The sequence below is a fragment of the Labrus bergylta genome, chromosome 23, assembly GCF_963930695.1.
Source record: "Labrus bergylta chromosome 23, fLabBer1.1, whole genome shotgun sequence".
NCBI classification, from domain to species: Eukaryota; Metazoa; Chordata; class Actinopteri; order Labriformes; family Labridae; genus Labrus; species Labrus bergylta.
In genome coordinates this window covers 9,976,404-10,047,317 of record NC_089217.1, presented here as the reverse complement: position 1 = coordinate 10,047,317, position 70,914 = coordinate 9,976,404, and the positions used below count along the sequence as shown (strand labels likewise).

At 40.8% G+C, this 70,914-nt stretch overlaps 4 protein-coding genes across 7 annotated transcripts; 2 read left to right on the top strand and 2 right to left on the bottom strand.

Annotated features, from left to right (window-relative positions):
- Positions 1–233: 233 nt before the first annotated feature.
- Positions 234–4,081, bottom strand: sapcd1 (suppressor APC domain containing 1). Its single transcript, XM_020639481.3, has 4 exons — positions 3,871–4,081; positions 1,453–1,623; positions 1,210–1,368; positions 234–420 (listed from the first exon to the last, which is right to left on the bottom strand). The coding sequence occupies exons 1-4, from the start codon at positions 3,961–3,963 to the stop codon at positions 331–333; spliced, it is 513 nt and encodes a 170-aa protein (XP_020495137.1). The 5' UTR covers positions 3,964–4,081; the 3' UTR covers positions 234–330.
- A 9,816-nt stretch (positions 4,082–13,897) lies between these two features.
- cdkn1d (cyclin-dependent kinase inhibitor 1D) lies at positions 13,898–20,179 on the top strand. 2 transcript variants are annotated; one of them, XM_020639494.3, is made up of 3 exons: positions 13,898–14,055; positions 16,421–16,902; positions 17,307–20,179. In XM_020639494.3, exons 1-3 carry the CDS (start codon positions 14,045–14,047, stop codon positions 17,363–17,365), a joined length of 552 nt encoding a protein of 183 aa, XP_020495150.1. In that variant the 5' UTR covers positions 13,898–14,044; the 3' UTR covers positions 17,366–20,179. The 2 variants fall into 2 exon arrangements, with proteins under 2 accessions (XP_020495150.1, XP_020495151.1); XM_020639495.3 differs by lacking the exon at positions 13,898–14,055 and adding an exon at positions 14,354–14,529.
- Positions 20,180–20,824: 645 nt separating this feature from the next.
- Positions 20,825–32,495, bottom strand: slc37a3 (solute carrier family 37 member 3). Its single transcript, XM_020639516.3, has 14 exons — positions 32,370–32,495; positions 28,092–28,318; positions 26,949–27,063; positions 26,538–26,630; positions 26,203–26,286; positions 25,971–26,116; positions 25,512–25,608; positions 25,350–25,434; positions 24,292–24,500; positions 24,046–24,187; positions 23,578–23,679; positions 23,101–23,300; positions 22,720–22,785; positions 20,825–22,445 (listed from the first exon to the last, which is right to left on the bottom strand). Exons 2-14 carry the CDS (start codon positions 28,166–28,168, stop codon positions 22,353–22,355), a joined length of 1,509 nt encoding a protein of 502 aa, XP_020495172.1. The 5' UTR covers positions 28,169–28,318; positions 32,370–32,495; the 3' UTR covers positions 20,825–22,352.
- Positions 32,496–32,560: 65 nt separating this feature from the next.
- LOC109988128 (DENN domain-containing protein 2A-like) lies at positions 32,561–44,636 on the top strand. Of its 3 annotated transcripts, none has more exons than XM_020639513.3 (20): positions 32,561–32,769; positions 34,887–34,958; positions 36,055–37,188; positions 37,806–37,897; positions 38,588–38,682; positions 38,772–38,981; positions 39,075–39,168; positions 39,268–39,318; positions 39,424–39,632; positions 40,284–40,393; positions 40,501–40,570; positions 40,983–41,060; positions 41,150–41,290; positions 41,676–41,824; positions 42,513–42,690; positions 42,829–42,870; positions 42,989–43,097; positions 43,215–43,484; positions 43,564–43,650; positions 43,748–44,636. In XM_020639513.3, exons 2-20 carry the CDS (start codon positions 34,897–34,899, stop codon positions 43,777–43,779), a joined length of 3,213 nt encoding a protein of 1,070 aa, XP_020495169.2. In that variant the 5' UTR covers positions 32,561–32,769; positions 34,887–34,896; the 3' UTR covers positions 43,780–44,636. The 3 variants fall into 3 exon arrangements, with proteins under 3 accessions (XP_020495169.2, XP_065807224.1, XP_020495170.2); XM_065951152.1 differs by lacking the exon at positions 32,561–32,769 and adding an exon at positions 33,680–33,928 and having other exon boundaries at positions 39,274–39,318; XM_020639514.3 differs by lacking the exon at positions 32,561–32,769 and adding an exon at positions 33,680–33,928.
- The last annotated feature ends 26,278 nt before the right edge of the window (positions 44,637–70,914 follow it).

Below are 70,914 nucleotides of genomic sequence, written 5' to 3'. Positions count from 1 at the left end.
GTGCGACCTAACCACTAGGCCGTCTGAGCTCCAATACCTTCTTTTATTATTTGCCAAAAACTTTCTTTGAATTTTTACATGAAAATGAATCCACATGATATTTAAAGGAATATACACAATGGAGAGTTAGTGCATGTTAGATTTTTTGGTGATTAGTTACTGGTTCATTATAAACATGTCAGTCTTCAATCCAAACTTGTTTGTAGTATTAAAAAGAATGCAAGCACATGATGCATGTTTCACAGTAATTTATTTATCTAAACACATATTTACAAATTGGATAACATTAGCAACATGTCCATGTGTCCATCTGTACCTGAATACATGCAATCAATTTGCCCGTAATTCATCAAGCTGTTCAAGGAGAGCATCTTTTTCCTGCTCCAACAAGGCGATCCGACGGTTCTTGTCGCTCACTTCCTGTCAAAGAAAAAAAAAGAGGCATAAAATGATCATTGCCTTATCGTAGACACAGAAGATGACAAAACAAATGTGTGTTGAAGAGTTGTAAACTCAATTAGAAGAGGCAAGCAGCCATGAATGTATTCTTTGTTGTTACTATTAGATTTACTGCTGCTTCGTTTTGTTTTTTTCTTATTTGGATGTATCAGCAAGGGTTTACGAGGCCAAGTACAGGACTGTGGTGGGCAACTTTATCAGATGGTGTGAGAAGAACCATGTCCAGCCCAATGTGACAAACACAGAGGAACTGATTGTGGATCTGAGGAGGGCAAAGGCACCAGAGACCCCTTTCCATTCAGGGGGTCTGTACAGGGGGGTCCTGTACTTGGACAATAAACTGGACTGGGCCAAGACCACGAGAAGGGCCTGAGCTGCCTCTACTTCCTGAGGAGGCTGAGGTCGTCTCGACCTGGACTCTCTGAGATTGGGATGTTGTACAAGCTACATGTCATCTTGGACATGTAGCCAACCCATTCCACGACATGCTTGTAAAGCACAGGAGCACATTCAGTGTAAGCTTCATTCCACCACAATAGGGGTGTGTCAAGACTTTTTTTTGACTAGCCCAACAGGGGCACTGACTTGTGCAGGGGTGGCATGAAGCTTGTGTGGACACACAATGAACAAATGTAATTGATACACCCTTTCTATCGCCACTAATAACTTAAGAAAATGGCAACAAAGATCGTCATAATTGAATATTGATGAAGTATTTCTGATTCTGATAACATTTTGTGTTGCGCTTGCCTGAGTCAGTACTGAGTTGTGCCAGCGGAGGTCGCTGTCTGCCACTACTTCAGGCAGAGAGAGGCTGCTGCTGCTGCTGGTCACATTAGGTTCACTCATCACAGTTCCAAGAGAGCCATTCACCCGCTGAATACAAGACCTGAGGAAGCATGACCGAGCCTGTAGAGAGAGACAGAGAGGAGGCTTTTTAGAGACACATTTAGGGACCAATGTAGTCCCCATACTCCTGCCAGGTCCAAGTACCTCTGCTTCACCCTCCTGATGGGTCCCGGCCCCACTCTCGGTCTCGATGTCATCCTGCCTGGCTCTGTTCTCGTCCAGGCGCTGCAGATACCAGGCATGAGCCTTCTCCAGGATCTCCAGCCCAGAGCACAGAGCGTCCTTCTCCCTCTCCAGATCCTTCAGGCGCTTAATCTGCGATGGGATGAACACAGCAGGGTCAGGCATACAAAAAGGGCTAAAACATTTAAGTCAGGGAGCTTTCCTGCATGCTATCATCTCTCTCCCACTCCCTGTATTTACAGTCACTTTTCCAATACTTTCCATCTAATCAACAAGTGTCAATAAAGAGCCTTTAGGTTTTCTTCCAGGTGGAGAAAATTTGATGAAGGTATTGTCCTTTTTGGTGTCCCATGCTTGTGGAGAAAATGTGATAAAGTGTTCTTTAAGTTTCTCTGCAAGAAGTCAGAACTTGATAAACTACCCTCGTGGGTGTTCTTCTAGCTGAGTAAACCCGATAGAGGAGGGTTAAGAAACACAATGTATCCTTAAGGTGCCCTCCCAGCACTTTCGCCTGTCCTTTCAGTGCAGTGAATAGGATCAAGTGCCTTGAAGGATGCTCTACCAGTGGAGACAACTTGCTGTACTGTCCTCATGGGAGAGCAGAGAAAATGACCTTCAGTGTTGACCTGTTTAAGCAGGTTAATCTGGTCTCTACTGACTTATTAATGAGTCAATTTAAATCTTAAAAAGTGTTTCGACGTGTTTCACTTCAAACTTACATCACCACTTTCTGCCTAAAGGTGTCCAACTGCGTGTAACTTTAAGCCTTTGTATTTATTCAACCACTGAGTTTGATGCTTTAGCCAGTTTTTGGGGTGAGTACGTGAGCTTGCGTGTAGATTTGGATGTCATTAGGTGGCTGACTAAAACTGTCCTGCAGCCTGACGTAAAGCAGCGTGATGGTTGCAGCGCTGCCTGTTGTCTTCCAGAGGCCCCAAGGCTTTGTTTACATCAGCAGAGCCAATCTACGGAGCAGCAGGAGGCCTTTGGTCCTATTGTCTACTACCAGCTGGACTACATGCACATATAATGGGCTCACACAGAGCTAACAGTGCTGCATGACCAGGGACTCATAATACATGGTGGTGATGATCGACCTCTGGTATCATGAGGTCACTTTGTAACTTCAACCCACGACCATCACATGAAGGGTTACAATGACATCGTTGTAACACCAGTGAATGATTCTCTAAGCTACAATAGTTAATCAAATGTTCAAATATGAACCTGTGCCTTATTAAATATCACACCTGTGTGTCTGCTGAACGATTCTGAAATCCAATACTGTAGCTGTTTCACTCCTGTACAGTAATAGATTTTCTGTGAGTGGAGTTTTTTTTTCTATATTAATCATTTAACAGGAAGCTGTGAGGAGCAGACTTGACATGTGGGAATGTGTCACCGGGATGTCTGTAGCTGTGTCAAGACAGAACTTTGGGTAAATGTCGACCATGGCAACCTCTGTTGACGAAGCCGTACCTCTAAATTGTCATCCTTTTTTTTTTGACGTACTTTTGATGTCTCACTTGTGGAGAAGCTTTTCCATGGAAAATTTTTAAAAAAGTGTCTGACACCTATCACCTAAAACTCCTCACAGGAGCTTTGAGGTAAATGTCCTGTTTAAAGACCAAATAAGCCAGCAAACAGAATTTACATTTTCAAATGGTAAATTAAATTTGTGGGGGAAAAAAATACAATTTGAAATAAGCCTGGACCAGTAAAGTTCTAATAATTTACTAAATGTAATGGTGAAATGTTGGCTGTGAATTGAAGGGACAGCACTGATGGCAACAACACCTTTGACACAGTCTCTATGTAGCATAAGTTATCGTAATACAATTCATATAGGGAGCATGTTTAGAATTATGAAAGCTGCTTCTCCTTGTGTGTTTGTAGCTATACATGTGTTAACATTGATAAGACTCCTGTCATTTAGCACAACTCTGTATGTTAATGGAGCCTTAGACCAAATTGATATTTAAAAACCTCTGTATATATTTAAACAGGGCAGATAAGGTCATCTAAATGTACTAAAAAAACTGGAGACTTTGTAATAGACTGGAGAGACAGTGAAGGCATACATGTATGTTATCATTTACATTACTGAGGTGCTGCCTCTTTATTTTTTTATCTTAACATGTACAGCTCTGCACAGCTTTGAAACCTACACGATAACAACATGTACAGTATAGGTCATAAATCCTCTTGTGCTGAAAACATGTGACTATGCATGATAGCTGATAAGAACCACTACTTTATGAGAAACTTACTCCCAGGTAACTGATTAGGATCACCCCCCCCCACACACACACACACACACACACACACACACACACACACACACACACACACACACACACACACCAGCTCTCTCCTCACCCATAGGTAGAAGCGCAGTGCGTCCAGGCTGTACAGGCTGGTCCTGAGGGGGATGATAACCACAGTGTAGGAGCCAGAGGGACGACCGGCCATGGAGAGGAAAATCAATCTATGACAGCTACCACTGCCCCATACAGCTGCCGGACAACAAACAACACACCACAGCTCCACACGCCCGGTCTGACTCACAATAATACCAGAGAGAGAGAGAGAGAGAGAGAGAGAGAGAGAAAGAGAAAGAGAGAGAATGGGAGTGTAAAGGCAGGGGTGGAAAAAAAATAACAGCACGATACACAGGCACAGACAGCATGGTGCCCCCAGGGCGAGGTAATGAAAAATTCCACATGTCACTGCCATGACTGGTTAATCGACATCCAGTGACAAAGAGAAAAAAAGAGGCGAGAGAGAGAGAGAGAGGCTGAAACTGGCAATGCAGGATTGAAAACAAGTAAAATAGGAAAACTCAACTCTTGATGCAAAAGGCAACTGGACTTCATTGAAGTTAGAGTGTAAGTTTATAGAGCGCCAAATTGCAACAAGAACTTATCACAAGAAACTTTAAAAAGGTCTAGACCGTACTGGTTGGAGTATGAATGAAAAGAGACCCAACATTAATCCACAAGAGCAAACCCCAACTACTTCTTTTTAAACATTAGACTTATATAGGCAACCATCTATCTGCTCAACTGGAAATGCAGCACATGTCTAGAATGTTCTTTTTTGTAATATGTTATACAGAGACCCGACATCCAGCATGGGTAATCAACAAGGAGAAACTTTCTCTTAACTCGTCATGGACAGCTAGTCTTTATATTTTACATATGGAAGGAAATATGAAAGCTGAACCGTAGGTCTAAAATATTCTCTTTGTAATGGTATTTACAGAAGCACAACTTCAATCCACCAATGAGCAAATAAAATGGCAAAGTTAAACTTTCTTCTAACAGGCAGAGACCTCCAGTATAGAACCGGACTCAGAGTCAGACGGCCTACACTTCATCTGGATATAGGCAACAAACAAATCAAGAAATATGAAAAGAAGCGCTGCAAGTCTACATCGTTCTCTTTGTGACATTTTATACAGAGACTCATCTTTGATCCACCAATGATCAACATCTGTCAGCAATGGCCTTTTAAAAGGCTCAATTAGAACCAGAGCGATTGGTGGACAGTGATCTGCACTGAGTGGATATGCCACCACACATATGGCAGGAAATCTGAAAATGGAGCTGTGGTTGGGAGAAATGAAAAGAGGATACAGGTGGGAACATATTTTCAGCTCCTGTGTTTGCATCATATTTGTTCAGCTTGAATATTAGCTTTACAAGATCGGTTAGGAGTTAAGAAAATCTTGCTTTCACAAGCTCCGACAGAGTTTTTTCTGCTCAAAGGATTGCCAGACGTTTCTGAGAATCATGTCATCCTGTACTTGAAGTGGAAACATGACATTCCTCTCTTTGGCTCTGCAGATAGAAAGCAGAACGCTTCCCTTTGGTTTCAGGCGAACACCCTGTCCCGACATGTTCCCAGGAATGTGACAGAACCTGGGGACGAGCTGTGCCAGCGCAGAGGTGTGGAAGTGCGTTCCAAAAGTTATTACAGCAACAGAGTGAAGCAGTGAAGACAGAGGGTGGAGCTGTATAGATTTCTTTATTGACATGATCGTCATGACGATCAGCTGTTCTGAGGGTCAATGTCACTGCAGCACAGTTTTTTATATTACCGCCTAAGGAGAAACAGGCAGTAAGAGCAAATGGTTGGATTGAAGGTAAAATATTAAGCTCCAAAAAGTAGATCATACATTTTTTAAATTGGAAGCACATGAACTACTCATACATAAAGTCACTGGACAACAAAACTAGTGGCTGAAAACACCCAAAGCAGAATTGAAACCAAGAACAAATCAATTTGTTGATTATGAAAAACATCGTAAAGAGAAGGACAAATTGTAAGTTCACAAAGTAGTCATACAAACACACCCATAGGTGTCCTCTGGACTGGTGTCAGAGTGGGGCTGCTACACAGAGAGAGTACTAGAGCTGTTGGAGGTTCAGTGCCTTGCTCAAGGAGACCTCGGCAGTATATACTCAGGAAGTGACCCGGAACCTCATTCCCAACCCGAGTCCCTTCAGACTGAGCTGCTGCCACATCAGTATATTTGGGTGACTTGTGACACTTTTTGATGGACCTTTACACTAAAAATGATTTTGCGAACCTTGTTGAAACATTGTTGAAACAAAAAGAAATTTCCAAGCTGAAACAAATGAAACAAAGATGAAAAGAAGAAAGGGATAACAAACATGATTAACAATTAAAAATACAAGAATCATACAATCATAATAAAATGTGAGTGTGACGTTTAAAAACATTGTGAGCACTGTGGTGCCATACTGCATATGGTAAATGTAGGATAAAGTATTTTTGTGTGAAAATGATCAATAATAGGGGACTGAAATAAGAAAACAAGACACTTTTTCTATTTTTTATTAGGTCCTTGTTTAAACAGCCCCTGAGAGAGGTCTTATCAGAATCAGAATCGGGGTTTATTGCCAAGTATATTTACACATACAAGGAATTTGACTTGGTGTATTGGTGCTAAACAATTAACAGGGAAATAAATGAAGTGTAAATAGAGTGTTAAAATAGAGTGTTAGATAAATTAAGTAAAATACAGTGTTTATTGTGTTTTGATGATTCAGCAGGCGTGGCTGAGTCTGTTTCACATGACGACAAACATTTGAACTGATCCATGAGGTCATCTTATAGATCCCACTGACTCAATCATCACACTTTTTTTTTTAAACCCAAGAACCACTTATCCATTGAAGGGATTTAGTTTTTATTTATTTAGTTACTTTTTTGACACATTTGTACATTTCTATCTCTAAAACCCTTTAAAAACATTTCGAATAAGCACTCACTGTCATCATTTTTCCTACTTTCTGTGAAGCACTTTAAAGCTGCAGCCAGACAAAATCACCAGCAGAGGGAGCCGTGAGCACACATTATCTTCAGGAACCGAGACTTATAAAACAGAGCTGACATTTTGTGAGCCTTTATAACTTTAATATCCAAAAGTTGTAGCTTCTTTAAAACACCAGATGGCGCAGTGCGATGAAGTTGCAGGGCACTTGGGCTTTCCCTACAAAAGTGGGTCAACTATTTTTAACTTGTCTGCACTCTGTGCTGCCATGTGCTTTTTTTTTTTTACTGTTTTCCCGCGCATTTTTTTTGGATAAAGTTTTGGATACTTAAAAAAAAAAAAATTCAGATCGGATATTCTTAAAGGTGTATTCGACCATAAGCATACAATGAAAAAACAATACAACTATATTAAGAAGTCTCAGAAGTCTCTTTTAAATCACACATCTAATCGTTCCATAGGTATTTGTGAAAACGAGGGCCGTCCCCGCAGCATTTCAAGTCACAAGTTGTTGGATCAAAACAGGGGATTAAGTTGAGGTATCTCACTGTGCCCCAGGTCGGCCTGCAGCAGAGTCACGACCTTTTGTTACATCATTGTACACATGATTGTCACCAGCACGAGGCCTTAAGCACAGCATGACATCATGACCACGGACATATATGATGTTTTTTCATGCTGTGATTCTTTTTCTATTGTGGCTTCTCCAGCTCAGCCACAAGCTACTCGTCTCTTTTCAGGAAATATTACAGAAGTAGTGATAAAAAATAAAGGCAAATAAATAAACTCATGCCCTGTGTAAGCATGCGTTCATCTCCCTTTGTTCACTCTCAAGAAAAAATGTAGCAGTTTTTCAGTTGTTATCACAGAGATGCAACATGCAAGATCATGATGAGTTTTCACTGTGGGCTCCCTGAGGAGGAAGTTTACAACATCACACATAAAGTGTAAATATATCAGTTATATATGAGCTGTATGTCACACATTTTTTTTTCCACATTGGCGGGCTATTGGCGGGCTGTTGGGTGTTTTAGCTACACACGACTTTATACACAAACACATACAAACATTGAAGTAATCCACTTTCCCCCCGTGACTCCTTTCAGTTCACTACTCTACTACTTTGTGGCTGAGAGTGGGCCCCTAGCTGCTTCCTGTCTTACTCCCTAACACTTTTACACACACACACATACTTTCCCGCTTGCTTTCACTACAACGTTCATACGTAGTTTTAGTGAAACGAAGAAAGAAAATGACACTTGGAGGTAAATACACAACACTAGAGTCATAGAAATACAAATGTTCACGTATGTCCCTTTCAAATTCAAAATAGTTTATGAATTAGAGAGTCAGCAAGGCAGATTTGAGACTCTTTTTCCCGGGTCAAAGAGGCGGGGCGCTCCCTTCACCTCTCCAGCCCACGCCAGCACCGTCCACTCCAGGCTCACTGTTCCAGATCATAGCTCCGAGGAATCTAACCCACATATATAAAATCCCCATATGCACCATCAGAAACAAAAGAACTGCGTCTTTTTTTTTCTGCCAGGATACAGACATCAGGGTTATTTCACTGAAAGTTTTCCTCTAAAGCAACAGAAAAGGCTAGACAACAGTCGACCACTAACACTACGTAGCTCATGTAAGTGACCTGGATTTTTTTAAGCTATGTAAAGAGTAAAAAAAAAGAAAAAAAGAAAAGAAGACTGACAACTTCATTTAAACAAGGATGACCTCATCAGTGCTCAACATGGACACTCCCTGTGGTTTCCTTCACCTCACACACTGGCACAGATGCAAGTGCTGGTTGCAGCTTAATGGTGTCACATGACTCCTGGAAACAGTGATAATAATTTCCAGTGAACTGCTTAGTTGGAGCCACCAGTATGCCATGTCCAGATGAATGTTAAAAAATGAAAATGTTGAAATCATAATGACCTAGATCTTAAAAAGTCCTTCATTTTCTTGCCGCACACTTTTCTCTTTTCCCTTGACTGGGCAGTCGGAATCAGAGCAGACTGCTGCATATTGGATAGGGGATCCTAAGCCCTGCAGATGGCCTAGTTACCCTTAGTACCCCAGGCCCCCAGCACAGAAACTCCAAATATCCTCTTGAAATCGAGGAAACCTGCCCTATCCTTCCATCGTTCTTTAGCTACTACAGATAAGACAGACTGTTTAGTCATGCATGCAAGTCTCCTATCTGATAGCCGCAGGTGCTGCACAGATTGCACAAAGTATCAGATTTTAATAATACAAGCTATCATTTCTGCTCAACATCCCCACGAGTTATAACAGCACCCTGTAACTGGTTGCAGGCCATGTAACACAATCACACACATGCACACACGTCTCTCTTTTCAGCGCACTCACTTCTTCCTTCCTTCATTTATCCGCTCATCCCGACAGTCACGCACATACATCCAAACTGACAAATCACACTCCCTGCCCTCTCCCTCCGTTTCTCTTGAAAACACGAACACATACATATTTGTCACACTCATCACGCACAAAACCAAACACTACGAGGCCAGGTCCAGATGCAAACCAGATGTTCACCCAGATGCAGATAAGGGCAGAATCACATCAGCTGAAGCAAAAACACCTTTTCACCAGGGGCTGAAACTGATGCAGGACTTCCTTTGGCTTTGACGTTGAACTAGCCTCAAGGTCACCTCAGCGGGGTAAAAAACAAGTCCCTCCAAGACCCTTTCGCAGGGACAAAAACAAAGGATCAATTTACACCCGCCCAGTCCGACCCTCCCACCCATCGCCCTCCAACTTCTTCCCACGCCCACAAACACTCCCCACAGTAACAGGGCATCTCGCTTTCCCCTTAAAATACTGTGCTGCTAAAATGAACAAGAAGCTCTTCACATTTACAGATAAATGCACAAAGACAACATACACACACGCAGGCTGCACAGCTCAAAGAAAAATAAAATCTGAGACCCCAATCTGGCACACCCTCGCCCCCCCAATCTCTGCCCCCTGAGGACCCCCCCCCAAAAAAAAAAAAAAACACACCGAGTCAGGGTCTCCTTAGGCACACTTCAGTGTAAACCCGCTCACCCTGACATGCTAGCTCCCCCGGTGAACCCCTGACAAAATCCAGCTGCCAGCGCATGGCCTCGCTTTTCCTGCACACCCAATTTTTCCCGCTTTTTCCAAAGAGGTGCACACACACACACACACACACACACACATAAACCCACAAACACACGCATATAATATCGAGTACGTCTCACTCCTCCCACCCCACAACAACCCCACCTGTGGGCTCCACAACCGGGGCGATTACTCCCATGGAAACTCCTCCCACTTACGTATGGAATGCTTGCACTGAACTGTGTGTTTGTGGGACTCCTTTTTTGGGACTCCCCCCCCCCCAGAGGGTACAAAGTTCCAAATTTAGATAAGAAGTCAAAGAAAAAGTTGCATTGTGGGACCTGGCCTAGATATAAAGTCACTCCACATTTCTCATTAGTATCACAGAAAATATGGATAAGGATTAGACACCCATCGTTTAAAATACATTACAATGTCTATAATTCATTCTGCAGCACACTTCTGTTACATAAAGTCCTAGAAATTCTGTGAAGCCTGACTTCAGGCTAAATACTAACTTCCCCATACTAACTTGCTTGAAGCGACAGTGCTCACATGGTGTCTTTTCCTGTCATTTGTTGTGGTTCGTCAGTACATCGTGAGTGACGTCGGCTGTCTGTGGTGAGTGTCTTCTTACTTCTTACTATCTAAAGGCCTAAAGGAAGTGGAAACCCCGACATTGCACCTGTGAACCAACAACTTCCTCTCCTCTGGTTATCGTCCTATAGTGTCTGTATCACTGCTTCCCCTCACCACTGACTTCCTGCTGAAGCAAAACTGTCACACAGTACGTGCTGTTCCTCGTCTCTGTGTTCTTTTTGGTATTTGAGATGCGGTTACATAAACCTACTCCAGACACCTTGCTTCATATTTAGTGCACAAACTTGACAAATGAATCAATCAGCTTGAGAAAGTAGAAATTCTAAATTCAAACTACTTTCGCAAGATAATTAGCTGAATATGTTTAAATAATGGCATCAGTTTAGAAATGACATATTAAATTCAGAACATTAATAGAAGTGAATTACACCAACGTCTATAGGTCTAGGTCTACCTTCAATTTTGAATCGGTTGGTTTGCTATCTCACATTTTCCTACAGAAACACATGAAAGAAATCAATCACTTAAGCCTTTTTCACACATGCACTCCTGAAAGTTTCCAGAATATTTTAGGATAGGCTTCCCCAGAAATGTTCCAGACTAGCCTCTTCACAAATGCACCATACATCATAACATCTGCCGCTATGATGACAGTATCAATAAGTGATGGTAAAGAACATACTTGCAAGCGGAAACAAATATGAAGCAGCTTCACTACATGCACAACAATTTCACCGGTCACATGATTTCTTTGAAGTGCCCCCCGGGGACAAATAAGAGTTTTTTTAATTGAATTTAATTTAAACGTCAGCAGCCCTGCTCGCTTGCGGAAAGTTCTCCCGTATATTACCAGCTTCGGCTAACCCCACTTCACATAGAAACTTTACCAGGGGGCTCCCATGAAAACCCTCAGGTTAGGTTGGCCTGAAAAAATCAGCTGTGTGTGTGTCACCTGGAAAATTTCAGGAATTTTTCAGGAGTTTCGTTCAAGCCACATTGTTGGTTTTCTCTCTCTTAATAATAATGTTAAAGTTCTTAAAGCCGTGGGCTCATTTAGCTCATTTAGTGCTGATTGCCTTCAAACTATCGACAGTACATTTTTCAAAACACCCCCTTCAGTTTGAGGATACAGGAATAGATAGCTTCCCCCATAGTGTTGGTTTTACACCCCAGTGAATCAGTAACATCACAATGAATAGAAGTGAATTGATTTTCTGAACACAAGACCCACTGTGATAGTACCCCATCTCGTCTTCTGACCCAGGCTACATTGTGAAATGTGACTGTTGTTTTAGGTAGACTCTAATATATTCAAAAGGCACTGACCGGGGAGGGTGGGGGGAAGACAATGGGTTTACAGTAATGACTGGATAGACAACTCAACATACAACACAGGATTAAGGTTGGGAAAGAAGGAGTGGGGGAGGGGGGGGAGGGGGGATGATCACACCAAAACACACAGAGCACTCTATACACAACAAGAAGAGGATTAGGAGTTTAATGTTGAACAATAAACTGACAATAAATACAGGTCAGAGAGCTGACAACACACAGAGGGATCATGCTGCTGAGACCTCATTGTCTGCTGCTGAACCCTCAGATATGACTGAGCCCAGTTTACACACAGATTAGAAAGGCATTAGGGAACTGGGACAGAGCCCTAATTGACTATTATTTATCATGATGGGAAGGGACTAGGGAGCCACAATACCTACAATAAGAACTTGTTCTGCAAAAGGATGTCAGTGGGGCATCAGAAAACCAGCGAGTACTTTAACATCCTCACTTTCTGTTAAGGGACCGTATACAAGGTATGAGGGATCACAAAAAGAAATCATGCATTTTTTCAAGTTGTTAAAAAAACAAAACTAAAAACGTTGCAGTCAAAAAGGTGCATTTTATGAATGAATAGCTGTTAATTAATAACCGTGGTCGGGGTCTTGCTTCATAAATAGTTACAAATATTAAGTGAGAAACTTGGTAATTTAAGTCCAACATGAAGAGTTAGGGATTTTTTTCAAACTCATAAACACACATGGATACCCTCAGAGAAAATGTTCTGCTTTCTATGAGCTTTGTGTTGCACTGTATTGAACTTGAGTTAAGCTCCCCCATGAGAAAATAGCTGTTTTCGACTCAAGGAAACATTCCTTAGCGGTGACGTAAGTACTTCTAGGAAAGGGACTGTCACACACAGTGCACACAAACAATGACCGCTCCACAACTGCTGCTACCTGCGATGCCAATACTGAATTCCCGCTCAGTTTAGAAGGCGATGCATCTCAAAGCCATCAGCATTGCCTTCAAGTCTGAGCGGGAAACAAAACGTTACTTGTGTGAGTCTGTCCAGGCACTGACTAATGTGTAAAAATAGTGAGTGCCAATCCTGGAATAACCTCTGTGAGTGAGGGGCGTTGGTCAGCCAGCAGCACCCTCTCAAATGACTTCAACAATGTGTCACTGAAAAAATATTCAGGAAATAGGTCGAAGCTCATAATACTTCCTTGTAACAGATAGAGTGCATGTGATCATAAGAAAGAGGAGAAACTATGGCTTAATTACAGGAAGAGGAAAGAAGAACCGATGTGTTTCATAATAGTCACAGAAGAAGAAAAAAACAAAAAATAATTGGTGTAGGAAGTGTTACTTCATGATGCAACAAGGAGGAAGCTCATTCAGGAGTTGGAAATAAAACCCAGTAGCCTACCAATAAGTTTCATGCCCCAAAGAAGAAAGCAACATTTAGGCCATATGGTGATATAAAGCAGATCATTTAATGGGCCTGCAACATGTGGAAAACTTGGCCCACCCCCTTTCTAACCATATAGCCCTACTTTGTTTTAATTGATAAAGTATTGATGAAAGTGTAGGTGGAGAGAGAAAAAACAAGAAAATGTTTGAATTTGAGAAAGTAGACCTGGGGATTTTTTTTTTTTTTTTTACTGATAAATTACTAAAGTAAGTGCATCATAATTGTAGCTCTATTCAATATTGTCTAACATCAGATTAGTGGTTTTATCAGCCAAAATAGCATTCATTGTGATTTATGACTAAGAGTCTTTATTTATGAAAAGGTGAAGAAGTCAAACAGCAGTGTTTCCTCTTAACTTGTTCTTACTGAATACATGTAATGATCACTGCACTGAGGTGCGTTTCGGCGCCTTTTTTTTTTTTCCACCTCACAGAACGAAATGTTATGCAAACCTATCCATAGGAGGAATGTGGTAAATGTGAACTTGTGAAGGACGTAAAGTCAAAAAGGGGCTGTTTGACCTACTGTAGTGAAGTCACGTTGCAGTTCAACGTGACTGGAGGGTGTGGGCTGGGGGCCAGAACTGAACGCAATGCAAGCATAACACGAGAATGTGTGTCACATTTTGCGGGAGAATGGAAATGGCCGCCACTGCCAAGTTATTTGACCTACTTCTCGACTCTCTGGCGGAGGAGTGAAGTACAGGGGCAGCACCACAGACTGTACAGAGTGCAGAAGCAACAGGTTTGGAGCTGGAGCGCAGGAACTGAGACGCAGACATTTCTTTCAGCATCATGATATCGTGGTAAGAAACATTTACCAGTATACACTTTAATATACACAATGCAAAAGCATGCATTGCATTATTTTGACTATTCTTTTCTTTTCATTGCATTTTTTTTTTTTTAAATATATTTCTGCACACTTCTGCAGCAATGCATTTGCACCTTGTGTTGCGTTTATTTGTCGTCAGAAATGATGGTATGGTTGTTTACCCTCTGGCTAGAAGCTCCAACAATGACTTGTTGTGATGGGAACCCATGTGACTGACTCCTATAGTAGGACGTCCCCACAGTCTTCTAGTTAAGTCCTTAAACAAACAAGTCGCAGATAAGAGGAACACGGACAACCCTCCAGTGGGTAGTGTCGGCTGGAGCTTTGTCGACGTGATTCTGTTTCCACGGGGCTTTTCAAGGAGCAACTTCCCACTCTGACTGGATAAACTTTGCGCAGTGTGTGGACGTGTTTTTTTTAAACTTTAGAGAAATTGACGCTGATGGTAAGAGGCAATAATGACTTGACCTTTCATGGCGTTAAATTATAGACAAAGTATTTGTTTTATTCAATCGCGTTGTGAGGTTTATTTGAGGATTTGGAGACAATTTTGTTGAAAATGTCACCTCTGTGTGTGTAAACTTAAACACAAGTTTGTTCTTCTTAAAAGTCAAAACTGCTATGTGGTGTGTCTAGTGTAACCTGTGTGTATTTTTGAGTGTGTTGTTATTTGACAAGATGCGGGCTGCTCAGTGTGTCGCATCTCATTGACCCACATCCACAGTGGAGTATAGCTGAGTCTGACCGCGTCACACAGCTTTTTCTGACACACTGTAGCCATTATGACTTTGTCTAAAAGTGAACTTTCTGCGTGTTGTCTTACTCGTCAATGCACAGAAATGTGTCTGGGTTGCAGACATTGTCGTTTTTTTTTGTTTTAGAAGTATTGGGGTTAGGATGTGAAGAGGGGGATTAGCGGAGCAGAGTGGAAACCTGATCTGCATTTACCGCGCCCACTTCATTTCCCACGCAAACAACTTTCACCGCTGGTGTAAGAAGAACAATTATGGTTTTGACTTGTTTTTTAATCGAGTCTTTTAGATATTTATCCAGCTGTTAAGGAGGAACGTAACGTAGTGAGGGTTTAATCTGTTGTTAGAAGTTATCAGAGCACTTCAGAAAACTTAAAAGATCGTCTGCAGCGGTTTCACACGTTTTATTCTTTAAACAATTTCAACACAATACATACAGACAAAGTAAAATTACAGACTATTTGACTAGTAGTGATCTTCCTTGCTCTTTATTCTGTGGATTTCAAATAATTGCGTAACCCCCCCCCCCCCCCTCTCTCTCTCTGGCCCCTCTTGGGTGTTTCTTTCCCCTAACATCCTACTTCTGTCTTAAGGCTTGTTTTTAAAGTCTTTATTAGCACACTGAACTCTTGTTTTTCTTCATTCTTATAATTACCCTTTTAAGATTATTCACTTGAATTGTGGTGGTTGTTTTTCGAAGCACTCATAAAAATGAACCTGCAGCTTAAGAACAATCTTTTAAGGTGTAGGTTTTGGACAGGGTTGGGTTAACCCACTACCCACTTTTCAGCCACCACCGCCCTCGTCCCAAACTTTGTTTTTTTTGTGGTATTTGTTCTCAAATCTCCCTTAACATTTCCGTGTTTGAGATCAGTAAAGTACAACATTTTGACCTTGTACAGTATCGTATTAGTATCAGTAGTGAAATCATTTATCTCTCAGCTGTAGGTCTTGCCCATCCCAACACATATCATGGTCGTTTACAGCCTCCGTCCAGCTGACAAAGCACTAAGCAGTACGAGTCAAACAGAGGCCCAAGAAAAGGTTGTGGTTGCAATCCACCTACATGCTGAACTTAACCTAGAGACGGTGCAGTTTGTGAATAGATGAAGCTGGAAACACAGGGTAGGATATTACACCCAGAATTCAACAGTTCTCCTCTAATTAAAGTTGTCACATGTCAGCTGGGGAAAGGTGGTAAACATTGATTTTCTCTAAGTGACCTTCTGACCTTAACTTGTGACCTTTCACTGTCAGACACCAGAGCAGGTGGAGAGTCACGTTTTCTCCGGGTGTGTGTGAATTTTGTTGGAGATTTATTTGGTGCTGGTTCAGATACCTGTTGCTGCAGTAATTACTCAGCGGCTTAGGCCACACATGTGTTCAATCACATAAAGCAAAGAGGTGCACAGGAGAGCAGGTACTGCTGGTACATGTAAGGAGGTTTGAGCACTTAATAGCTTGTATGTTTGTCTGTGATCTATGCCCGTAAAATTCCGATCACACCTCATTGAAAGTCTGCAGTCCCAGCAGAGCCAACTCAACCTCTGCCCTTCTTCTAACACTGAGTTTTTTCTCCAACAGGGACATAGAGATGGCTTCTCCATCAACATCAACAGCGGGACAAGCAACAGAATCGAGAGCAGAGGGCTCACGTCTGGGGGGCATCGAGGCCTTGAAGTTGAAGGTGGGGCCTGTGCGGAGGAACCTCTTCGGGCCTGTGGACCACCAGCAGCTGCAGATGGACTTCGAGAGGCTACTTTGCATGAGTGCTGAGATGGCCAACAAGCGCTGGAACTTTGACTTCCAGAGGGAAATGCCAGGAGAGGGCTCCAACGTTGAGTGGGAGGAGCTAGGGTGCCAGGATGTGCCGTCGTTTTACCGCAGCTGCACGGTTAAACCAGTGAGGAATCCATTTAGCACAAGGCGGACGGCATCTTCATCACGTGAGGGATCCTCAGGGTCCAGCAGCTCGTCAGGGTCTGGAGACGAGTACCTGGAAGTGACCACCAGGGGGTGCTATCGGATCAAAGTGCAAGGCAAACGCAAACAGTCCTCTATCACAGGTCAGTCCACCAAATATATGAAGTTGTATCAATATTTCGGAAATGTGCTTATTCATGTCTTGCAAAGAATTAGAAAAAAGGGGATGACATCTGTATATGAATATTATGCTAATTAGCCTTTAGCTTAGCATTACACAGATAAAAGTGTAATAACGCACCAATTTAATTTTTTTGCACATCTTTAACAAACAAGATAAAAAGTGTTAAAAAGTGAGTTTGCTGGTACTGGACTGGAGGCAAAGCCAGCTGTGAGCCCGTGTTTCCAGTCTTTGTGCTAAGCTAACTTGCTGGTTTTAGCTTCACATTTATTATTTCAGTTAGACAGAGATTGCTATCAAGTAAGACAGATTTGTATTTATGTCTGGAGTTAATTTTCTTGATTTTGTCTTTTTCCCCCCCTGTAGATTTCTTCAAGATCAAGAAGAGGAAGCTCATGCGTCACAAACAACCTACTCGGCAGTAGAGAAGTACAACCAACAGAAGATCAGCACGTCTACATGTCACCTCACATCGATATGTGTCATATTGAATGTACATATGTAGCATTTTGTAAAAGACTGTCCAAAAGCTCGTGCAGCACGGGCTTAAAAACTCTTCTGACATCACATACCTTTGTATTCAGCACAAGGAAGCTAACATAGTCTTAGCGAATCATGCTCAAACAGTTTTTTTATATACATTCTTTAAATACTGTATTCTTTTTTTTTTTTTCATCTTTGTACTGTGAAATAATTTTGAATGCACTCTTAATAACAGAAACGGGCTCTAGTTTTAAGAGGTTAATTTTCTTCTGAACGGGCCTCGGATAGTATTTGACCTCAGGCCTTTTTTTTTCTCCTTCTCGCTAAAAGTCATGAGAAGATTTTGATTAGCCGAGTTACTATTCTTGACCTCACAAAACACTTAACCTTTGGTCTCACACATCGGCGATGAAAGCACGATTCTATTCAGGGGTCAAAAGCTCACCCAGGGCTCAACATTTGGCAGCGTGACTGTGATTAGCTCGAGGTTAGAGGTCAACGGTGGAGGTTAAACGATGAGGTAATGCGGTCGTGCCTATTTGATAGTGACTAAAATTCTTGGCTTATAATAACAGTGTTTCTTATTTTACTATTTATTTAATAATCATGATGTTAAATCATCATCCAAAAAAGACAAGCAATGCTGAAAACGAGGTTAGATAAGGTGTTTGTGGAAATCTGTGCCTTTGCCCCTAAACAATGCGTTAGACTTTAAGTCTTTATGGCTCATATAAACTCCACCGTTGCTGCTTAAATAATAATGACCATAAATATTTACACCATCGGAAAATAGAAAACTACACACAGACTTTATTCCTTTTTTTGCTTTGTATTATTTGCATAATGGGGTTTTGAAAATCTTTTTTTTTTTTTTTTTTTTTTTGGGCCATAGACCAGAACATACCTTATTTAGCTGTATGTTTTTGTCAGCTTCATGCTTGTAACAATGTGGCATTTTCATTTCATTTTCATTACTTTTTTTTATTTTTATATCCACATTATGTTCTCTTATCCTCAATGAAGGGAATCTAGTGTTTTATCACTCTGCTGCAGCTCAGAGAAATCCAGACTGTTGGTTCCACTTTCTTTGACACGTTTTTGTTTATCTGAAGAGTGGAGCTGCTGCACACTTTCCTGTCGCTGCGCAGTCCTCGACACGTTCTCATTATGTACATACGTTTGGAAGAGTTTTAAGTATGAATGTGTTGGTTTTGTTTATCTCGAGGTTTATCGCCTGTTGTGAGAGTTGTGGCAGTTGAACCAAAGAGTAACTGCTTTGCTATTCAACTAGAAACACATTATTAATACAAGTTGCTCATTGTATGAGTGGAAAAGATCTGAAGCATGTTCAGATTTTCAAAACATAACTGCTAAATCATTCTTCTTTTTATATGGATTAAAGCCATAGTCTTAATTAATCCATTCTTACTACCTCATCATGTACAACAACTGAAATACAGGGAAACAACGCAGATACGACTGCTTGTGTCTACAGGCGAAAAGAGAGACTGAAACAAAGGAGGGACTTGTGATTATGTTGTGGTAAAAGCTACACCATGCGTCAAATTTCACATCAGGTAAAATATGGGCTGTGAGGGGGCTTTTTGTTGTTTGTCCCGCACTCTTCCTTCTCCGCCTCACTTTGCTTTCCCAGAAAAAGGGCAGAGCAGAGGTATTAAGTCGGGAGGGGGAGGATGAGGAAAAGGGACAAACTTTTATTAGCCAACATTGAAGAGAAAATGTCTCTGACCCCTTCTGGATCAAAAGGATTTCTCCGGACAGACAAGTGGCCTGCATCTCAGACTGGCTTTTGTCTGCCCCCTTTAAAAGTCTCCCAGCCTCTCCTTGGGGAACAAAACCTCCTCAGTCTGAGCGAAAAATCTGCATGAAAGCTGTTGCTCATAATCACTCAATGTGTGTTTCACAGCTCTAAAAATAGCTCACGTGCTTAAAATTGTCTAAATGTTTGTCACCTTATATATGTTTGTGTGTCTATCTTTTCATCCTGTTCAGAGGAAACTTTCAAAGTCTTTATTAACTTATTGAGTTTATATCATTCATTTGTTCTGTAGGAAAATAATTTGAAATTCCCCCGTTTGTTCTGCAATAACTAACGAATTGTGTTATTCCCAAAACTATGTCTTTACACTTCTTTAAACAAAGTGGACAAGAGATCTATTTTTGGATGGTAATAAAAAAACACAAATTTCAACAAAAAGCTGAGACACACGTTGAATTTCTTGACTTTTAGATTTGAGCCCCTTTTTTTTTCTCCTCCATTCAGACTCATCAAACTGTGAGACAGTTTCTAAATCCTCTTTATTTCGTCCTTTGATTTTTTTTTTTTTTTTAAGTCTTCCATGAAGAGGAAATAAAACCAAACTAAAGGAAAAGGAATACATGTCAAGATGATCTCGTTTGTGTCTCGCTGTGCCCAAGCAAACTCGGCTCCCTAATCCAGCAGTCGCAGCTTTATCAAAGTGTAGCGATTGTTTATTTTTTATTTGACCTGGTATTTGCAAGGGGGAATGGTGATCTCTGTTATAATTTTGTTTTAATTTAAAGCTGGTTTGTGTATCCTGGCTACATGTAAGAAGTGTATTTCTTATTGGATCAGAATCATACACTATTCTTTTTGATATTTGTACGACAAATGTTATACTGCTGGGTTGTTGGTGCACTGTTACCTTTCATGTTGTTGATTTCATAGTGTGCTCAGAATAAAACAATGTTCGTAAGACTGATATAAACCACAACATACTGGTCTGTTGTTTCTTTTCACTAATGAACATGGATTTATAAAGAGACTGTTCAAACTCTGGGTTTCTTCTCAAGGAAGGAGCTCCCCCTGGTGGTTATTATAAAGCTATTCACAGTCAACTACTGGGGTTTCGACTCAAGCTAGTAGCTCCCCCTGGTGTTTGTCAAGGAGCATTTCACAGTCAACTCACAAAGGAGACTTTTGTATTCTACATTTGGCTTATGAAATGTTGATATTAAGTTAAGAGCAGAGGTGTAGTGCAGGGTAAACACAGGTATACCTTCTTCAGTCTCCGTAATGTATACACTCACTTCTAAATCTACTCTGATTCACACAATGAATGATTGACAATATTCAGTATTATGTACATGTAAATAATTGTTTTCTTTCTTTGATGGTGAAGGGATAACTCTCCCTACTCTGTCTCTGATTGGTTAGTACAGACTGACTAAATATGAGTAGTCATACATGTCACTGAGGCCGTTTATCCTCTGCTGGGCGGACCACTTCAAAAACATTTAGGGTAAAAAGTAGAGTATACATGCTTCTATAGGCTCCACTACACCACTGGTTAAGAGGATATTTAGAGAAAAGATTGACATAACACAATGATGTGTAACAACAGACCAAAGTTTCAAAGTTTGCAAATTGAACTTTCATTCATTTAAAATCAAATTCACACTTAAAAAGGACACAAATAAAAAATAAAAAATAAAACAAAAACATCACTACAGATAGTGTTCTACATTCCACAGAGATTTCAATGTACATCAGCAAGTTTAAAGACAACAGAAGTTGAAGCTTCACTGTTCGCATAAAGTGTTCAGAATTACTTCACATGGGGGGGTTTATGTATCTACATGTAACATTTGCTTTTTGCAATTGACCACAGTAGCTGGAAATGTCAGAAATTCTTTCCTTTTAGTGACTTATAGCCAAATGATCTTCCTTTGACTCGTGGTTACTGACACAAGAGTCTAGTGGAGAAGGAAACAAATCTTACTTAATCTATGGTTTCTCTGCTAATGAGCATCCAACGCTGATCATGAGTATTAACAATGTAAATGGAAGTGTTGTTGGCTTTTTAAAAAAAAAAATCACACAATGTTGAGACACTTATTCATAGTCAAGATGTCCAGACAAAAAAAAAAGTGCAAATCTGCAACAAACAGGCAAGACGTTTCTTGTCTTCTGCAAATGTCAGTCTACAGTTTACATTTCAATGTGTGAGACGTGTGACAATGTCAAATAAGAAGACAATTGGAGGTTGTCTTTTTGTCAGTGTGTGTGTGTGTGTGTGTGTTTTCAAAGAGAACACTTGTAAATTAAGACAATGACAACTCAAGGTGTAAACATTCCCGTAAACAGAAATTGAAAAACAAAAAAGGAATGATGGGCATGCTTCACATCCGTGAAACACCCGTGTTTAGTACCCATAATGCTTTACAGTATAGTTCATAAACCTGATTACACGAAGCTGTACACGAGAGAAATCAAGTGGTTATTCCATGAAAGTTTCCTAAACCTCGGCTAAAATCTAAGTGGTTCATTAAAATCCTCAAACTGTTTCTTGAAAGCTTAAAAATATACTACAGTGCAATATTACATCAAGGAAAATATCATACATATCTACAATGGCTTAAAAAGGCTGATGATGGTGACGATGAATTTCTACTTTACAATAATTTATTCACAATCTTTCGGCAATCTCAGCGTCTCAATAGTCTCAGAGAGCTTTAAGCTAAGAACTCTTGATTTGAGAGGCGGAAATCTGATGACCTCAATTCAAAGCGTCAACACTTTAAATAGTTTTCACAATCCATTAAAATCTTAAAAATATACACAGCAGTACATTCTGTGAAGACCCCGCAAGGCCTGAACTCACAGACTGGTTGACAACCAGCTTCTCTTTAAAAAGCCTGTTTTAATCAGGCACTAAAAAAAAGTGTAAGTTTACGTTTCAAACCTCAGTGAGTGGATAAGACTCTCTCAGCTCAGGCTGCTCACAGACGCCCACTGGTGGTTGTGGGAGGTATAGCAGCTGGTTCTCTAACTCCACCTCATCTTGATGGTTGGTGAGAAACTATTTTTTATCAAATCTTTCCACCACTTCTGAGCTGCCCTGCAGTACTTGCACTGATAACTGAGAAACATTACACCTGGCGTCTTCATAGCTGGCGCTGCAGCGCGTGTCTGTCCCTCCACATGGCTCGGACCTCTTTGATGAGCAGCGGCGTGATGAACACGATGCTGCCCGCAGTCTGTAACATCAGAACAAAATAATCTTAATTATAAAAAGGGTTATGTGTTCATTTAAAGGTTTATGTTGTAAATATGGCAGGTACTACAGTTTCACAATGTATGCCTTGTTCTGCTCAAAGGAAATCATGTAATCGTTTCCTGCCTACCCATATTGAAAAATATCCAATAAATATTTGATCACAAAAAAAAAAAAAAGCAAAACTTCCCTAAATTTCCACAAGTCAAACTGCAGTTGGAAAAAAGGCCAACAATATTTTCAGGAAGTCCGCTTACCATGACGACAAAGAAGTAGAAAACATGCGTCCAGCCCAGTCTGCTCTCAATCAGGGACACCAGGTACTAGAAGAAGAATGGAGGTTAAAAGTTTCCGTTGTCAATCTGCAGGTGAAAAACCACAGCGGTGCTAAATGACGCGCTGAATCAGAGCTTCAATCCAAACTATAACCGCAGCGTGAAACTGTGGATATGACTTGCTGATCATGGAGTGATCAAGCCAGCAACACCAAAGAACATTGAGATTTTTGTTCTTCTCAACATTGAAGGACTTTACTTTTGAGAGTACTGCAGCTCTGCAGGTAACTTTATAATATACAGTAACACATGTTGCATCTAAAACTTGATCTTGTATGTTTTTGTGTGTGTGTGTTTGTTCACCTGTCCCCCGGCGGCTCCTATACTTCCAGTTCCGTCCACAATGCCAGTGACGGTAGCCAGCGCCTCCTGACTCCCCCTCAGAGCATCCTGCCTCCCGAGGTCAGCGGCGATGGCCGAGCTGATCATGTTAGACGGCCCGCCGATGAAGAAGCCGGTGGTGGCCAACAGTGCTGCGTTTATCAGCTGGTCATTTGGTGAGCCTGAGAACAAAGAAGACAAAGAGACGCTAGAATTATTCTGTTGTGGCTCAAACTATTGCAAGGAGCCACTTCAAGTTACATCGCATGGTGCAAGAGCACGCTCAAAAATCTGTGCCTGTCAAAGTAGAGCAAGAGGTTATGTCAGGAAAGCATGGGTGGGAATGAGTTATGTTTAAATCCTAAAACTAAAGTTCTGAATAAAAGATCAAACTATGTCTCAACTGTTTGTTTTCTGCTGATCTGTCACTCAACTTATCATCGCAAAAGGTATACTCACGGCTGTATCCCACCAGGGCTCCCATGGCCAGAGCCAGACTCACAGCCAACACTGGAGACCTCTTTCCCATGAAATCAGAAATCAAACCCTGAACTGTCCCACCTGAGAGGAAGAAAAACAAAACGACAAAGACGAACGAGAAAACAGAATTTTACATCCAAACTCTTAAAGATGGTAGAGTAAACTTCTTATTATTACTCTAGCATTGTAATAAACTCGCCACTGTTGTAGCTAAACCAACATATGACATTCCTCCACTGGAGAGAATTACACAAGAAACCCATAATGCACTTCTTTACTAGCCTGATAAATTAGAAAATCACATGTTTATTCTGTATTCAGTTTTTTTAAGTATACTAGTACCAACATCCCTTGAAAAAAGTGCACATTTGATATCATCTGACACTTCAATGATGCAATGACGTTATAAAGGATGGAAGAAGAAGTCCTTATTTGTGTGTCACTCACCGATGATTCCTCCGACATCATACCACACGGACAAGCGGTCAGCCTCAGCCTCCTTCCAGCCGTAGTTGTTGCTCAGGTAGAAAGGAAGCCAGAAGAAGAAGGAGTAGTTGACCAGCTTCAGACACGCATAAGCCAGGGAATACTGCAGCACAAACAGGGACAGGCTCAATATATGTTTGTGATCAATGTAACAGTCCCTGTTTAAAAAGCCTCTCGTAAATCATTTTCCTTGATACTTGGACTCACAGGTAGCACTCCAGGCAGACAGAACGCCTGGCAGAATCCGATGGCCTTTGGAGGCTCCTCCAGAGGTTCATCCGGCTGTGTTACTGAATGGTACGGTCTGCCGTACACCTCCACCTCCGCATCATCCTCCTCGTCGCTCATCAAAGGCCTGTGGCTGTCTGTGTCCGTCTCCACAGGGCTGAGCCCAGTCTCCGACTCCAAGCATAAACCTGACACACACACACACACACACATTTGAGCAGCGGTGCCTTCATTCAATCAAGAGTCAAGGAAATCAGATAATAATGTGCTGTGTGTGTGGAAGTTGAACATGGTCTCTGTGGGTATACGTAAGGATAATTCAAGGAAACACATAGAGTGGGGTCTGGTTAAAAAAGCAGCAACATAACCCATGACTGTGAAAACACACTAATTAAGAAATCATGTAAGATATAGGAACTGAGCAGCAATTAAGAGGATGCTTCATTTCAGATAAAGTCAATTTAAAAAAAGGACGAATGTGCCACTTTTTAATCCACTAAAAGTCGCCCTAGAGCACCAGCACGAAACCAAAACAAACTGCTGTTTGGCGACACCTTCACCAAACTGAAGCCTCCGCTCTCCTCCTCCAGCGACACACCTCCAACCACTTGTGTTCGCATGAAGGAGTTCAGCGCAAGTGGCTGACCAAAATTTTCCTTGGCTGGAGCTGCAATTGCCTGTGGCCCGCATCATTGTATTAGCATGCTAATGTTAGCGCACGTCGCTTCTCATTGCATATATAATTGACACGGCACATTGATCTAACAACGCCTATGTGACATTGAAATAAGCAGTGAGTAGGCTTTGTTATTCTTCTTTTCTCTAGTCCCTGACTGAAACAACTTTTATCTGCAAGGGGAGGAGTCGGCTATCGTCCACGTAAACACAGCTCTAAAAACAACTTAGCCGACGGGACTCAAGCTTCTCACTCACATTGTTGACAGTCATGACTCAGAGAGACATTTACAGAGGATATACTTGATTTCTGCTGTCTGTATGTGTACAATGTGGCACATTCTTCCTGTAAAAGTCCTTACCAACTTCTTTAGGGGATGTAAGAAGGCCGAAGAACACCACCACCCCACCAGCAAACTGCACCACTGATGTCACCAGGAAGGCATACTGCACACAAGAGTACATCATGTAAGCATTTAGGAACATAACATATTGTGCTGGTAACATAGGTGTGTGTTTCATACCTCATATCCATACTTGAGGACACTCGAAGCCAGGAAGGCTCCCAGGATGTTGCCTACAGACGCACAAGCACTCCACAGGCCGAACACAAAGCCACGACTGGAAAACAAAATGAATCTCAGTGATGAATAGTTTATAGAAATATAAAAGTACTTTTTAAAAAAAAAAAAAAGGACTTTACAAGTTCAGTTGATATTTCTAAGTGCAGCAAATTCTGTTTGCAAGTCCTGTCGCTGAGGAAAACTGAGTCTAAATAGCGTCTATGTTTGGAGGCAGCGGTGATGAATGGATGTCATTGTGCGCGTGTGGGCGTTTTCCCTTTCTAAACTTGACACACGACTACTTGGCGAAATATTTTTAGGCTGCATAGATGTTGCAGTTTGGATCAAAACTCATCCGACTGTAAAAGAGAAGCACTGTGGAGCAAATGTAGGTTTTGTAAACAGAGAAGTGTCACCCACCCCGTCTTGCCGAACCAGTTTCCCATGACGGCCACCACACAGGGCCAGACGGCCGACTGCAGGAGGCCATTCAGCACCCAGAGGCCACAGTACAGGTAGACGTTGTAGAATTTGAGCCATTCAGTCAGAGTGCCAAACACAAACTCCTGCAAACACACACACACAAGTAACAGTTGTAATCCAACATGTCATATGAAGGGGCTGACCACTGACATGAGGTCTTTGAACTCACCACAGCAGCAGAGCCACACAGGCCAAAGCAGAGCAAGTAGCGCAGGTTCACTCTGTCCCCAATCACACCACTCAGATACAGGCCCTGTGTGCAAACAACAACAACACATGTGGAAAATTACTGAGCTGATTTAGTCAAAGAGTGACAAGTAGCTGCAACTCTGCTAGCTCTACATTCATAGTTAATTTGCTGTTAGAGGCCACAACCCCTGAAAAAACATATACAGAGAAGAATGAGGGTTTGCATGTCACCACTCAGCTGCTGCCAGTTCTGCGTATTTCTGTGACACACTATGAAATAGTAATCGTCATAAAAGTTTTATTTTTGTAACTCACCACTGCATACGAGAACAGGAAGATGGAGTCCAGCGCTCCCAGAAACAGAGTGGCCTGCTCTTTATCTGCAAATAAACGATTGTCCTCCCATGTCTGAGAGAGGAAAGCAGAATCACAGATTACCATATCTACTTGTCTTTTTCAGAAGGGCTGTAACCAAAATACAGTTTGCAATCAAAAGAAAACATTTAATATTGCACACATTCCCTTTCAGAATAAAAAAAAACTTAAAATAACAAAGTACACTTCTTATAAATTCAGGTCTGGTGATAAATAAACAAATACAGATACTCTCTGATCCTGCTTTTTTTATGTTGAGAACTTAAATTGGCAGCTGATTTGGTTTACATTCTGATGAAGAAGTGAAGTTTAAGACCCCTGACTCAGATCGTTTCTGATGGTGAACGTTACCTCGCCAGGGGAGTATGCGGATGCGCTGCCATTCTCGATGGACGGCGTCCACTGGGCCAAGATGCTCACTTTCACATTGCTAAAGGTTTTCCTGGACGCATGCAGCAACACATAGCTGGAGAGACACAAAACAGAACAGACAGGTTTTTAGACGGAATACCACTTCTGTTAACCTAAACAATAACTCCATTTGTCAAGTTAAGGGCTCAAATTCAGCAAAGCAGCATGTGTTAAATACTGACAATAATTTATGGCAATACCTTGATTAATAAAGAAGTTCTAGTTAGTTGTCTTCAGGTGCAAATGGTCGCGGAATACATTCAGTAGGTCAAATTCCAGTAGAGCACTAGTTCAGTTCAGGTCAAAGACTTTACAGGACACACTCAAATGCAAAGACTTTATTTTGCTGAGCAGCATTTTGCCCCGTGTGCAAACTTCCTGCTGCAGGCGGCACTTTGCTTTGTGATAAGAGGGTCACACTGAGGCTGCAGACGTGTGACACCAAATCTACTGTGATCAAAGATCAACAGACCGGACTGAAACAAACGCACGCAATGGGATTCACCGGGTGGCATTAAACAGATTTCCATTCACATTTTCTCCTCTGCTTTAACACTCATTTGGATTCTTGGCTTCTAAAAATGACTCCCGAAATGTTCCAAATCATTTTTCACATTCTGTTTGAGACATTTAAAGTCTCCGTGTAGCATGCCTTCCTATAGGAAATCATTACTTATTGTTTCAGTTATCTTGACCACATCTCACCTAGGTTCACCTTGCTTCAGAGACCTTTAACCTAATTTAACAGCTCAGCCTCAGTGCATTATTCTACTAGCTACATTTCTCTTTTATGCAACTGTGTTCTTAGGGTTGTGACGCAGTGGGCTATAAATGGCCTGTAAGAAGATTTTTGTTACAAAACTGCAGCCAAATATGTCTGGAATCTAATTCCCCCATCTCTCTGGGGACGTTTCCCTTTCAGTATGCCATACAGCTTCTTCAAAATAAAGCTAACAATAAAAAAAACAAAAAAAAAACACAAAAGCCTTAAAAAAAGAAAACATACCACAGGGTCATCTAGAAACCAACCCGGGAGTTGATTTTCTAGGAAGATCTTTAAGGTATGTTTGATGTCTACATTACCTAAAGAAGGTGAGGAGGAAGACAACCAGGTGATGATGGGTGTACTGTGACAGGTAGCCACAGCACGAGGGAGGCATCACAGGGGCGGCTGGAGGGAAGAAGAGGTGGAGGACAAGGAAGAAGGAGGTGGTGGAGGTCTTCAGGGGGAATAGCAACAAGACAGGGAGGGGACTCGGCTATATTTTCCCACTATGCCTGATGGGAAAAGGACAAAGGAACAAAGTAGCCTGGAGAGAAGGAATTAGAAAATGTGTTAATATGTCCTTTTTTATGATACTGATTATTACCTTGACTAAAAACAGTCATATCATTAAACAACGCTACTGTTTCTGTTTGAGAGAAGTTTATTACAAATGAATGGTTATCCACACACAGTGACTATCACCGCCACACATCCCAGGATTAAAGTTGACCATAGGTGTTTCATGCAAAAAGGGAAAGAGTGGATGTTCCTTTCAAAGGTTGCAGAGTTTGACTTCACCCACCCAAGTTTCTAGTGACCACCAGGTGATGAATACCATTCCACCTGTAGGGGAGCAGATAAGTGCTACAATCTTTCAATTTGTGATACAAGCCTAAAAAAAATTGGCACGAGCTGTCTCCGTGGGTCACTTGACAAGAAAATTGTCCGAGACATTTGAAATTTCAAGATGGCGGCCATTTTTTTCCCAAGATGGCCACCACCTTAGTGGAGCAGTTTGGCCTAAGAAATCATTTAGTTGGTGATACAAGCATTAAAAAATTGCCATGAGCCGTCTCAAAGGGTCATTTGACAAGAAACGTCCACATCCGCTCGAAGTTTTTAAGATGGCGGCCATTTTTCAGGATGACTGCCGCCCGCCATGTGGATCTTTAAATGATACATTTTCTCACAGAAATGTATTGGGCCTGTCCAGTTTGGTAAAACCTGTCAGGAGTTGCCTCTCACCGGCGTAGCTCTCAGGGTTCACTGAGGTACACAAGCTCCCTTACAACGACCAGGTAACAGTCACAAGGGAGGTTTTTTTGTTTTTTTTAAACTAACAGCCATTCAATTTGTCAAATAAATACTTAAAAATACCAAAAATAAGATGAATAAATTAGAACAGTTGTGTTGCTGAATGGACAGTGCTCCAAAATAACAATTGAGCAATGGCTAATACTGAATGACAATAAGTACAGATCCAGAGGCAACAGCAGCTCTGGCTGACACAGCCACGGAACCACGACAAACAGAAAGTATCTCAAACAATACTAAGGAACTAAACTGAAAACGGGCTTCACTGTTAGATATAGGCAGCGGGAGCAATTTTCACAGTAACAGGCTGGTATCAAAGTAAAACATGATGCGCCGATGTGGCGAGGGGAAGCCGAGCCACCTGAAAACACAGAGGACAACGGGGAATAACTCTGCCAAAAGAAACAGGCAAATAGGTTCTAGCGGGGGCAACTGAGTCCATATCTGAAGCACTTACACCTTCCAGTAGATGCCTCGGTGCGCCCACATTTCCCAACAACTCTCCGCAATAGGTGGAAGTGGAGTCCAGAAGACTCGTGCTCTCTGTTGAATAAACTCGGCTGAATCAGTTTTTCCTTGGTGTCCTGGCTGACAAATGAAACATCTGTCCCAGTTAGTTTTCTCAACTGTTATGATGGCTTCTGCCAACGTCTGCAGCAAATGCACAGGCAGAGGCCGAGGGTTTATCCGCTTACCACCTTTTACCAAGCACTTTGATGTATGGGATACAACCAAGTTTCATGCCTTAACCCTACACTTAGTCCGATCGTTCATCCAATGCCATTTATATCCCGTGCGATCTGTACACCATCCGGTTAACTAAAACCCCATTAACCTTGGCTCGGCTCTCCCGCGCTGGCACGACCTGTCAATTCAGGTGCGGCTATCTAACTGTGACATTGAACCCCACTCTGAGTTTAACAGCAGTGATATATCACCAGTGTGCCCTGATGGTGCAGATATTCACTCTAGTCTAATCTATCTATGATCAACACATCAACACAACTGTATTTTGATGCGTTAAAAGTTGTTCTTTAGCATAATCTAAAACATATCAAATAAAATGACATCTAATCATCCTTAACGGAAAAAAACCCCCAATACATTTCTATGAGATAATTGATCTTTTCAGGATCCAGGGGGGCGGCCATCTTGAAAATATACATTTCAAGTGGCTGGGAGTGTTTTCTTGTCAAGCAACCCTTAGAGACTGCTCATACCAATTTGCATGCTTGTATCATCGACTGAAAGATTCTGACGAAAATAAGCACTTAGCCGCTCCACTACTGTTCATTGAACCGGTCATGGATGATACCTGTGCTGCAACAGGCAGCCTCCTGTCCAGAGTTTCCATCTCCTTTGGTTAAAAAAAAACGAGTATCAATAGAAGCATTCGGGCTGAATGTTAGGTGTTGTCCGGCCACTACACATATCAAAGGGCCCAGTGTATTACACCTCACCCAGCAGCCTGTTCAGTGTTAGCTGTGTAGCACCTCATGATGTTAACACAGCTTTACATAGTAGAAAACAGAGATGCAGCGCTACTTCTCAACCCAAAAGGACTCTGATACCTAAACCTGGGTTTTCCCTCAGACAGACTACCTATTCTACATTGGTGCTGCCTTTTCCCCTCAATTTAAAATATGCATTCCTCACAGCCGTTTCTCATGCTTTCCTTCAAATTGCACCAAAGGTATTTTGGGTAAAAAATACTTTTTATGTAATGAGGATGAAAAAAGAAACTGAATGTAGATCGGTTACATGGTAGACAGAGACAATCTGCATTAATCTGGATCAGCATTGAAAAGCGCAAAACAATCTGTGGGATTGGTTTAAGAGATCAGTTTTGAAAGTACAACTCAAGCAATGAACAATCTTAATTCGAAACAAAACAGACTTTTAGACTTGTCAGATTCTTTGGAGAAACGTCTGTGTAATCGCTTGTGTGATTAATTTGAGAAGCATTCATCTGAAAAAAACTTGATATGAAAGTCAGTTGTTTTTTTTTTCCACATGACTGCTTCTACATCCTGGTTAACAGTCGAGCAACACTTCTTGTATCCGGTTGTGTGCTCTGTCTACTCAGGTTTGTAATAGAAGAAGGGAGAGATGTTTTTCATACCGAAATCAACAAGTTCAGAATGATCTCATGAAAGCACCAATATTGTAATCGACATGCTCTTTTCTTACTTATGACAAGCCTTTTGTTATTACAGAACAACTGTATGTGAACTTTAGTATCTGTTGCTCTTTACAGTTCAGTTTTTTCAGATTGTTCTGTTCTGTGTCTCGCAGTGTTTTGTTTTTTTGATTGATTGATTCAATTTATTTCAGACATATCAAATAAAAAAACATATCAAAAATACAAAACAAAATGAAAAGCACAAAAATACAAGTTCCAATTATTTCACAAAAAAAGAAAAAGCAAATTACATATATTCAATTGATATGCCTGAAAAGGAGGCGGAAGAAGTATAAAACTTATTACCCCTTTTCCACAGCTCAATAATTAATATTTATTAAATTAAATTAACTTCCTGTGTTCCTTATAATCTCTATATATACACAATTTGCTACACTATATTTATGATACTATATTTCATATTTACAATCCAATGATTTTCCAAACATATATACAACTTGACATACAATGATTTCTTTATGATTTATACATTTACACAATCCATATATCCCTTTCCCTTTCTTTCAGCAAAGCACTGTTCAAACAGCCTGTCACAGGTGCTGTTTCCACCAAAGGTGTGTGTCAGCAACTTTTCATTCCCCATCGATACAGAAACTGACAGGTGGGACTATCTTATTATCCACTGGAGGACAAAATGAAAGGAAAAAAATGGGCAAAAAAGCGTGATAACCAGTTCAATGGTCGCTATCAAATAGTCCTGCAGACTGAAGAAAAGACGGATCACTTTAGTCTACTTTGTGCCTCTCATATTAACTCTGTTTGGTGTGCTAACCCAGATTATTTAGCTGGTCATAGATGACAATATCATCTTTTAATAAACATGCAAAATACGGTCCTAAATACCCAGTCTTTAACGAATTTTCACAAGAAATGTAAAGGCTGTATTTGCCTAATCCAAGCAGTTTCTGCCCATCTCTGCCTCATAAAGTGACAAGGCACATAACGCTACTTGGTCACCGAGCCTTTATTTACACAGCCAGTTCCGGGTCCTTTGAACCTTTAAAGTCGACTTTCACACAACAGACATTTAAAGCTTCATACTCTGAAGAAACAAGCAACAGACAGAGCGTTTTCTTACCTTTCTGCTCGTGTAGTTTGCTCTCGGTGTAGTGCAGAAAGACAATCCCGTGTTTATTGTGGATTCCTGTGACGCGAACGTCGCGTCCCACAACAAGAGCACGGCGGCGCACTGCTGCCACCAGCAGGACAGGGGTGGAACAACACGAGGGGAATGACAGGTGGGGTAATATTTACAGTCTATGGTGGGGATACTACTGGGAGAGTGACAGTAGCCTCTGAGTGACAACTGCTAAGCTTTCACCTGTCACTGTACCACTTGTTGGAAGAGCCAACCTCTCATTGGCTCCAGGAAAATATCTACATAGTTCAAAATCTGCTGCGCCAAATGTACTTTGTACTTCACTGCCTGACACTGAGACAAGGACTCAGCACAGACATTGGACCACACTTTAATTCTGGTAAGCCTTTAACTATAATAAATGGTAAGGCCGTTTGTTATGTGTTTAAAGTGTGTTTTAAGAGGAGTTGCATACTTTTACGTTTTGACATTGCTCTGAATTTCTATTGCTGTTAGATTTGGTAAGTTTTAACAGGCTCATTGAAGAATTCTGATATTTACATGTTTTAAATGTATAGGCTGAGTAATATGTGTAGTGACATACAACAACCACCATTAATCTGTGTACTAAACAAGGATAAGTAAGGAAAATATAAGTAGGCCATGAAAACTAAGAATTTAAAATAATAATGTGATAAAAGAAGTGAAAAAATGTTTTATTCCTTGTAAAATTATTGAGTGTGCACTAAATAAATGTGAAAAAGATGTAATGGACATGGTATGCTTTCTACCTATTTATGAAATAGTTGTTCTGTTAATTTAAAGTAATTATTACTTTATTGGTCCCATCCGGTCATCATTGTCTAATAACACTTTACAAAACATTTCATTTTTGGAAAACCATATTTTACTTTTAGTTTGCAAATGTCCTTCTCACTCTCTTACTGAATATTTAGGCCTATATGGAATTGACACCAAGAAGGGTGGGCTGCATAACCTACAGCTGCATGAGCAACTGTAGCTCAGAAGCAGTTGTGATTGGAATTCCAAGAAATCTCAGATTTGGAGGGAAATAATGTCACGCAATGATGTATTTCCCTTTTGTCAGTCATTTCCCAGCTGCTATTCCTGAATAAGGTCATTGCAGTTAGTATTAAGAGTCATTTATTCATTCTTTATTGCTTGCTCATTATGGAAGTTGTGTGGGAGAGAACCAGCTGATGAAAAAAGAGGGAGGGAGAGAGAGAGGAAGTCACATTCAGGGTATGTGGGGTGAGAGAGAGAGTGAATGAAAGTTGAAGATTGGAGAAGAGACAGGGCGAGGAGTGTACAGTAGTTTGAGGTGGGACTCTTCTGTCACTATTTTCACTTAAACATCTAATGACTTGCTTCAAGGCTTAGGTTAAGTTAGGAAAATCCTATTGCAGATTGTCCAACCTGGACTTATAGTGTGCCACAGTGGTTCGGAGGTTATACCCATGGATACTATTATAGCAGCTTTGGTTGCATTATGCTCCCATCTCACACGGGAGCAAATGGAAACTAAACGGCAGAAAGAGGTATGAAACAGATTTAATTTTGTGTAGAGTGGGTTGATGTCTTGTATTTCCTTTGGCTTTTCTCAAAATTTGAGAATCATGCAAATATATTATGAGTGAAATGTATTCATGTGGTAAATTGCTTTGTTTTTTCTGTAAGTATTTCTAAAATTTGAAAAATGAGAAGTGCTCTGCTTTCTGCAACCAGCTGCCTATACATGTTTTGATTAATTGTGTAGCTCTGGAGGGTTTGTTGTCTTTATCTAACAGAACCATGTATCTTAATGTTTCCCAGCTTATCATCAGCTATGTCTTTATGTCTTTAAGAGCCGTATCCTGTGCCTCTGCTCATGCACACTGTCATTACAGCTACATATCAACTAAACAAATGATGACAACAGAGCTGGGAAATTACCCAGCGCTATCTTAGAGGCCACTGAACTTTGAAACGCTGGCCTTAGAGATGTGAAAGTATTTGAGTCAAGAGGAAGAGAGTATTTTAGTCACCTTGAGGGACAAAGTTCATGACAGCATCAGATTTGGGAATATATAACTGTACACTAAAGGAAAGAAAAAGCAGAAAAAAGTGATTAATTTGTGCAAGAGCTGCCTAATGACCTTAAAAATGTTGGTTTGTGTTATGAAATTCTTGAGTAACTTCCACTGGGTCCCTGACTGATCTTTTTTTTCCTTGAGTCTGCCCAGCTGTACCCTGAATACTGCAAATAACCAGCTTTATCACACCTCTTCAGTCCATTTGGATACATAATGAAGAAACAAAATGTGATTCAGTCTCATTGAAAATGCCCATCACATTGCCATTTTGAGTCAAGCCAACAGGATGGATGCTAATAACAAAGCTAGTTTAGATTAGTTACTTAGGATCCCCTGCAGCTATCCTAATGGTTAACACATTGCTAAAAACATTGAACACAGAAATCACATTAAATATGATTATCTTTCTGTTTCTTGGTCTCAGGTGTACAGTAATGATGGCGACGTTTGATAGAATGAAAACCAAGCCGGACTACACTTACTCCACTGTCATCAGGTTTGTATGGGTTTATCTGTACATATCTCCCCTGTAGAATATTGATACTTTTCTCATGACCTTGAGAAATTAGTATAGTCATCGTCTCCATAAAGGAAAAGTCAGAAAAGGTCGGACATCCTATGGCTTCCCATTTCCGCCTGTTTATTTATTAAAACGTAACAGTTTGATGAAATGGGCTGTGGTCCAAGTTAGTGTTTATTTAGTGAGCCAATCAGAAGGAGATGCTCGGTCATAGGGTTGTCCTCTGGCATGTACAGGCCGAATTTTCCCACATGTCGCCAGAAAAAGAAAGAGTGTCCCCAAACTGGCAGTTAAAGGAAATTAACTGGGAAGTCTAGGGAACTTTGAAGTCATGAGGAGTTCTCTAAAATTATGATTCTCAACTTTTTATATTAAAAAGCTCATGAAGTAAGCTCAAGAACCCCTCACAGTTGTGTACTTTAACACATTTCTCCATTACAATTTAATTTGCCATTTTGGTCTTATATCCAAACCACATGCGAGGCAGAAGATTTTTCAACCATTTAGCCCTTACTTTTAGGTGTTTAACAAAGGTCAGCTAATTGCCAAGGTATGGTGCTAAACATTACATTTAACTTAGGCCTACTCTGTGACTGTTTTTCAATCATTTTAGCTAGGTATGGGTTAGCTTACTGAACTACTTTATCCAGTATGTTTAAGTAGTAGTTTTGGTTATCTAAACAGTGTAGCAGTTATGATAACTTATTCATTAGTTATCATAAACTATTCATCAAGTGTGGACTTTTGTCTTAACATGCTGTACAATGCTAAGATGGCTTCTGTTAGCTCGTTTGCTAGAAGAAGCTTTGATTCAACATATGTTGGCTTGCTTGCTAAGTTTCATGCGCTCTTATTGGAAACACGGGGTGTTTGGTTGTGCGATACCATGGCAGATACATGACTGCTTATTGTAATAATTTTGTCTTCTGAAGATCAGTAGGCCTATCAAATACATTTGCAATCATATTGGGTAGACCTACATATTTTTTGGAATATTTTTCAAGTGACTTTAGTTATTCTGCAACTAACAGGATCCCTGTTTAGCATTCAACTCTTTTCTTTGTGTATTTAGGCCAAAGAAGAGCTCGCTTGTTCAGACAAGGCAACCCCATATTGCCTCAACAGAAAACAAGTTAGCTGAGCAAAGAAAAGAGTGGGCTCCAAAGCTCCCCTTCACCCCATTAGACAACCTTATCAGTCCAAGGGAAAAATCACCCAAGATGGCACACAAAAGGCCGACGCTTGACCCTCAAAGCAATGAGAAAGCTCTCTTCATAGGTAACAAGCTCCCCAGATCCAATGGTTGCAACATCAAGGACAAGATTTCTCTGTGGGAGGGTAAGGAACCTGATCACTCGACCACTACCTCCAGTTCTTTGGGCCAGTCTACCAGCATAAAAAGGACAGACTCCCTGACGAAAAGCATCAGTAAAATCACTGATGAGCAGAGTGCAGAGAGTTATGGACGAGTCGCACATGAGGAAAAGCAAAATCATGGGAAAGGGAATTTAGGAAAACCTGAAGACTCAAGGCCTTGTTCTCCTTTAGAAAGTGGGAAACCGCAAAGAGGTATGCTTAACAGCAGCAAGTCCAGTGAGAACAATGCATTGGAGGATTGTAGTAGAACAATCTTTCAGCAAAAGGAGGATCATGATAAAGAGAATGAAGAGGGGCCTCGGGATTCAAGGTCTTGTTCGCCTACAGCAACTACACAGCAACAGCAGGTTGGGACATTGAGAAAGAGCAATGAAAAGACAAAAGTTGGACAAAACAGCCAGGAGAAAAGAGCTGTATTCACTCTTTTCAAAAAGCTTGAGGCAATGGGAGGAAACCACGGGAAAACTCCTCCAGAGCTTGGAAAGTATTTCAGCCCGCCAAGCAAGGACAAACAGGTAGAGGTCAAGAAGAAAATATCTGAAGTTAATGGTCAGGCGAATGCAGTGAAATTGTCTGGGGCTACAGAAGCAAAGCAGAGCCAGGAGAATGTGTACACAGAACCAGGGACACTCCCAATCAACCCAGTCCCAAAACCCAGGCGTACCTTCCAGCATCCGGCTAACGCCCCCGATGGGAAGAGTCAAAGACAGGGGACAGGGCAGAGGAATCTCCCTCCATTGCCCTCCAGCTCCATAAAAAGTACCTCAAAACCTCCTCCTGGTGTCTATGGGAGACCCAGGGGTGAGAGAGTCAGAGACCACATCAACAGGTATGAAGAAAATAAAGTCCTTTAGGTCTAACGAAAGCTTAACCAACTTGAAATACATACACAGTCTGAAGCTAACAGTTTGTTTGGATGTAGCATTATTAAAACGAATAAGAAGATTTTAAACAGTTCATAGAAATTGATGTTAGAGCAAATATAATGACTGAATCATACAAAATCTTTTAGTGGATTTTGTTTTATCCTGTGATAACAAGTAATTTTAGGTTGTTTTGAGAGATTGCCTTATTGATCTCATTTCCCCAGAGTTACAAAAGCAGAAAACAAACATAAGCTTGACTTACCTCATTTGTGTTGCCAATGGTAGGATGGCATGTCTAGGTCTGGCCAATCACAGTGACCAACACATTGTCTTGATTTCTAGATCGCCAGAAGATTTGCCTGTTAGCATGAGAGAACAAGCTTTGTTATCTTGAGTTAAAGAGATATATTAATCCCTTGTAATGGGTTTAAAACCTTCGACAACGAGAACAATAAGTAAGGATCTCTAGAAAATAACTGTAGATTGCTCATCATCACTGGAAAAGTTAGTAAATCAAATATTTATATGCATATCTGACACTTAGAAGTATGTTTAATTATTTTTCCTATCACTGTCACAGGAAATCTTTTGAGTTCGAAGACCTCGCCGGGTCAAGAGGCCCGCTTTTCTCTCGCTCACTGTCACAGGAACATCACTATGAGGACATCCTGGGTGAGAAACGTCTATTATCCATCACTGGTTTTTCTTTTTCCAAGAATATGTTTTGGAAAATGTACTTTGTTTGTTTTCTTAGTAAAGTAAAGAGGAGTAGATGGATTCCACTGGGGTATATGAAACTACACCCAGCAGCCTGTTAGCTTAGCTTAGCATAAAGAATGGATACTAGTTTGAAAGCGAGCCCTTGGTTTAAATATGAAAAAAATCTATAAAGCCACTCTAAAACTTCCTGATAAAGAATTATAATCTGTTTTGTTTCTTTTATACAAACATAGCATAAGAATGACAACTTCTGATTTTAAGGACAGTTTGATGTTGAACATTTCTTGCTGTGGTGTTGCTTTTTGGTCGCCTAGCACATTAGCCTCACCATAATTGTGTGGTTACTGACTTGCAGATTTTTTTCCCTTTGAATGGAGCCACTCTACTGTTACTGTTTGCCCTTTTAACAAATATTCCCCCTGTTGAAATACCTTTGTTAGCACATGACGAGATGGATCTGTTTCTAATGTTTCACATCATTAATGAACAAGGTCAATATAATTAGATAAAGGTCAAATATATAGCTATAAAATGTTCATATAGCTACTTCAAACTAAAATATTCTTGTATAGCGATATGTAGAACAACAGGGATTTTTTGCATGAGCGTGTTTTTAAAACACCATCATTGGTCTCCCTGCAGACTCCTCCAAAGAGAACCCATATGAGGACATCGAGTTGGAGAGTCAGTGTTCCCAGCAGTCTTTGCCCTCCTCTCCTGGCGCTGATACTGCCAAGGTTCCTGCTGTACAAGCCAAACATAATACTTTTCATCAACAACACTTCTCATTTGAATGATTTTGATAAATGATTCTCCTTTTCTACAGAACTCGAGGCCTGGCTTCTTCAGGCAGAATTCAGCCAGGAGCTTTAAGCTGCTGGACCTGCGCAGATCCAACCAGTCAACCCACAGCAACAGCAGCGGGGGGGTTTCGTCTCCACCCCAGGTCAGCCCACCCTCCACTCCCAATGGGCCTGAAAACACTTCCTGGCTCCCCGGGGATCCCTACAGTCGCACCTGCCGCAGGATACCAACGGTATGGTTTTTGGTGCATAATTTAGAGCTGTCAGTGTATTTAGTAAACCAGGTTATCATGCTTTCTTATCAGTCCAAGTTTTTCTTCCAACAGGTTGTTCTAAGAATCAACAGCATCTTTGAGTCTCGGATTGGGAAGAAACGTCTTCGGAGGATCTATCATTATGCTGAGACAAGCTCAGGGAGAGGTGATACTATAGTTATTGAAGTTTTTTTTTTTAAATGTATTTCCTGATGCCTATCATGTTAATATGGAGTTTTGGCTTAAATAAATCTTTTGTGTGCAGTAACAGATGACAACAGTGACTCTGAGAGTGAAGTTGATGAAAGAGCAAAAGGTAGAGTGCAACCCAAAGCTTTATTTTCTGCTCATCTTTTTTCCATTCTTTAAATTTATGACCATAGCTTATCTCTCTATTTTACTGTTCCTTTTGTCCATGCAGCTCATCGTCAGCGTCAGCGTCTCGTGTCAGTCAAGTCCATACTGAGCAAGCCAAGCCAGTCTCGAGTCCACTACAATGGAACCAGCAGCATGCGGGAACAGGAGCTCCACCAGCGTCAGCTCTTTGAATATTTTCTCGTCGTGTCTCTGCAGAAGTCAAAGGGTGGTGCCCACTACCTGCCGGAGGTCACACAGCAGTTCCCCCCAAAGGTCAGGAGCAGAGGAGTTCTCCAGTTTTAACCCATTTTTTGTCACAATTATATTTTAAAGGCCCAACCAACTCATTTTAAGTAAATTGATTTAACATTTGGACTACTAATACATTGTAAAAACATATTTCCAGTTTCCAGCTCCATGCAACACTTAATCCCTAAGGTACTCCTTAGACTTGTTCCACAAAATAGAAATGTACTTTTTAACCCAGAGGGACAGTCTTCAGTGGCTCATTTTGTGAATGTCTTATGTGTGTTGGTCAAAGCTGAGCCTGTTATCTCGTATCATATGGAGATATATAAAACTGTTTCAACTGTTTGGTTATTGATGAGGATGAGTTATTGAGGTGAGGGGGATGAAATTATCATTTCCTTGTTACCATTGCCGAGGTGTGTAATAATGTCATGCTAAACCAGAGCAGAGTGGTTGTCTTTGAGTAGGGCAACAATGGCCTGAATATATAGAGGCAACCATCCTTGACGCCTATGCTGCAGGTTCAGCTACCTCCTTGTCTTGTTATATGCTCGTTTACCCCAAGACCAAAAATATTATTCTTTTTTTGTCAATTCAAAAAAACCTGAAAATCAAAGTTGAAGCATTGAGTCGAGCTGCAGAATTCATTTTGTCCCTTCTCTTATTATACTGCAGCTGGAGCGAAACTTCAAGTTCATGAGGGAGACGGAGGATCAGCTGAAGATCATTCCTCAGTTCTGTTTCCCTAACGCTAACGGGTGGGAGCCTGTGGAAAACTACCCGAGGTAAAGTTACTCATCTTAATAATCTATATTTATTTTTAAATCCCCAGTAAAAATATGCTAATCACATGTTTATTTGTTGTGTTTCTTTTCCCCCTTCTCCCTCATAGCGAGATGTTCTCCTTTGTTTTGACTGGAGAGGATGGGAGCAGGAGGTTCGGATACTGCCGGCGTTTACTGGTAAATAGAAATATGAAGAATAAATATGTTTTCTGCTACTGAGCAGGAAGTGGCTAAATACCACGATGACGGCTGAGTAAATAATCGTGCCAAAATAGTCGGGGTGCCTGTGGGAAAACAGGCCATCTCAGAGTCAGGGAGGAAGTGTGTGTGACTGGAAAAGTGTGTATATGCCTATGCGTATGTGTCTATGTATTTAATAGAGAGTGTTTTTTATAGTGTTTTTTTACTTTTATAACAAAAAAGTATTCGTGAGTAAAGTCTTCTGTCATGTGGATAATAAACTTTTTCTTTTTAACTTCATTCAGAAACTGGTTGTTAAAAAATAAAAAGACAGCAGAGTTTTACTAAGTGTTTCAAGTTCTTAACCTGTTAACATTATGAAGATTTTTACATGCTGTACTTTTTTCAGCCCAGTGGAAAAGGCAAACGTCTACCAGAGGTCTACTGTATTGTTAGTCATCTTGGCTGTTTCAACCTGTTCTCCAAGGTAATACAACGTCCCCTATCAGACTACTCATGCATGTATAAAACAGATATAAAGTGTGGGTGAATATTTGTGCATTATGTTTACTGTAGGTTCTGGATGAAGTGGAGAGAAGGAGGGCTTTGTCTCCAGCTCTTGTTCAGCCTTTTATGAGAGCCATCATGGAGGCTCAGTTTCCAGCTCCAGGCAGAACCATCACTGTTAAAACTTTCCTCCCAGGCTCAGGCACTGAGGTGATACTCTACATTTAGCCCATACGGTTTTAGAGGAAAGGGGGAGGAAGAGGTGAAATACACCAATGTGCAAAATATTCATCAGGCTAAGAGTGTGTCATATTTTTTTGTGAGTTTGACAAATTGTAACTGATCTCACCTTTATATGCTTGACGTAAATGTAAACTGCTTTTTCACGAGTAAAGATTTTGACAAAGCATTGCAATGAAAAAAAATGTACTAAAGAGCATCTTTGTGAGCGTTATACAAAAAGTGTGGTTTGTTGCACATGTGATTTGCCCTTCAAAAGGCCCTTTAAGTTTGTATTAGTAGTTAAAGGTAACTTAATATCATTGGCTAAGCAATGTCCATGAACTACAGCAGTTATGGTGTATTTTATTCCCAGGTGATGGAGCTCTGTCGACCCTCTGACTCGCGCTTGGAGCATGTGGACTTTGAGTGTCTGTTCTCCTGTCTGAGTCTGCGGCTGCTACTTCGGGTGCTCGGGTCTCTGCTGCTTGAGCGAAGGGTCATTTTCACAGCAGACAAACTCAGGTCAGTCCATTCAGTGTCTGGCCATTTATCCCCTCTCAGTCTCGCCTCATTCACTGACCCTTATTTTTCCACTGATACAAAGAAGTTGGAATATAGAGCTTCAAGGATGATTTCATTATAAAGCTGAAAGACCAGTGTGTGGTCCTGACCAATATTTTCAGAGAAATTCAAGGCAGCCTGTTTTATTCAAGAAACATACCAGAGAGATATTTTGAGCCTTGTCTGTTGAGTTGTTGTTGAACTGGGGACTGTTTGTTTGTTCTGCAGGACAAATCCAGAGGGAGTCAGAGAGAACGGTCACACTAGTAAAGGCCAGGAATGCTAAGTAGAATGACGTAAATAATAAAAAAAAGAAAAGAAAGCAGCTCTGCTTTGCTCTCTGGGAAATGTTGCTTTAGGGAATATTCACAGCCTTCAGACAGTAGTAAGACTTAGTATGTAATTTGCACTACAGCACCCTCTTGTGGTGAAAATGAATAGGTTACTTCTGCCCTGTATCTTCTTCTGCTCTTCTTCACTTCTTCTTCTTCCCGTTTTAACTTCCATCCACCATAAAGGAATATAAGGAAAACCAACAACACCATTTCTTTTTTGGGTTGTTGGGTCAGAATATCTGCGCAAGAAATCTCTGATAAAAAAAAAACACACATTTATTTTAATTTATGGTGAACTTGTCTCTCCCTTACAGCACTCTCTCCCAGTGCTGCCATGCTGTTGTGGCTTTGCTGTACCCCTTTGTGTGGCAGCATACTTACATCCCTGTGCTGCCCTCGGCTATGCTCGACATCGTCTGCACTCCAACCCCGTTCATTGTGGGCCTGCTGTCCAGTTCACTGCCCCAGCTCACTGAGCTGCCCCTGGAGGAGGTCAGCGAGGCACTAATGTGTCGCAATTAACTCCTAAAGAAATATTTGGTTATTTTACAGCTGTTAACTTATTGTTTACAGCATGTCCTGAATGCAAAACTGTCGTCGATCAGAATAATCAGGGCTGTCTGTTTATAGGTTCTGGTTGTGGATCTTGGAAACAGTCGATTTCTCAGACAGGTAGGCCATGTGTTGAACCTTTTTGTGATGGCATTGTGAGATCGGTACAGATGTGGAACAAGTTGTAATCCCTTCCATACACACAAATGAGTTTTATAACGTTTTTCATCACATTTAGTTGGATGATGAAGACTCCATCCTGCCTTCAAAGCTCCAGTCAGCCCTGGAGAACGTTCTGGAGAGAAGACGAGAGCTTGCTGGTGAAAGAGGAGGAGACACAATCACTGGTGAGCTCTACCAAAGGCTGTAAACTAAAACTTAGCCTTCCTTCAGTCTGGATGTAAGCAAGTTCAGCAGCACTTTGAGATGGTTTCATTGTCATGTATGTTGCTATATCTCTTTAGACCATGGCTATCTCAGCACAGTTGTGTCTGAGGCCTTCGTTCGTTTCTTCATCGAGCTCGTCGGCCATTACCCACTCTTCATCGTTGGTGAACGGGAAGACGGCTACTCTTCCTCCTCCTCCTCTCCCGCTCCATGTTTCTTCCAGCGAGACGGTTTCCGTAAAGCGACCCCCTCTAAGACCATGCGTCGCTTCCTGGAGGTCTTCATGGAGACTCAGATGTTTGGCTGGTTCATCCAGGAGAGAGAGCTCCACAGGCAGGCTCTGAAAGGTAAAACGATTCCGTACAAAAAACGTCTTCAGCTGTTGAGAGATGGTCCAGTGATTGACGAGTCTTTCTCTTTCCTAAGGACTGTTTGAAGTCAGGGTGCAGGAGTATCTAGACTCCATCCACGAGAATGAACATCGGAGGGTTAACAGGTTTCTCAAAGGCTTGGGTAAGGGTTCTTTCATGTCAGAATCTGTTTGTTATAGAAGAACAAGCTCCCTACAAAGATTCTCACCTAAGCTCTTATTTCCTCTCCTTTGCTCCAGGAAACAAAATGAAATTTCTGTCAAAGAAATGACTCCAGTATTATTGATCAAATACGGGACAGCAAATAAAGAGAAGAAGGACTGAAGGACCAGCTGGACAGCAGAAATTAAGCAAAAGAAATAACCACTATACGGCCTTTTGAGAGATGCTTATTTATACAATCATTGTTGCTGTACATTTTGGATTTGCTTATGACCGACAGGTTGGCTGTGATATATGACAAGTAGTTTCCACCAACAGAAAGTCCTGCTGTATAGAAACTTTGGATTGGGAACTTTGGAACATTTGAAAAGTTACCACAATATTCATTTTAAAAGTATATGTTAAAAAACCTTCAAAAACAAAATGCAGATGATTTAGTCTAAGTCTGTTGTTGTAAAGTGCGCTGGATGGCCTAGTGGTTGTGTCCAAGCCCCATGTGCAGAGGCTCTGGTTCTCGAGGCAGCCGGCCTGGGTATGACTTTGACCCACAGAGCTTTGTGGAATGTCATTCCCCACAATCTTTCCGGCTCTGTCCACCGTCCTCTCCCTGCTGGAGGCATAAGGAGCCCAAAGGGTTAACCTTCAAAGAAGTATGATGCTGTGAGTTACACATAGCCCATGAATTAAAGGAAAACCTGAAAAGATGAGTGATGGATGTAAATAATTTTTATAAAGGTCGCATGTGGCTGCTGAATGATTTGTCAGTCATATTCTACTGCTCCTTGAATCCAACAGAGGGCAGTAGTATATTTTCTCTCACAAGAGGATCCTGACATTGACAGTGAATGACCAAAAAATGACACACAACTGCTTTTCAACTCTTTAAGGTTTCGATATTCTTTTAGTCATTGGAGTAAAAAAAATAAAATAAAAAATGATTAAAAAAATAAAAACCTTTGTCCACTTTATGTGAGTTATTGTCTTGATGTCGTCATGATTAGTTTAATAGAAACAAATGATCAGTTCTTTTTAAGCATTGCATTGCATGTTAAGGCTTTGGAAGTCATTTTTGCAAACTTTTATTTTTCCCTTTGCCCTTCAGTTTGCACACTAGGACGAGATTACTTCATAATTAAAAATGAAGTATCAAATGACACTCTATGAATACATTTTATAAATTATTTTTGTTACCCTGTAAAATCGTGATGTATTTAAAGCATAGTGAGATAGTGTCCACTCAGCATTTGTGTGGCCATTTGACACAGTGAGTAATCCACATTCCACCCAGTTGGTAACCATTCACTGCTGTGTTTGTGTGTGTTCACGTTATTTGGCCGTTTTACTACAAAGAGCCTTGGTTCAGAGTTGGTGGCAGCTTTACTATTTTAGTCCCTGAGTCATGGAAACAAAGCAGATCTTTTGTCCACGAGGAGGAAAGCACATCTTCGTCAGCATGAAAACAAAACACAGGTGCACAGCAGAGCATATAGTAGTGTATTGTCTGAGGACAAGTGTGCTCAGTGTGGGCCTGCTGAGCAACCCCAAGGGCCCCCAGGGGCATCACACAGCACCTAACCTGTCACCTTGTTAGTGGCAAGCTCACATGAACACACACACCGGCTGACACAAATGCTGATGCACATGCATGGATGCACAGAATATGTCACAGATACACAGGTTTATACAGGCTCTAACACCTGACCACTAGGCTACGTGTTTACAATGAGTGCAAAAACAAACAAGGATATTTTTTTATGTAATGAAGAAAAACCAAACAAAAAAGATTGTTAACTTAAAGAAACCACAAAATGTTGGCTAATAGCAGTCTGTTTGCTAAAAGGTCTAACAGATAGCTAAAAGTAATGGATAAAATAAATAGCCTTGTTGATACTGTACAATAGCAATAAGATATCAGTTGAAATAATTAGTTTGCAGGCATAAAAAAAAGGCAAGTTATCTCAGATGTTGTAAAACTTTCTGATTATAATAGGTACTTTATTTATCCTTTGCAGGAAATGACATCGTCACAGCAGCAACTGCAATCAACTTCAAACTTGAGCAACAGTTGAATTAGTTGTTGCAATACTGTGGGCTAAAAGTAATGGATACATTAGGAAGTAGCTCAAAGCTGACTGAAACGTCCTGTATGCAGAAAGAATTAAAAAAAAAAGATAATTGATTAACAATAACCAAAAACATTATCTATATTTTATCAATAGCAGGCTTCTTAGACACCAAACTTAAAATATAGTTGAAATACATTTCAAATGCACACATATTGAACATGACGTTGGTGTTGACATTGAGGTGGTTGAGCTGACAGACAGTTCTGTGGGGGTACAGCAGACAAAAAACACTGCTCTGAAACATATATTTTCAGTGGAGCTGCCTGAGGGTATAACAAATGTGGAAAAAAAATTATACCGCAGCTTCCTTTCTGGATCCCAAGGTGGGGATGCTGCGGCGCTGCGGGACAGGAGGCGTCTCAGGAAGATGAATGGATGTGGTGAGAGAAGAGCATTGACGGCTGCTGAAATGTTAGCTCAGTCACCCGGGTTCCTACTTACTCAGGAGCTGGTTTGTACATGTGTGCAGATGGTTGAACACCAAACCCACATTGTAACTTACTGTTTCCTGCTCAACACCTGCAGGCTGTAGCTCGAGACAACTGGTCTGTTAGTGCGGAGGTAATTATGCTTTATTTTGACTTCCATTTAGCCTTAAAACCTGCACTGGTTTAACGCTTGCAGAGCAGACCTCACTATCTCTCACTACTGCAAGCACAAACATCTTCAGTTTTCAGTCAAGGAGACAATATACTCTTAGGTACCACTTTGAAACAACAATAGCTTGTTGAAGCTCTAATCTTACCTGCAAAGTGCCTTTCAGAGGTCCCTTTAATCTGAGTGGATTCCACCTTTAAGAGATACTTCACATTATACACCATCAGCTGGCAAAAGAAAACATTAACCTGCAAGTAAGAACCTGCTGCATGCATGACATTATGCCTATTATTGTAGGCAGAAATAGCATCATTCAATCATTATGGTCCATTAGAACCAACCACCAATTCAATTATTAAACCTCTCCAGAGATTTATTGTCCTCATTTCAAGGCTTGCAACCTTGCATTAGTAACTCTCTGGAGGTTGCCTCCGCTAATTACATGATTTATGGTGTAATTTATGGAGGCAGGGGGCTGTGGCAACTAAGCAGCACTTGCCATCAATCAAAAATGAAAAGCATAATGTAATTTTCTGTCTTTCTGTTTCATTTTTCTTTTATACTTCCACTCCTAGAACCCTCAATCAAAAAAGGTTGTTTTGGCGAGTATGAATGGACTTTAAACTTGAGTCAATGTGGTTGTTACTCCCAGTAGCCTTATGTAATTTTGTACAAATAATTTTAGTGTGCCTCGGGTATTTTTGTCATCGTAACACAAATATGAAACCTACAGGTTCCCAGAGGCCTTATGTGCCGGGTTGAAACTAGGGAACCCTAGGGGCCATGATTGAGTCCACTGCTCCTTCATTCATCATTTCACACTGATTTAAATTTTCCTGACACTTCCTGAGTGAGAGCAGAAGTGTGGGAATATTAAATGAGAAACAAAGTAGGAAGTTAAAAAGGCGGGAAAGAGAAGGAATTTGATTTATGACGAGAAAATTACTTGACTGTGCACATGCCAAAATGCATGCAGTACACACACACACACACACACACACACACACACACACCACAGACACACACACAAACTCTCACACAGCCATAAGAATTGAAAGGTTACCGAACATGCACCCGTCAGCTTGTTTTTCTGAGCTGCAGGTGCAGTGTCCAGCTGCAGGCCTGCCATGCATGCCAGGGGGACTGAATCATTTCCCCTTCTGAGGAGGAGCCATCAAAGCATATGGGGAACATAACAGCAGGAGGAGGTGGGGGGAGAACGGTGGAAAAAGGGCAAAAGTGAAAAGGAGAGGTGGAACTTGACAGGGAAAAAAGTGAAGTGGTGCAGAGTATAGAGGAGAGGGGGAAAAAAGATTAAAAGTGAGGATTTCCATTTCCCTGCTGCTAAGCCGTGTTACAGCAAATCCTTAAAACTCTGGACACGGAGCAGAAGCTCGCAAAAAGGGCGGAGGAAGCAGGGGGAAAAAGAAGCAGGGAGGGGGCCAGTGGAGGGTGCTTGACATGAAAAGTAAGGCTAGTACGAGGAGAGCAAAACCATTGTGGCTTCTGAGTTTGACCCTTTTTTCTTGGCCTTGGTTTCTCACCCTTTAATCTCAAATTTTGAAAGAGAAAGAAAAAGGGCGAGAGAGAGGGAGAATGGGTGTGGGGGACAGGGAAACTCAGGCCACACACATAGATTGTTAAGCTTGAGGGTGCATCAGTCAAGACTGTCTGCATGTGGTCTGCTGTATGTGTCCAAGTTTATCCGCACCACTATTACAGCACCATTAGTCATGGCATCTGATGATGGGTTAAAGTCCTCTCTTTTCTTTCTCTCTCGCTGGCTCAAAAGACCTTTTAAAGGGTCATACCTCCAATTTCTTTTTTTTTTTTGTACATTTCCCTATCTCACCTTACATCGTCTGACTTATTGTCTGTGTTTAGCATGCTGAGGAGTCTGTCTGGAGCCTGGGGAGTGGACACACACAGTCAGACACACACTCATGCACACATAGACATAAGTTTGCAGGGGATTCTTTGTCAGAATAGTTACAGGGTGGTCCGGTCTGTAAGTTTTGGTATGTAGACTCATCCCTCTTCATGTGGTTTCTATGTGTGGACTAAAGTAACTTTGTGTGTGTCCTGGACCTCTTATTAAGTCATCACATTAATACTTGGGCGCAGTGCAGGAGTTCCAAAGTTCACAAGAATTGTCGCATCAGAAACGAGACCAAACATGGAGAATCACTCATATTTTACTATTAAATGCAGTATTTCTACACTTTTTCCAGTTATATCTGATAATCTGAATTTTTAGTGTTAAATTTGAGGGCAAAATATTTTTACTGATATCTCCATGGTTACTGAATGAATTTTAATCATTTAGATGGCACATTAAAAACATTCAAACTACAAAGCGGGCAATGTTGGTGTTGGTTGGTATAGCCGAAAATTGCAAACAGCGTCTTAGCTGTTCTGTGAGGCTGTCCAGAAAAACTTTCAGATAATGTCAGCATGCTAACTAACTGAAGCTGTCAATGCTAACATGCTAACATTTTTTCTGATATAATATTTCGTCATTTAGCCTCTTAACTTTGCTAACACTAGCCCTGTGAATGAGATAAAGCTTAGTCTCATACAATATTACATTAGTTTGCAGGCATTTCCATCAATTTTCTATCTTTGAAATCTTGCTGCTACTGTTTTAATTTGAAGCAAATGGATGAATAGCCTATTTGTTTGCCAAAAATAAAAACCATTACAAGTCTGTATGTGTATGGGTTTCTTTTGGGACAACAACTGAACCTTTAATTCCCCATCAGCTAGCAAGACAGCATTAGCACTGCACATGCATATCACTCCAGAATAGAGAAGAAGAATTGTGATCCACCCCTATTGTACCTGTGATTCTGCTCACTTGTAGGTTTACAGAGGCCAGACGCATGACTGACAATTATTGGTGGCTATAAAACAAGAGAATAGAGAGTAACTTGTGGTTTTCACATTAGCATCAGGCTTATGTTTGAGTGTGTAAGTTTTATGTTTTCTGTCCATATGAATTACAAATCAGTGATTATTTTGCCTTTTGTTTAAGTATATTAAATATAATTCCACCTTTGGGCTGATGTCAGCTGCAGTTAATGAAGGCTTAAAAAAAAAAAAAGGGTCTAATGTGCAGGCATGCAAAGCATATCAGGAGTGTTGAGAGAGTGGTGCTATTTGCAGAGAGAAGAAATTGCCTGACAACTCTACGCGCTGCCTGTGAGCAATGTTGCCATGAGGAAGTACGCCCATACAAATAACCTCTGTCTTTAAGCTGTCACTCAGCCATTCATCACCATGTGCATTTATTCAGGGGGATTAGAAATACTTATCTGTAGGTGGCCGCGCTTATTTTCTGCTGGAGCTGTCACAAGAGTTCTCTAGCTGCTGTGTGTGTGTGTGTGTGTGTGTGTGTGTGTGTGTGTGTGTGTGTGTGTGTGTGTGTGTGTGTGTGTGTGTGTGTGTGTGTGTGTGTGTGTGTGTGTGTGTGTGTGTGTGTGTGTGTGTATTTGTCCAGGATGGTTTGCACTTCCACTAAAGTGTAGGATAATTGTGATTTGCCTACATTGCTTATCAGTATCTGATATGTGTATGGGACAGGGACATAGCTTCTATACATTTTGTCCAAGCAACCGTGGAACTTTCCACAGGTTTCTCATACATCCTGCCAAGATACTATCAACTTTTTAGAGATATGCAATACACTATCTGCTCAAAATGTTGTATCTTTACTGTAATTTGTCTGTTTACTGCCCCTTCATGATGTTATTTAGTCCGGTGTTTAAATATTGAAAATCCATTATTCTAAAATTCAAGTCCAGAAATAAATGTGACATATACATTCACTAAGGATGATTTGACAAGTTCAGAAGAGAGAGAGAGAGAGAGAGAGAGAGAGAGAGAGGCAGGCCCAGTAAAACTTTGGCAATGAGCTCCAAGGCACATGGCAAATTCATCGAGGTGAACAGCAATAAAGAGGAGGTGTGTGTGTTTGTGCTTCTTTGAGAACCATTTTGATGCAATGCATTGCCTCATCTACTGATGAACTTTTTAAACTAAATTGTGTTACAGCAAATGTTGTTTAAATGAGAGGATTGCTAGTACAGAAATTTAGCAGAAACAACATTTTTTTTATTGATTTTAGAGCCAATATGGACTGAATTTGTCCTCTGTGGTTGATTCAAAATCAATGTACACCCTTCGCTGATCTAGCACATGTCTAGAAGTGAGCATGTGTGAATGAGAGAGAAGCGCTGGAGAGCAGTGAAGGTGTTGGCAAGCCTTGCTGTACTTAATCAAGGAGGAACAGTTTATTCCCAAGGCGTATTCATTAGCTGGCTTTTTAAGCTGTTTTCACTTATGAACTTCTGAATATTTCTCGAAAATTTCAGGCAGACTGCCCCTGAAATCTTACTGAGTTGCTGTGGTGATTGTAATGATGAATGTGTGTGGTGCTGTGGAGGCAAAACAAAGACCACAAACCAAAAGTACGTGTCGATAAGAGAGAGACAGATAGAGACTGAGAAGCCAGTTTAAATACTGAGGCCCAGCCTGCCCAGGTGCATGACATCAAATTAACTGGCTCCGCCCCTTCCTGCAACAGGAGCAGCACTGACACAGTCAGGGGTCGTCACAATTACCTGCTGCGTTCTAACGTCAGCTCAACTCGATGTCACGCGTAAAACTTTCTAGGGTGCTTGCAGGAAAAAGTTGTGGTAAAGTTGGAGTGAAAATTTGTCTTGTTGCATTCACACATGCATCTCACCTCTGAAAGCTTCAGGACGCAGGATTAGACCATCTGAAGTGGTTATATTTGTTGAGGAGGCATGTAATCCTGCAGAAATTTAAGCCTTATAATAATTGAAGATGTTGAGTTACATTGAAATTGACCCACTTATAGTTGTCATAAATGGCTAAATCAACTAGAGCCCTCAACCCTGTGAGTTTTCTCTCACTTTAAATGTCAGCAATCTTGAAGAGGATCTATTTGGATGGACTTGCTTTTTGCAGTTTTTGACATTTCAGTAACTGACAGAATGGTGGTGTTTCTGCTGTCTGTTGTCCGTCTGACCACGCCTCCATATGAATAAGTAAAGCTGTCTTTGTCAAAATTGTTGTGTTGTGTTTTACTTATGCTATACGTACTAAAAGCCAATCTCTAAGCTTCATGGATATTTTCTTCTTATTCTCCTCCACTGTTGGATTCTGAATGCTGCAAACATGGAAGTGACCTCCACTGAAAACTGTGCCTGAATACATCCTGTGTGAATACAGATAGGCACTACTAAAGCTACTGCAGCATACTGCTCATGCTACACCTTCTGTGTAGACAGGGTTTGTGATAAGGTGCTGAAAAAAAACAAGGTCACTGTGATCATATAGTACATTAAGTGCCTGCATGGGCCAACATGTTAAACCATGTAAGTTGACACCTACATACAGTACATTAACACATTCATTTTTTCCTGACAGACTTACCTTGTTCCCTTGTTGTACAGACTGGTGGCAACACAAACTATGGAAAATGTAATTTGACTGAAAATGTCACACCTTGTGTTTTCTACTATACTTTACAGAAAACCTTTTTCATATAAAATATACTCCTGAATGGGTGTCTCTATATGAAGTCTTCTCATAGCATTTCCCAGTACCTAAACAGATGGTACTTTGTCAAATTGTTGATGTAAATCATTGATTTGAATCATCTAAAGCAGCATGGAAATAACATCAGAATTGATTTAGCATCCTGAGTGTGGTTATCGCATGTTCTAGTAGCTCATTCATGGTATGGAACATCATGCCTGATATACTGTACATGTACTGTACTGAATGTACGGTTCACATGAGGTAGCTCGACCTTGTTTTGATAAATGTGGGAAAAGGGGAAGTGTCTGGGCTGTGTGTTATCTTATCTGTGTACTGTCCAAGCCACTGACTATAGGCCTAGTCCTGGGAGTGACAAGCACAGTTGGGTGTGTTGCAGCTGGCAGCCGCTCCGGGCTCGTCTCTCTATACAACAGAGTGAGTCCAGAGGGTTTAGCGGATTTTTCCCCAGGATGTTCCAAGGAACTATAAGTTGATATGTACAAAACTGTCTAGAGAGAAAAAAAAATGTTTAAATGAAAGTGGAGTGTAATTGCACTTAGTCCCTAACCTTGTGTTTGGCTGAATAGCAAACCAAAGACATTTAACAACTGCAAGCCAGAGACATTTAATGAAATCCTCAAAATGACAAATGGGTCAATTTGGCTGAGAAAAGCCTTGCACATTCAGTTCCAAACAGAGATATCCTTTATTGGAAAAAAAAAGTGAAAGTTTGTCTTGCCAAACAGCATACAATGAAAAAGTGAAAAACGGATCCATTGACAAAACACTTTAACATGTCAGATTCTCCTTATTGAAGAAACAGTGATTGATGACAGTGTCCAAATGTCTTTTTCCCGCCAGAATGAATGTCAAGCATCTTGGAAGTAGAGTTCCCATTTTCTACTAGTGTAAAGCCAACATTCCCCCTTTTCTGAACTTTTTCCACTTTGAACTTTGGATTGAACAAGCTGATTGATTGACTCATGGACTCTGGCCAGGGTGTCCTCGCTTGAACTGCCTGAATCAGAAAGGCCTCGGCTGTGGTTGGAGATAAACTCAGCTCTCGAAAACCGCAGCAGGTGGCCTGTGTTTGGTCCGTATACAAGCCAAGTATCAAGTTACCTCCTTATACACATGTTATCAATTAGTATAGATCCTCAGTGTGGTTGAGCCCATTGCTCATGGCTTTCTGTTTTCTCTCCTCCAAGCCCAACTACTAGAAGAGAATGGAACAGTAGTAAACAACAGGCCATGGACCTGCAAAAATGTGGGGTTTCTTGTTATTGAAACTTGCAAAGTTGCATCAAAAGTGTCTAAGCAACTATATAACTGCTAGGTAAAAGGTTCAGGAGTCCTACTTCACAGTGCTACAGTAGTTCCTCAGGCCATCTTTGCATGCAAGCAGCAGGAGAATGCACATGGTTGTTAATTCCATAGATCATGCATCTATGAATGTATGCTTCTAGATAAGATGTCTGAGTCTCCTGAAACCAATTTGATCACTGTTCCAGATTTCCTTCACAAAAACCATAACTGGCACCATCATAGATTTCCATTACTAATGTTTGTCTATGCATCAGTTTGTGCATACATAACACTCTACACGACTAAGAAGTAATCCAAGGACCCAAGTGTAGGGTTGGCGGATGACTTCCTGAGAAGTGAAACAGGCTACCACCAGAATGTGGAAGATGACTCGACCCTTCAGAGTGGAAAAAAGTTGTTATTCCGAAATGGATCTGTCACTTAGTGGTGTTGAGAAAAAAGGCCTGCCTGGATTTTGGTCTTATTTTGAAATACTTGTACAAACATTGGCTCTCTCCTTTTAAACGTCTTAGCTGTTGGTGTTTCGAGGAGCTGCCTCCAGGAAAGATTCACTTTCCAGGAACCAAAAGACATCCTGACCTGGCTGGTTACTTCGAGACCTTATCATTTCAGATGGCGTGTGTGCTGACATGTGGAAAACCAACATGTGAAGACGACATTGAACAATACCTCTGGTCAAACGCTGTTCTAATTTGACCTGTTCTCATGCTCCTACAGTCACAGTTCTTCATGGCAAATACATATTCATCGACTTCCAGGTACTGGTCTTCCAGGAACAAGATGTAATCTATGATCAAGTCTTCAACTGCAGCATTATCATGGTGAACAAATCCATCATATAGGCTAATGCTTCCTGACATACTGGATCAGCAAAGTTAAGCCTCTGATAACCCTCTGACTAATGTTCACCACAATAGTGTACCGCTCACAAACAGTTGGAAAACACCAGACGTGTTCAACCCAGCTTCATTATTTTCTTTACTTCTAAAAAGGACCCAATGTCCTCCTTGGCAACTTCCACATATTTTCCCCGCTGTTTTTGTCTTTTTACCAACACAGTTCAGTTCCTTCCAACTTGTTATTTTGTTTTGAGTGGAGAAGTGTGCTAGTTAAGTATTTTGGTTTTTGTAACCGTAGAATGAAATCTTTTCAGGGTAGATTTATGTTGCCAGATACTGTACAGACTGCTTTATGGTAAAGAACATCTTTTTCTGCTTGCGTGCAACAATATATCAGTGTGGAGCAAGGGTTGGTGATAATGTCATTTCAGTCCCCAGGGGTGTTGTTTAAAATGCTGTCGTGATAGGATTTAAAATAAATGGGCTACTCCTGTGCAACCTGAGGGCAGAACAACTCACCGCACTGTGTAACAATTCGAGAACCGCTTAAACTGATAAATGAAGCAATGGAACACTTTATCCCTTAATTTCTTTGGAACCACTTTTCCCAATATATATGAGATGCATTGTCCAAACTAAATTCAGGCATAACAATCCCACAAACTTTATTTATTGCCATTTTATTGCCATTAAATCCAGATGTTGAGCCATGGGAGCATTCAGGGTAACAGGTACTGGAGGGCCTGTAGCTTCTTTGTAACACCTTAAATCCCTGAGCTCTCAACCCTGGTCCTGATGCAGCTCATTAAACTGTGATTATACTGGTCCCAAGGGTTCGGGCCTGGGACCAGCAAAGGCAACAGAAAACAGAGCTTCTAGATTGAACTGTAATAAAGCCTCTGATCACAGTCATCTGCTATGCTAGTTTATCTGAACACAATTCACGTTTATAATCAGATATGTGTGAGCTCATGTAATGTGTAAAGAAACATTTTTACATGAAACCAACTCTTTATCTAAAACAAAAGGAACCTGCACAAGTATGTGCCAAAGACTGTTACAGCATATGAGCATCAGAATTAGCAGTTGGCTGACCCCACATGCGCCCTTCCAACCACACTTCCCAGCTAATTGTTTCACCTCTCACCTTTTCAGGCATTTACAAGGGATCTGGTTAGAACTGAAGCATCTGTAACGAGAGAGTCTGGTCAAATGAACCCGACCCAGGCAGGAACAGATTATAAACACAGGTGTTTAGGGAATACAAGGTTTGAGAGGTTGTTTTTTTCCATTCAGGATGCCATATCACTTCCTGGCCAAAACTAAACTTGAAGGTGCTTAAGTTAATGAATATAACTTTAAAATGTATATTGGTAAATGTTTATGCTTAGAAGCAGCTGGCCTTGTGCTCAACGTCCAATAAAAACAAACAACCAGCATACAGTCCAAAAAGGCACTCTTCAGATACAAGTATATTGGCTTTTTCATCATGGAAATGCTTTTTACTTTATTTCAGAATAGTGTTTCGTTTTTTTTCACCACTTTGAATTTTTGTGTCCCAAACCAACATTCACAACATTTTGTTTGAACTTCTGAGCAATCCAGACTGTTTTTATTTTGTTTTAACACCCAACATACAGTTTCAATAAGTGAACTTTAAAGTTCCTGGTGAAATATTTTTAACCTTTGAGAGAATTTCCTCGAATGTTATTAGCCAGAAAACACCAAAATGCCAATGAAAACCAAAGATCTGTTAAAAAACATAAAAATTTGAGTTCATAGGAGTCACTCAAAAACCCATGGTTGCTCAGGATCCCTTTAACTCAAACAGCAACCTTTGGTGTTGAAGATTGACCGGACTGACAGGTGGGAACAATGTAGTGGTTTGTCAAGAGGCTTAAAACCCACCGCAGCTCAAACTCTGAGCGTTTCATTAGGTTAACTGAAAGTAAGGCTGAGACAGCATTTCCCCCAATAGCCATGGATGGGCTACCAAAGCCCCCTGAAGTAACAGATGGGTGACGTCACTCAGGCTACGTCTATTAATATTTACAGTCTATGCTTTCACTACTCTGCAAGTTGCACTGAAACCACTTCAGGGCCATTAATCATCACCATTTCAACAATCTCTCGCTCTGTCTGTACCTCCGTTAACCTTCTGCTGCTTGGTATTTCAAGTGGGCAAAGATTACAAGTGGTGTCAAGTATCCTGCTCCACGTCTGGCAATGTAACCTTCCTCCTATGTTTTGACAGTCATTAATGAGTGCAGATAATGTAGTGAGTGAGAGTGATAAAGCCTCTCATTGAGAGCACATCCAAATGTATGCCAAAACAAGCATTCTTAGTGAAAAGAGGACAGGATGTTACTGTAATACCTTTGACTGGTGCCAGACTGTGGGGATTGGCCCTGATGATAGCAGAGTGTACTGGATGCCAGGCTGAATACCAAGACAGTGAATTACAAGGCAGCACAGCCGGAGGAACAATAGTTTAAGCAGACATTAATAGTGCTTTCACAGTTTCACAAAACTCCTGAAGTTTTGCAGAGCGAGCTGCATGTGAGAATTCAAACAGTTACATTTTTTCTCTCTGACTTAACCCAGACTTTTCTCTGCTAGCCTCCTTTGCCAGTTTTAAGTAGGGATGAACAAATGGGTGATCACAGCAAAAAATACTCCAATGAGCGAGTGAGAGAAGGAAGGGACATTTGTATCCATGCTTTTTTTCTGAAAAATGTCAATGGAATAAACTAGTCGACGGCCTATTAACACCTGTTTTCTGAAACGTTCTATTGAAATTATTCTTAAGTTCTAAATTACATAGGAAATGATGAGGAGAAAAAAAACAGAGGGTCATAATTCCATTGGCAAGATTTCAGCATACACTTGTACCATAAAGCAAGCTTACTTGAGTAACCAGGGCGTTGTGGCCTTAAAAATGGAAAGTTCTTTAACAGAGGCAGTTTGAAATATTAGGGATACTGCAGAGCATAAGTGCAGGACAGAAGCCCGGTGCAGCACTTCCCCTCATACTGGAGAGAGCTCATGTGTCATGTTCTCTGTGCTTCTATACTCAACAGAGCTGAGTCCACACCATGAAAGGGTGGTAACTGTGGTCCTGTTAACAAAACTGCGCCTGTGCACCGGATGTGTTTATTTTAAAATCTCCAGTAATTACTTAACTATGCCTTAAAGATACGCTCCACAGAAGAAGAATTCTCTGTGTATATTTTGAGTAAATGCTGGGATAGCTACAGTCAAAACACTAATATAGCAGCACTTATACACCCCTGACATTCAAATGAACGGCTTCCTGGCATTAATGTGCTGGAAAGTCATTCAAGGGAGTGTTCAGCGTTCATTTTCTATTAACGTTACACTGAACATTTTCAAATCTGCACGGTTAAGAGCTGTGTTGTGTGTGTGCCATCCAGAGAGGTTTGAAACAACAGACAATAAGCCGGCTTATTATGTAGCAATGTGAGGGCAGATGCTCGTTTGAGAAGGCACACGTCAGGCTCATCTTCAAAGCGGTTTGGAGCTCTTGCTGAAAAGACAGAATAAATCTGGTAACTGGGTGTTCTATCCATCAGAGGCAGGACTGGAAAACTGATTTGAGAAGTGAAGATGACTATAAAACAATCTTAGAAGCACCAAATCACGATTAATAAAGTAAGGGCTAAACTTTCTGCTGAAATTTGTCATGAATATCTTCAAATTAAGTGTGCAACTCGAAGTGGGTTCAGTGCAGCTCACGGCGGGAAAAATAAGTTCCTCTTCCTTTCACTTTGTCTCTCTCACATACACACTCGCACACTCTGGTTGGAGCTTCTGTCTTTTTTCTTTTTTTTTGCAGTTTTGTGACTGACTTATCATGGGAGGTCCAGACTTGTGCCATATGCCGAGCCTGCAGGTTGCAGGAAGCTGACAGTTCTGAACACTGGGGCACATTTGGGTGCGTCACAATGCTGCCGTTTGATACTCGACCCAAAGCGATGACTTGAAAAGGCTTGTTGCATTGTCTGTGAAGTTTTTTAAACATTCAGTAAAGCCAAGAATAGAGCAAGAGCCAATTTCTCTCCACGCATGAAATGTGTGTAACCGAACTGCAGCAAAGGTTTTTGGGAAGGTTCAGATTGTGTGATCGTGTGTTTGATTCTTATCTAGTCTTCTTTTTTTCAATTAGTAACATGAACCGACTGGAGTTACAATAAAATCAAGTGAACTTTTTCCGTCCATCTGGAAGTTAATATTTCAGAAACGTATGAGTATCACACTGGGTGATATAATATTTTTTTATGTGGTCCATAATTGTACTTGAATATGGATTGCTTACACTCCCTCTCCACCGGGCTGACATGAGACGTGGAAGCACTTCAAGCCAAAGTCTCAAAAACAATACTGGAGGAAAATGATTCAAACCATATGACGTGCATGAAAATTAATGCATGTTTTTCTCTCCGCGCAGCTGTGTACGCTGATTAAAAACATCGACTGTCCCCTTTGAACAATTTTTTCGAGTGATTAAAAACATGAAAGTGCTTTTTCGCTGGAATCTTAAGGTTGAATCTGAAACCCCATCTCTGAAAGGCTGCAGAATGTAATAAACAGAAAAGGTTTGAAACAAGGCTTCTCTGACAAATATTGTCTTTGGAGGGCAGCCAGATTCTTGTACCGATGACTCTGCGCCAGAGGCAGGACTCATCCAAGCCCAGAGTACTCTCAAGTGAGCCTGAGTGTTGTTTTGGACTTTGTTGCAGAGGAGAGAATAGGCCAATGGCTCCCTGTGAGATAAACTATTATAATCCACTCAACACACAAACACTGAACAGGCCAAATCTGTGTGTGTGTGTGTGTGTGTGGGGGGGGGGGGGGGGGGGGGTTTATGTACACTGAACAGAACAAGCTGTTGTTGAATTTTTGACAGGCAGTATATGAATAGTTACTTGTGTTATGGTGCACATGCAGGTAATCCTAGCTTATGAGGCTCATCTGGCTTGTCTTTGTTATTCATGTTCAGTGTGCTGCCCCATTGTTGCACTGTATCCTGGCCTTTGTGTACGCTTCAACTTTCACCAAAAGGGACTTTTTGGGGCCTTTTAAGTGTGTGTTTGTGTGTGTGCTCTCATACCATGCATAGCTGCATTTAGAAGTTTGGCACGCACCAGATGATTATCATTTATCATTGCAGTGGCAGGCTTTTCTGAATGCTTTAAATGCAAAAAAAAAAGGCCAGAATTGAGATTTTTGACTTAAAATAAAATGTGATTTCACCACATTTTATCTCAAGGACGTACAAAGAAGATCATTCAGATTTATCAAGATGTAGGGAAAAGTGGGATGTCATTGGCTATTTCTCCCATCTCTGAGCTGCTGCTGCTGCTGAATGCAGGGGGGAACTGTTAGCCTCTATTCGTGGCTCTGCAAGTGTTGTTTGTGCGACTAACCCTAGATTTTGGAATACTTGAAACCCTTTAAGGTTCCCTGGGCAACCCGTAAGCGACGAAATGACACCAAGTGGCATGTAACGTAGTAATTCATGAGCAAAGTTTATCAATGATCATTGTTAATAGAGTTGTTCACTGGGCCTAATTATCAGCACCCGTCTACTACTCTGCAAAGTAAACTGATCCTTAACTAACTCTGATGAATAAAACACACTGTATCAACTTATTCAGTACTAAATATAAGTCAACAAAAGGGACATGGGATGGAGTCGAGCTGAATTGCTGCTATGTTGTTCATTTTCATCGATATAAAAAAAAACATTGATAAGAGACAGGAGGTTTAAAATCACTGGGCAATCTCTTTGAGGTCAGGTTTGGCTCACATTTGATACAGAGCCTTTGATTGGGGGAAAGTCCAGAACACTGCTTGTAGACTCTCAACTCATGGCATCAGGAAGTGGCTAAAGTAACAGCTCACTGTTATACAAACAAAATCATGAATGAATAATCAGATGAAGACATTGAGAATTAGAAATATAATTCTAGATGAACTGAAAGGGGTGTTTTTCTCCTAATCACAGTAATGATGTGGAAAAACAGCCTGTCAGTGGTGGTGTTGACCGGTGATTTAAAATATGGAGTCCGCTCAATCTGAGACCGAGAAAACGCAGAGTTAAGATGCTTTCGATTCCGAGGCGAGACCGAGACCTTCAAAAAGTGGTCTCGAGACTCGTCGTTAAACCGAGACCGATTTCAAGTACTACAACACTAGTTTGAGGCCCCGAGTAGGACAGTCCCAGATGGGCACAGCTGTCTTCTTTACAGCAAAGAAAGTCTCCTGCAAGCAGAGTGTATACTACTGAGCCATTACCTCAGAATGCAGAACCAAGGAGCTTCACATTTTAAATATAAAAATGTATTTGACGACATACATGACGACAGGTGGTATCGTCAAATGAGCAGAATATTTGCTGTGATTGGTTAAAACTGTGAAAAGATTGGTTCATTTACAGGATCGCAACATGGCAACTTCTTGGGGGGGACTGATCTTATAAAAAGTCGTGGATAGAAATCTCCCAAAAATTCTTTCTGTATTATTTTTGGCAGTGTTGGTATATTATCATAACTGCCGTATAATCCATCTCTAATGCAACTTAGCAAACCCTTTTTCAGTGAAGTGTGTCTATTTGTGTGTGTGTGTGTGTGTGTGTGTGTATTACTGCTTAAGGCCTTTGTCATCTTTCCCATGCCCCTCTGTCACACAAGTTCACAGTCGAGCTCCAAACTAAGGTTTCCTCTGTCGTTATTATCATTTTTAATAATATTTCTTTTTATTGCAACCTGGTGAGGACCCCTGTTCTTGGCCGAATAGCTTGCATTTTTACACACAGGCTGTTTATACAGCTGCGTATCCTTCAGAACCCGCTTCAGGCCGAGTTGGGTAACAAAGATGTCGGGGTTCTGCCTGGTGCCATCTGGTAGCTCCCAGCTGGACGTGGAATTCAAGGTTGAGGAGGAGGGCAGAAGGTAGATCTGGTGTCAGAGGGATGAGAAGTGTACAGAAAAAAGAGGAGAGGAACAGGTTGAAAGGAGAGGGAAGAGAAGAAAGGAAAGAAGAAGTACGTGAGAAAACAGCAGAGTCAAGAAAATGAAAAGGAGCATTAGCTAAGAAGTGGTTAAAGGGGGGGTTAAAGTGGGGATAGAAGAGAGAGGGGATTAAGGTATGTGAGGAGGCAGTAAGCGGATATAAGGCAGCAGAGGCAGTTGCATGGAGGGAAGGAAAAGTGGTAGAGTGGGGAGCGATGGAGGGATGGACTGTGAGAATTTGAAATAGTGGGAATTTAGGAACCATAAACAGCAGGTTTCTTTCACAGAAACAGTGTTTCTGTGAAAGAAAATGTGCTTAAATTCTCACAGACTCATAATAATTGCATCTGTGTGTGGTGAGTAGGAATTATAACTTGTGCTCTATTGAAACCTCTTTAACACAGAAGCTTTGACTTCCTGAATGCAAGTATTAAAAGAAAAGGGAGATCTTCATTTTAACCAGGGGGGACAAGATAATGATTTTTCCTGATAGCAGAATTTCATCTTAAGAGTCAGAAGGTCTTGTGTGGTTAGACTCAAGGGAGTTTTTTATTTTTTATTTTTTAATACAAGGGTGTCTTCCCTGAAGCAACACAAGGGTTTAAATCCAAAGATTAACCCTCAACACTGGTGGCAGAGGTGATTTTAGATGACTTCTACCAGAATCAATCATCAAGACATTCAACACAAGTCAGGCTGTCGTATTGGAAGTGTGCTGAAGTAATCAGGAAGTATTTGACCCCATGGTGGTGTTAGATAAAAAAGAATAATCATTACCTAAACTATTCCAATCCAGATCCATGAATGTCTGAGACATATTCCTTGAATTCCCTTAAGGAGATGACTTAATGAAAGTTGATTCCATCTGCTAACAAACACTAAAAACATGCTTTTCTGTTGTATAGTAACCTCTGCCTGTTGATGTTTGCAGAGAAGTTTACACATACTGATCACTTTCCAAATCTCAAAACTTTGTGCATTTAAAAAAAGAAAAGATTGGTGAAGCTTTCCAACCGCCAGAGAGATGGCCTTAAGAAAATAAAGATAGAAGCTGTTTACCAGAAAGAGAAGCAAAGTATGGCCTCAAGTGTAGTTTACCCTACTGATCAATACATCAAAACTTATATTTGAATGATTATTCATCATAATGTACTGCAAGAAATCTGCAAAAATTGGGTTAATAATTTAGAGTTCAATTTCCCAATCACACTTACTTCCACATGACTTTGTTTCTACTGTTAGACCCCTAGGGGGCTCTGTATCAAAATGTCTTAGTATTAAATTAAAAATTCACGTGAACTTCTTCAAACAAACCCCCTGTGCATGTGTTCATTTGCAAGACGCATGTTTCAGCCTTATGAATGCCTTATTGTGAGAGTGGAGAATTTAGCTGTGGAGCATCATTTTTTTTTTTTTTTGCTCTGTAGCTGTTCAATAATTTGTTTTGTTCGAGCTCATCGTGCCGCAAATCACAAGCAAAGTCATCCAATCCCCCCTAACTGTACCGAATGATGAAAAGTCAGTCCCAATCAATCATGAAGAAGTCACCAGATTTCATTGCTAGCTCCGATCGTATTGGAGAAATCAGACTAACACAGATCATGTCTAACATATAGACTATTCAAGCCTTTTGAGCAAAAAACACTCTTCAACTTTTACATAAGGGAGCAAAAATAAAAGTGTGGGAAATTGCCAGACCCATCGCTGATCTGAGAGCTGTTCTGCAGCATGCTGGAAAGATTATACATTTTGATTGCTACAACATGGGCAACATATTCCCAGCAGGTTTTTTTGTTGAGTAAATTAGTCAGTCAATCAGCAAGGCGGTACACAGCTGTATCATGTTGAAAGAGGGTCAGACTATGAAACATCTGGGCAATTACTGCTCACGAGGCTTTTGAGCAACAGTCGTGACCGTGGCAAAGGAAGGGTCTGTGCCATCTGACTTTGGATTACTTTTCTGAGGGTTCCACCTGGACCAAAAGTGACAGAAAAACATGATTACATGTCGTACATTAAGAAATGTAATCAGTGTAAGATACCTTGATTTTGGCTTCAGCGCTTGTGATTCTCTAAAGCTGAAGAAGTCAGTTTTAAAATGAGGTTAACTAGCAAAAGATAGTACCACCAGTTGTTTGTTGAATCTTAAAAGTAAACACCTCAGTCTCTTATTTCAACTGATAAAATAATGATTGTTTTTTTTTTCATAATCCATATCCAAGCAGGGATCCCTTTCACAGCACATACCAACTTTGTCCTTGAACCTTTGGAAATGAGTTTGATTTCCTTCCAGACGACAACGGGCCCTCTTGAGGAAATGGAGGTTTGCTGCGACAGACACATTTAAAATGCCATATCGCTCTACTCTATCTAAAAAGTCGGTGTACTGTCTGCAGAGCGTAGCCTCGGGCCTCGTCACTCCCTCCCTCCTCTCTGCCTTTCCTGTCGGTGCCCCTGCCACTCTTTGATTCAGCTCAGCTGTAATAACAATAAATCAGAGGTTTACAGGTTGTTTAGGGTGGAGGGGAAGGAGGGAGCAGTGGGAGGAACGTGGAGGTGGAACTTTATTTCACTTAGCTTTGTCTGGTCCCGGATTAGTGTGATTAAGGCAGACTTCTTTAACGACAGAAAGAAACTACCGTGTCCATGAATGATTAATGCACTTAAAATAAAATTATTGATCTGTCAATCAGAGTAAAAGGAAGGAGTACAATGTTGAGGTTTTTTTTTTTTGGATGATGTAGTCTGGAAGTTCAGGGCATGAGCAGGAAGTGGTTGACCTTTTCCTCCCAGACAAGGGTGCGGTTTTATTGGAGGGGAATGACGAACCTAATAGAAGTTTATCCTAGAGGAACTTCCTCAAGAGTAACAAAAAAAAAAGAACAATTTTAACAGCCCCAATGGAAAATGATTACAATATAAGTTATACAAGAGCTCAACTATTGTCATCATTGTTTTTGATTTTGAAAGTCCCGTTACATTCTTGGTTTAGGGTTTATAGTTTGAGAAGAACACTGTCGTGATTTTGATCGCCATCATCCAAACCAGATATCCACCTTCTGCACTTCCAAATACAGAAATAGTAAAAACAGAACAGTAAAGAGTCACTACTGTCAATACAGACAGAATGTGCATCAAACTTGTTGTCCAAATATCAAAACTTCAGTCTTTAAGAAAACCATCACTTATATGAAACATGGACGTAGTCTCAGTGACGTCAACCATTCGTTTCTGGAGAGGCGTTTTGATGGTGGTCACCATATTCTAACAGCTATTACTACCTAACTTTGGATCTATCTAGAAACAGGCACAAAGGAGGAGCTGAGGGGGGCCTCAAGCCACGTGGCAGCCTCCTGACCTTTCAGTCAACTCAACCAGGCCCAAATGTATGCAAAGGTATGCACAACTCCTGGTCTTCGTAAAATTGAAACAGATTTGTAAATTTAAAAAATCCCCCTCCATACAGTAAGAAACCCAAGCCATGTTTTGAACCAGGCTGTAAATATGTTTATTTCTGCTGTACAAATGGGCATTTTAACACAATATATTGGGATTTAATGGCTTTTTCAGCCTGCCTCGAGTGGACACTTAAGGAACTGCATGTTTTTTGGAACTTCAGCATTGGTCTCATTTTAAAAAAATGGAGGTGGCCCCTAAACAAAAAAAGATGGTCAACAAACAATTTGGAAAGTGTCAGGGTGGCGTCGTCTTATACAGACAATAACCCAGGCAGATGTGTTTGGATATCTTTGGATTCCTCCATTTATTTTCAGTGATAAAGGTGTAAACAGATGCAGACAAGCTAACGACTCGTGCATTAAAATCAGGCAGAATGGTGGCTCCACCTGTGTGGATGTCACAAGGGTGCAGAGCCTTCAATTTAAGGACATTTATACTTTTTTTCTCGTATATCTTATATAATAACCAGATGTGATTTTTTTCTCTCCATGCACTTCACCTGCCAACATTCTGCCACTCTGTGTGCATATTATCCAAAGTGTGTACTTATCTATGATATGCACGTTTTCATAATCAGAAGGTCGTATTAGGTAAAGACAAACAAATCCCGACAGTGTTTAATTCAGTGTGCTAGTCAGAAAGTTGTGAAAGCAAATGTGGCTGTCAGATCTGATGTTAATTTTGCAGTTATTGATTTCCAAAGATTTATTGTGTATGGACACAGCCGCACATTTGGCCTCCAGACTGAACATGAAAACTGATTTATACCTACACGCTCATAAATAGTACACTAATTGTATGCGTATAGTAAAAAAAAAAATTGATAAGTACTCCTCTTATTGTTTGAACCTCTATATGCTATTCCACTAGGGGGCAGCGCATTCAAGTTTGCCTGACTGTTTCACAGAGGTCAAGTAAAATGGCCTTACCATTTGTAGAAAAGTGATGTACAAACTCCCATAAACTTTAATATTCACAAGCAATAAATACATGTTATTGTTATTATTTTTATATATATTTTTAAAGGTGATAAGGTTATAATCTCTGTATTTTTGGCATGTTGGTTTCTGCAGTAGTGCAGTATTTATCTCAATGATTTATGTGAGCACAGATTGCATCAACAGTGAAGATAAAGAGACACGTGTGTTTACCTCGGCAAACAGAAGCCCTCAGCAGAACCTAACCTTAGTGCAACACTGAATTTAAATAGTCTGCCCTTTAATTGGGGACCTGGGGTTGTGTTTGGGTGGAACAAAGCAGTCTGAGAACCTGCAGAAAAATCACATCAAAGTATTCAGTGCTTTCCCTTTCCTGTATAAAGTTGTACATCTCAGTATTTAAAAGACAGCACTTTGCACTTGGACCTGTTTTTTTAATGTCACAATAGAAAAATTGCAGGATCAAAATCCCCCCCCCCCCCACTCCCACTCCCTCTCTCTCTCTCTCTCTCTCTCCCTTGTTCTTTCTTGCCACAGACAGTTAAACTTTTACTCCGTCTTTTCTCACAGGATCCCAAAACAATTCAGCCCATAAAATTCAGACTCAGTTTGCCATATGTGAAAATGTATGGCTCCCACGGGTGCCCTGAAGGAAAATTACTGGCCCTGAGACAGGGATGGAAGATGCTATGTATTCTTGCTTTCCTCCCTGGAAAAAAAAAAAGACTGTGCATGTACTCAGTGGGGCTGGATGTAGTTTGATGTGGCTGGCTGGTGCTGGTCAGGCCTCGTTATCCATTGTGTCCGTCAGTCTGTAAACCTGTCAGAATGGGAGAAGCACATCAAGCTGCTCCTGCCAATTGTAGCCACATCTCTATAAAAAAAAATAATGTGAAAAAAGGATTCAGACTACAAACACAATGTACCGTTTTGTTGTACTTTTCCTGAATCTGCAGCATCACAAATTAGTTCTTTAGCACATAAATCATAGTTGAAATATGAATGTATTAAACTTCTATAAATAAAAACAGTCCTTTAGTTTATTCTATGAGCACTATATGTGTGGGAAATAGTGCAAACACTGCATGATAAAGGACTTGAAGAATTCCTTTTATAAACATTTCAGTGGCCTCATGCCAAAAAGCAGCTCTTATATGTGACATGTAAAATATGTTTGCCATAGCCGCATTAGATTTTTTTACGATAGCACAGTGGTTATAAAGCAAGTTGTGTGTCGTTCTTTTTCGCGCGTATAGCTTGGTTGCTTTTGAACCGTCTTGAGTTGGCAGTCAGCCCTGATATCATCCACCTGTGCAGAAATTAGGTTCCTTTAGAATAAATGTGTGTAGAATACATTTTTTTAATGCTAAGTAAGGACAGAGAAGAAGCTCAAAGTGTGAGTGCGACTTTTGTTTCTTGTCCGATTGTTACACTCCGTGCCGTCTGCCTGTTATTCGGCCTGAGGCAACCTCACATCAATAACCCTCCTTGTCCTGTTTGTGCTGAATCATTTCAGTCAGTTTGCTAGAAGTGAATAGAGAGTTTTTTCTTCTTCGGTACAGTGTTTTCATACAAGGAAAAGGTCATTTCATATCCCAGTCTGCAGTGATGTTGTTTTTAATATATACAGTGATTCCACACTGAAAATGAAGTTAGCGCTTGACTGTCTAAATCCCCGTGTTGGGGACGTCTCCCCGTCCCCCCTTTCAGCTGCCTCTATCGGGGTGTTAGCCCCCAACTGATGTCCTTCCTCTGGAGGAGTGTATGGATTATTAATAATCATAATAAATATAATTATATTATATGTAAAATAACAAATGGAGTGTGGTCTAGACTTGCTGTTTTTTAAAGTGTCTCAAAACAACACTTGTTATGAACTGGCGCTACACAAATAAAGATTAATTGATTACTTTTATGTTTTTCTTTTTTTTAAATTAGCTTAATCCTACTGTAAGTGTTTATTTTGTATATGATCATTGATAATCATTTAACTCAACCTGTTTTTATTTAATGTTAGGCCTAATTTATATTAAAAAAAAGCATTGCTTCTACTGTTTAAATTGTAGCATTTAATCCATTGTTGTACATTTTTATCTTCATTTCCCCTCTTATTTGTTTCCAATGTGAATCTCTGTACGCTGCATGTACGCAGTGACAGTTCTATATTCTGTTGGGACCAGAGGAACATAAAGAACTGTGTTATTTCAAAATATGACTATGAAGAAAGAGAAAAAATGGACAAAGAACAAACACTGTAATGTTCTGCTCGTGGGAATTATCTCCTTCAAGTTCCTCTCCTCCATGTATTAAGGGCTAGATGATACATGCAACATTCAGTCATTTACTAGTATATGTCTGAGTGCTGTAAGATGGGGCCCCCTTCGAGAGATGTCCTATTGTCATTGCTAACTTTGCACATTTTGAGTTACTGCTGTGGTTCAAAGTTTGTCAGCCCTTGAGGGGGCCCCCTCCTGGCCTGGGGCCCCAAGCAGTTGCCTGCCTTGCCTGTTGACAAGCAGGAGCCTCAGCATGTATGAGAGGTGCTAACAGAAATTAATTTCAGTTGAGCAACTGAGAAAACAAACAAACAGCAAAACACTTTGGGGAATAAATAAAGAAATGTATTATGTGGCAAAATGTTATGAGCCTGTTGAGTCAGATAAACACACATGGTATGAATTTCACTTTATTCCTCGTGTTAAACCATGAACTTAGAGGACATTTCTCCATCTATTATCTGGATGATATAAATTCATGTAACAGACATTTACATGCTACACTTGATATGTTGGTTCACCCTTTGTTATCAAACTTGTGTAATCTAAGTTTCTCACTTTTCCTCTCTTATTTTTGTCCTACCACATGCATGTACATTTGACCTGATCTGCTGACGATACATGCACAACTAGAGCTCAACTGTATCTAAGAGACTTAATGGCGCCGTGAGTATTTCTGTTTCCATTATTTCTGTTTTGTTCAGCTCATTTGCAAACAATGTCTTTGCACCACAGCCTCGACTCTTTATTCGTACAATTTTGTCGTCAAGTGGAAAAAGTGAATGTTCAGGACGATGGGAAACTTTTACTACACCAACATGTAAACTTTGAAGGAACTAATTGTGTGTTATTATGACCGCTACATTGCTCTGTTACTCCTCTGTGTTTATTTAACTGAAAGCAAAAAACTCAAAAAAAGCTGGACTCTAATTGTGCGGTCGGTCTAATTTTATTTGTATAAAGCAGCACTTTGTTCCTAAAAAGCCTTGGATTGTGTTTCTCTAATATCTCCCAGTGTGCTACTTTGGTGCACGCACCACTTCCATGTCTCTGTGCAAAACATTTGGATCATAAAGGCGTTTTTTTTTTTTGTTTTTTTTTTTCCAACAATGCTGGAAATTCCTGGTTTAACTTCTGATGTTTGTGGTAAAATGTGCAGCCACATTTATGTGTATGATATAGGCCAGTAAAGTAAAAAAAATCGGCCAAATGCTTCAAGTCGTTCAGCCGGCTTGTTTTGACCAACCATGAAAATGAAACGATCCGTGCATCAACAAGTAGGCCACAAGCGTGCATCACCTGTGTCTGTTTCTGATCACGCACGGACTGATACTGCAGTTAGGATGAGTGCTGAAAGACAAGAGCTGACTTATGCGTCTTTTATCTCTCAAGACTGAGAGAGGGCCGATGTGGCAAACCTGGATTTCATAAGTGGGCCCCCTTCTCTGAGTCAGACCGTTGGTGTGTGGTAAGGCTGCGTGTGTTGGGAAGAGACAGAAAGAGGAGGAGAAGCTTGACGTGATTTTGCGGTGTGACCAGTAAGTGGAGCGCGGACGAACCCGTTGACCTCCACCGCGTCCTTCTCTTCGTGCTGCCGCCATGTCTTTCACCACATGTCTATCATGTAGCCACTTTTAATAATAGGCCAGAGCATGTGAGTCATGTGTGCCAGCGTGCAGGATGTGTGTGTGCGCATTTGTGTGTGTGTGTGTGTGTGTGTGTGTGTGTGTGTGTGTGTGTGTGTGTGTGTGTGGAGTGTGTAGTATCGATCAGGTGTCTGCGGCTGGTGTAGAAAGGGCCGGTCACAACAAGTTGGATGATGCAAGTTTTCTGGAAGCCTCAAGACAGAAGCTTTTCTTTTCTGCTTTTTCTTTTTGTTTCTCTGTCAATAACAAACAATGCAATTTCATAAACATACACTTTGCTGAACGGGATTCTATGTAAAAACCATGTTTTACAGTCCTATGCTGGTTAAGGTTTTTTAGTGTTTTAGATGTCATGTATGTGTCAGGGGTCTGAACTTGACAGTTATAGTTCCTCATTATTCAGAACTCAGCCGTGGTTTCACAGCCCTGTGCGGTTTGCTGCAGCAGACAGCAGTTATCAACAGTCGATCGCTCTCTCCGTGTATCACCCACCTAACCCCTCTCTCTGTCACTCAAAACACTCTCAACATGCAAACGAGTGTTGACACGTGTAACAAGTTCTGCACGAGGAGGTATCTTTGAAATGTGGACATGTTGAGTGTGAAAATCAGGGAATTTGTGGTTTAAATGTTAAATTTCATTATAGCTGTGAAAAGAAAATATACAGGTTTCAGTTTAAAGGCTTAATGTGCAACTTTTTGGTCCAGTAGATGTCGCCCTTGAGCATGAAACCAAAACAACTCGAGCTGCATTGTTGTGTTAGCATGCTAATGCTAGTGCTCTTTAGTTTGCTCGTAGTTTCACATTTCATGTAAATTTACACAAAATGTAAAAAAAAAAAATTCTCTAGTCCCTCAATTAAACAACTTTTACACGCAAGGGGATGAGCCGGCCAGCCGTCCCGTCAGCTCAGACAACATCAGAGACAGCGGGACTCGCGTGTCACACTCATTGTAGACTCATGACTCACAGAGATATTTTCTGAATTTATTCTGGATTTCTGCTGTATTTATGTGTAACACATGATGTTGCACATTCAGCCTTTAAGTACCGGTTGGTTCTGAGTGCTTTGCCCGACAAAGGTTATGTGCTGCATAAATCTGTCGCAGCTGTTCTGAGTCACTCTTCACAGTCGCTGTCCTGAGTCTAACTCATTAGTACTTGTCTTTGATCATGACTGAGTGTGTGTGTGTGTGTGTGTATTTGTGCAAACTGTGTGTATCTACTTCATGTCTATCCAGTAAATCATGCACTTTAAATGTGAACTCAACTGCAATATTCATGGTATTTAGTCTGTGCACATTATTATTTTCTGCTATTAGAAAATGGTACAAGATGTGCAGACGGACATCAGTCAAGCTCCAACTCTGGAGAGGTATATTACCATAGCCTTTAGTAAACTTGCTCATTTACAAAATAAAAAGAAAGAACATAC

Bases quoted from the DNA above. Each gene is read 5' to 3' on its own strand.
- sapcd1 (XM_020639481.3), bottom strand. From the start codon at position 3,963: ATGGCCGGTCGTCCCTCTGGCTCCTACACTGTGGTTATCATCCCCCTC. The intron at 1,624-3,870 runs GTGAGGAGAGAG...ATCCCATCGCAG, and splicing joins CACTGCGCTTCTACCTATGG to ATTAAGCGCCTGAAGGATCT. The intron at 421-1,209 runs GCAAGCGCAACA...TTTCTTTGACAG, and splicing joins ACAACTCAGTACTGACTCAG to GAAGTGAGCGACAAGAACCG.
- cdkn1d (XM_020639494.3), top strand. The intron at 16,903-17,306 runs GTCAGTCCACCA...CCCCCCCTGTAG, and splicing joins CAAACAGTCCTCTATCACAG to ATTTCTTCAAGATCAAGAAG.
- slc37a3 (XM_020639516.3), bottom strand. From the start codon at position 28,168: ATGCCTCCCTCGTGCTGTGGCTACCTGTCACAGTACACCCATCATCAC. The intron at 26,117-26,202 runs GTGAGTTCAAAG...GTGTGTTTGCAG, and splicing joins TGTGTGGCTCTGCTGCTGTG to GAGTTTGTGTTTGGCACTCT. The intron at 22,446-22,719 runs GTAAGCGGACTT...CTGATGTTACAG, and splicing joins TCTACTTCTTTGTCGTCATG to ACTGCGGGCAGCATCGTGTT.
- LOC109988128 (XM_020639513.3), top strand. From the start codon at position 34,897: ATGATGGCGACGTTTGATAGAATGAAAACCAAGCCGGACTACACTTAC. The intron at 39,633-40,283 runs GTCAGGAGCAGA...ATTATACTGCAG, and splicing joins CACAGCAGTTCCCCCCAAAG to CTGGAGCGAAACTTCAAGTT. The intron at 43,485-43,563 runs GTAAAACGATTC...CTCTTTCCTAAG, and splicing joins CCACAGGCAGGCTCTGAAAG to GACTGTTTGAAGTCAGGGTG.